This window comes from Cyprinus carpio, chromosome B4, assembly GCF_018340385.1.
Source record: "Cyprinus carpio isolate SPL01 chromosome B4, ASM1834038v1, whole genome shotgun sequence".
Classification (NCBI taxonomy): domain Eukaryota; kingdom Metazoa; phylum Chordata; class Actinopteri; order Cypriniformes; family Cyprinidae; genus Cyprinus; species Cyprinus carpio.
In genome coordinates, this window is record NC_056600.1 from 25,198,536 (window position 1) to 25,270,624 (window position 72,089).

At 38.9% G+C, this 72,089-nt stretch overlaps 4 protein-coding genes across 4 annotated transcripts; 1 reads left to right on the plus strand and 3 right to left on the minus strand.

The window, feature by feature from the left end:
- Positions 1 to 22,860: 22,860 nt before the first annotated feature.
- On the plus strand, positions 22,861 to 33,240 carry LOC109084773 (tripartite motif-containing protein 16-like). The gene is made up of 6 exons (XM_019099436.2): positions 22,861 to 23,501; positions 24,421 to 24,516; positions 24,619 to 24,852; positions 31,534 to 31,693; positions 31,793 to 31,840; positions 32,226 to 33,240. The coding sequence occupies exons 1-6, from the start codon at positions 22,935 to 22,937 to the stop codon at positions 32,747 to 32,749; spliced, it is 1,629 nt and encodes a 542-aa protein (XP_018954981.2). The 5' UTR covers positions 22,861 to 22,934; the 3' UTR covers positions 32,750 to 33,240.
- A 4,891-nt stretch (positions 33,241 to 38,131) lies between these two features.
- Positions 38,132 to 38,877, minus strand: LOC109084772 (beta-2-microglobulin-like). Its single transcript, XM_042722492.1, has 2 exons — positions 38,519 to 38,877; positions 38,132 to 38,385 (listed from the first exon to the last, which is right to left on the minus strand). The coding sequence occupies exons 1-2, from the start codon at positions 38,670 to 38,672 to the stop codon at positions 38,267 to 38,269; spliced, it is 273 nt and encodes a 90-aa protein (XP_042578426.1). The 5' UTR covers positions 38,673 to 38,877; the 3' UTR covers positions 38,132 to 38,266.
- A 16,604-nt stretch (positions 38,878 to 55,481) lies between these two features.
- On the minus strand, positions 55,482 to 57,917 carry LOC122137067. Its single transcript, XM_042722483.1, has 3 exons — positions 57,622 to 57,917; positions 56,090 to 57,336; positions 55,482 to 55,890 (listed from the first exon to the last, which is right to left on the minus strand). Exons 2-3 carry the CDS (start codon positions 56,665 to 56,667, stop codon positions 55,674 to 55,676), a joined length of 795 nt encoding a protein of 264 aa, XP_042578417.1. The 5' UTR covers positions 56,668 to 57,336; positions 57,622 to 57,917; the 3' UTR covers positions 55,482 to 55,673.
- Positions 57,918 to 57,965: 48 nt separating this feature from the next.
- Positions 57,966 to 60,588, minus strand: LOC122137064. Its single transcript, XM_042722462.1, has 4 exons — positions 60,500 to 60,588; positions 59,528 to 59,578; positions 59,254 to 59,307; positions 57,966 to 59,067 (listed from the first exon to the last, which is right to left on the minus strand). The coding sequence occupies exons 1-4, from the start codon at positions 60,570 to 60,572 to the stop codon at positions 58,151 to 58,153; spliced, it is 1,095 nt and encodes a 364-aa protein (XP_042578396.1). The 5' UTR covers positions 60,573 to 60,588; the 3' UTR covers positions 57,966 to 58,150.
- Between the last annotated feature and the right edge of the window lie 11,501 nt (positions 60,589 to 72,089).

Consider the following 72,089-nt stretch of genomic DNA (forward strand, 5'->3'; position numbering starts at 1 on the left):
TCATTTTGGTGCATATATGCATCGGAAGGCATTCTCTGTGCCATTCTGGGGAGTAAGGATATGTCCTGTGAAGACCAGAGGGGTTAACAGGTCTCCTTAGGAATTTCAGTCTGGTTTTGCTAGGTGGGGGGAAGTCAATCCAACGATCTTGTTTACTCTCATGGCTTTACATGTGAGGGTCAGACTGTCCATCTCTTCGATTACTTGCCCCAAATTAGACAATCTCTTCTTCGAATTGAAATTGTCAATAATTGTTCTAATGGTGTTGATGTTGAAAGCTGTTCTGTGAAAGAGTTGGTTGGTTATCAGACTGTGGTGCTGGGAGTTGATTTACAACATCCTGCCTTTCTGTGGAATTCGGCTCATGTTTCAACCAGGCTCCCAATCGAATCTTTAATTTGTCTGGTTCACGCTACAAGAGCTAGCATTTGATCAGATTCAAGCTCAACATTAACCAGTTTACAATGTAGTAATTCCTACAGCAGACCAGATATTTTAACAGATATGAGAGAAACACTACGCACAATTAAAACAATGGGGCTTAAGGTGTTTTTTTTATTATTTATTCCAGCACACAACAGAGTTAAATTAAATTAAATGGCAGATAAAATAGCAAAGGAAGTTACTAAAAATAATCATATTGATCTTACAATTAGTATCATCAAGGCAGAAATTAAGAGCATCATTAAAAAGAGACTGAAGGAAAGATTGCAAAGTCAATGGGAAGAAACAAGAAAAAGGCAGTGGTTTCGATTCAGGGAAAGTGGGAGAAATGACGTGTACAGGGAGAAATAGGAGGGAAGAAATAATATTGATTAGGTTTGGACACACTGGACTAATGAAACACTATTCAAGATGGGTAAACAAAACGCGTGTTATATATATTATTAATGTGATTTCTGTGGTCAGGTAGAGACAGTAGAATCCGTTATGACATATTGTCAGAAATATGAAACGGAAAGATGACATTTGATCCAAAAAAATAGAAGAGATGAAAATATGATTTGATTTAATAGATATTTTGTGTGAAGAGTCAAATGTTTTATAATTTATTATTTCGATATCTTAGAGCAGCTAATTTAATTGGGAGTATGTATTAAAAAAAAAATGTTTAAACAATGATCCACACTCAGGTGGTGGCGGTAATGCACCAATAAGTTGTTTGCCCACCGCCAGTAAACCCTGGAAGAAGAAGAAGACTTTTATTTTGGTCATAGATATATACACTAGATGTCGCCTTGGGGTTCTCAGCATGCGTCAAAACTGCCGCCATCTTGGAACAGGGGTCTTGTCATAGGAAGTAGCTAGATAACGCTGCTATATTTGTGCTGCGTATGGATGTTCAAACGAAAGAAATCTAAAAACCAGACAGCAAGGGATTACATTTCACAAGTGAGAATGTGTTTTATGACATTGAATGTTACGAAATTATATTTCTGGTTGTGTTGGTTTGTTTCAGTCCTTGGTTAACAACCGCAGCTAATCCATGCTAGTTACCCATTAGTTTTTGACAGTTAGGAAAACCAACAATGAACAGAATGTATTTAAATCAATGTAATATGATCGTAAGATGTTGGAAATGTGGACAGATGTTTTGGTCTCTATTCAATAGTTTCTCCGACTGGCGCTGTGTGGCCAAGTTCAATTTCTGTCTATTTCCAGCTAGCATGCTACGCTAACTTCAGTCAGCATTCTTGGCTAACGGAGATGAGTCTTAAGTTAAAACGTCCACCTGAACAAGTTTATCCAAACATACTGGTTCTGGCTGTTTACCCCGATTGTATCTGATGAGCTACTACGTGACGGGAAAAAACAGAAACGGTTTACAACAACAAAAAACCGGGAACAAACCTTTTCAGCCAGGCCCTTTACTCTGCTCTCACTTGGCTATGTCCCTTGAAGTACACTAAATACTGTGGACTTATGGATTTGTTTTGTTTGTAGATTCCGAAGCTTTTAACAAGGAAATTAAAAATTGACCCATGCTTTTTTGCTTAAAGGTGAAGACCCAACTTTATGTATGTTTTGTAAGATTCCCTTAACTGTCAAACATATTTTATTAGATTGTCCTGGACTTAACACAAACAGAATGCTCTTTTATGAAGTTACTTCACTTAAGGACATATTTAATGAGATTATGCCTGGAAAGGTTTTGGATTTTTTTTTATCATATGTTAATTAAAAAAACAAAATGTATAATATGACTTGCTGTTCATATTTGTTTTGTTTTTATTGTATTTATATGATATTTGTGTTTTTGTAATTGAATTTTTGCCATGAAAATAGCTTTCATTGCTGACATGGCATTAAATAAAACAATCTGATACGCATTCATGACGATTTATGGTGATTTTATTTCCGTTAGACCTTTGCCTACATTGACGCTGATGCATTAAAGAGGAGGGGTTCCCCTGTTCCAAGATGGCGGCTCTATTGACGCATTTGTTCCAATGATCTGCCGTAGCCAAGGCGACATCTAGTGTACATATCTATGTATTTTGGTGTGGCGATGTGACCCCATAATGTTTAAATCAACACAACTCGTTTAGGGAATTGTATATTAAACTGTGAAATGAATTTTGTAAGTGATAATTAACGGTTTGCCATGCACTAAAGGATTTTAAATACAGGATGCGGAGGCAAGCCGTTGAATTTCCCGCTTATTCCTGGTCATTTAGACAAGTTATAGACAAGTTAAAACTAGTATTGCTGTTTGCAGCACAATATTTGACCGGAAGAATAAAAATGACATTTATAGCATTTACTTTAATTAATTATCGATCGATCGAGAGAAAGAAAGAAAGAAAGAAAGAAAGAAAGAAAGAAAGAGATGACGGTTTTGTGTGTGTTTGAGAGAGAGTGCAATACTACTAAAATAATATGTAAATAGCAGTAAACGTTTATTACAAGCAATAAATAGTCATGTGTCAGAAACAACAGCCAACTTATAAAGTAAATAATTTCTCCAGCTGACGCAGCTAGTTAGAGTCACTGCATGCTGCTTATCTTTGTTCTTCATTTACAGATCTTTGTTGAACAAATAATACAGTCAGTGGCCAGAGACTTTATGATGAACTGCAGCATAATCAAATCAAATTGTTCATGTTTTGAGCAACACAAACAGTTGATATCAAGTTAAGTAGTGCTCTAAAGAGAACATCAGTTGTGACTTTCATATCTTTTATCAAGCTCAGTAGTAAATGTATCATCAGGATCTAGGATGAGTGTTGATCTTCTCCTGAACTCATATAGCAGTACTGCTGAGGGATCTCCTTCACAATGTTAAAGTGTTTTTTTTTTTAATTTTATATATTTATTTATTTTATCACTCCTGTGTTTGATCATTTAAAGTAATTATGAAATAATCAAGTAATCTTTAACCTTAATACAGTATGCACCTATTGCAATATTTTTATCCCACCGGTCACAATAGTGACCGTAAAAAAAGTTTTCATTGATAAAGCTCTTAAAACTATACTGACTGACATAAGTTTAACTAAAACAAGAAGACACGGTGGGACATATCAAGCAGCCCCGCACCCTTTTTAAGTAGCCAACAGTGTATGTTTATATCTCAGCTTGAGTTAGAGCTGTTGAGCTCCGTAAAGCCACATTTGACAGGGTATGACTGTCACGGCGTGATAAAGGACAGGAGGCAAATGCAAGTAAAAATGAGGTTTATTGCAAGTAGGTGATGGTGAATGGCTTCTGGAGAATGACGCAGGGACTTCGGTGGCAGCACAGACAGGTAAGTAGATCCCCTTTAGTGCGTTGGTGGAAGTGGTGATATCCTTACAATCTCCTTGAGTGCGTTGGTGGTGATGGTGACAGATCCGGGCAATGATGGCAGTAATCCAGAGACGATCGAACAGGAAACAGAGCATGAAACAGGAAACAGAGCATGAAACAGGAAACAGAGCATGAAACAGGAACGCTGAATGACGAACAGACACACACCACACAGACCTCACACAACGATCTGACAAACAAGAGACGAAAGACCGGGCATTAAATAGGCTGTTGTAATGAGCTGCAGCTGCCGCTGATCAGATGATCAGCGGTAACACCCACAAGAAACAATTAACATGACGTCACAACAAACCAGCAGGAGACGGTGCATTCATGAACCGTGACAGTGACAGCCAAGATCTCATTTATATTGCTATAAAATATTGCATTCTATGTAAATATTCAAATGGGTCCAATATGTTTGGTGGTCTGCACCGATTTGTGCATGACACAGCATGAAACCAGACTCCTTTTGAACCCTATGCGCTGCACCCTGAAGCATAGACAGCCCTGAAGTTAGTAACAGAAGAAGAAGATACAAGAAAGACAGCGGGGAAAACCAGGGAAAACTACCGCGAGAAGAGGACTGGTGATGAAAATCTGAGCTCAGCTGAGACTAGGTATGTTACAATGAAATGTCATCCTTGAGTACTTACGCTCTTAAACTTTACATCTTGAATTAAATAATTTGCTTGTGTGTTCGTTTGTGAACATGAGTGAATCAGCTGTCATAGCAGGAGAGCACCTTGTTAACCTCATAGTATAGGCTGCTGCATGTTCAAAACATCAGTTCCTAGCATTGTTTATTCACATGGCATTTATCTTTTTATTAACAGGCCAAAAGGACTCACTTTGGATGAAGATTATTTTCTGTAGAACTTAACAGCACTTTTTCGAACAGGTAAGAGATGTATTCCAAAGAATTTAACAAATATGGAAAATTTGTGCAACAGAAGTTAGGCAAGGCTCGTTTTTTAACCGAGAGTAAAGTTATTAAACCAACATGACCATGAATTCTTTAAGGTTTCAAAGATGTCCCAAAAGAGACCTCTGCCAGGACAAAAGCGAAACCTTTTATTTTATTTTAAGAATCATCCAAGTGAAAAAAGACAGACAAACACACTGACAGAACAGCTAGAACAACTGATAGAAATGACAGGACAGACAGATGAGCAACGAACAGGACAGAGGGAGCAACAGGCAGAAATGATAGACGAACATGCAGAAGAGCAACATGAAGGACAGATAGAAGCACATGTAGAAGAGCAACAGACAGGACAAATGGAACGAGCAACATGTCAGATGGAAGAAGACACAGAGGGACAGATAGGAGACACAGAGGGACAGATAGAAGAGACCCCCCCAATCCAACAGCAGGGCCAGAAGAGTCGTGCTCTGGCTGGAGCAGCAACATATAGATCCATTTTCAAACAGGAGTGGACCTCTTCATGGCCATTTATTACCAGAGGGAGCCGCAACACGCACTACTGGTGTGCAGTCTGCCGTATTGAAAATTCATGTTGCCACCAGGGTGTTGCAGATGTAGTGCACCACATAAAAACCAAAGGCCACCAAGAAAAGCAAAAATCAAAACATTCCACAGCCAAAATGCAAAACCGAAAAATAAAGGTATTTTTTATTTTTTAATTTTTTGCAAGAGAGGTTTAGGTACAATATGTGCATAAATTTTTGGCAGGTGTGTCTTGGTTACATCTGTTGCTTAAACTTTGTTGCAAGCATATGTGTGTCATGCATGTTGCAAATAATGCATGTTTATATCTTAACTTTGTTAATGGATCAACCTACAGTATACTTAGAGTTTTAATTAATCAAACATCAAGCTATGTTTTTCCATTGTGTTCTTGGTGCATTTTCAATAGGTGACTGGAGCCAAAGAATTTGAGAGGCTTGCTGCCGTTGGCAAGCTGGTCCTGGTGTTGCCCCATGCAAACGCAGACGCTGAGAGGGTGTTTTCAGTTGTGGGACTGAACAAAACCAAAAGAAGAAACAGCCTAGCATTGGATGGCACCTTGTCATCAATAATGACCATAAAGATGGCCAATTTGGAGCCCTGCTTCAAATGGGAGCCCCCTTCAGATATCATCAAGGCCTCCAAGAAGGCCACAGGCCAGTATAACCATGCCCACAGATCATAGACAAGGACTTTACCAGCTTCTGATCTGTATTTGATACTGATTATGCCTCATTTTAAGTTATTTGTGTAATGTATTCATCTCTTTTATTACTTGAAAAAGTTGTACTGTTTAATAACTTTTTTTGTTGTACTTTTTGTTGTGCTGGGAGGATTTGAATGAAGAGTAATGTCCCTCCCTAACTAATCTTGTCATTTTTAGCTGAACATAAATCATTAAGTGCTCTTAAGGATACAATCATTCACAACATAGGCTAGGTTTCAGTTATACCATTCATTCAAAATATCAATCAACCTACCTAGGTTAAATCTTAAACACTGGTCTATGTATGAGGCTTTATTGTGGTCCATAGGCAGTCATTTAGGCACAACAATAGTTTTCTGGTTGAATGTTCAGCTCAAGTCTAGAAGGCCCTACAAGTCTTGATGCCAAACATGAACCAGAATAAGTTCAAGTATTGCACATGGGTGCAAGTGGTCTTTAGCAGACCACCCAAAAATCCACTAGAATGCAGGAAATCACAGCTACTTAATCCAAAATGTCCTGGGGTTGGACCTTCAGCTATGTTTGCTTCACAGAATTTAACCAATATTATCTCTAATAAGCTGCCCCTAGCTTTGGACCCCCCCCACAAACCACCAGAATGCAGGGTACAACATGGGTGAACGTCAATTTCAGTACTCTGATATCTGAGCCACCAACTTGTGTGGTTGTGTGCATGCTGCGCGGCACTATTTTGACCACCCCTGACAAAATCTCACTCCAAGGTTTTTTGAAAAGTTGGCAGGTATGCAGAACACACATTTAATATTGACTTTAAATAAATGATTCAAAGACAAATACATTTTAACAACCCCTTTTCACCATCTACTGGCATAACAATGTAATCAAAAAATCTTTATTTGAAGTGTCAAATTACTTCCAAAAAGTGATTTACTCTATTTTGAGCGCTACTGTACACATTGTTTATATCCGAACTATACTTTCATCCCAGAATTATATGTTCAAAATCATATGCTGCAGGGACAGACAGAGTGATCAGTGATCACACAGTTGTGATCGCACACATGAATGTTTGAGGAATGAAATAGATTAATCATTGTCATTTACAATGGGGCTTAAGTCCTGACTGAAATTGTTCACAAATGTGGTTTCTCCATATTTGTCCAATCATAGCTGTGAGGACGTAATATTTTAGACGTAAATTATATTATTTTATTATTAATTATTAATTAAACAATAATTTTCCTAATATTTTAGACGTAAATGCCAAATTTGAGATGTGTTTAATTAACCAGCTATCCTGAGTCAAGCATTTATATAAGGGGTTTGATAACTGCCAGCTTGAGAAGTATTTGAGCCATTTCCTAAAGAAAGCAGAGTTAACACTATAAAGGATTACAAGAAACACCTTTTTCAGTAACTTAGTTGGTAGTATACAGCACACATGTTGGTTTTTATTCTTTACATGTCTGAATGTGATGTCTTGCTTTGTCATTAAAAAACATGCATTGGTCTCTTTTTGCTTTAGACCTGATGCTGATGAAAAAGGAGAGTCAAGAACTGAATGAAACAAAAGACAAAGTTCAGTATGAGAAACATCATGATTTCATAACTTTCATAAGTTCCTCACAAACTAAAAACACTACACACAACAGAGCTCAAAAGAAAGGAGTTAGAAGTCATTTCCCCTGCCAACATTGTGGAAAGAGTTTGAGGAAAAAAAAGGAAACTTTCAAGTCCATATGAGGATTCACACTGGAGAAAAGCCTTTCACCTGCCAACAATGTGAAAAAAAGTTTTGTTAAAAAAACAGTCTTTCAATGGCACATGATAATTAATACTGTAGACAAGCCTTACACCAGCAAACTATGTGGACATAGTTTCATTAAAAAAAGAGACCTTGAAACCCACATGAGAATTCACACTGGAGAGAAGCCTTTCACATGCACTCACTGTGGAAGGAGTTTTACAGGTAAACAAACTCTTAATGGCCACATAAGAACTCAAACAGGAGAGAAGCCTTACACCTGCCAACAGTGTGGAAAAAGTTTCTCTTTAAAAGGAAACCTTGAAAACCACAAGATAATTCACACTGGAGAGAAGCCTTATATTTGCCCACAATGTGGAAAAAGTTTCAGTAAAAAAACAGCTTTTCGAATGCACATAAGATTTCACACTGGAGAGAAGCCTTATATTTGCCAACAGTGTGGAAAGAGTTTCTCTCAATGCAGAACCCTCAAAGGTCACATGAGAATTCACACTTGAGAGAAACCTTAGATCACTCGATAGAAGGATTTTACCAGTGCGGAAGGAGTTTCATAGACAGGAAACACCTTGAGCATAATGTAATAACTCATATAGGGGTTGCATGTACTAACAGTGTACTTACCTAAGAAAGTTCTGGTAATACCTGGTAACTACATGGGTTTGAAAACTAGTTATTACCCAGTTATTGTAATTGCTGAGTACATAGTATGTATGTTAGAAAAAGGACTTTAAAATAAAGTGCTACCCATATTGGAGTAAAGACACAAAATTTATGAACAATGTTTTTTCAAAATAAAAATCTTTTCTAACAATGTAAGTCTTTTTATTAATTTAACACTTTAACAATTATTAATTTCTTTCAAAAAAAAAAAAAAAAACTGACCCCAAACTTTTGAATGGTGGTGTATTTTTAATAAAGGGTTTCTATTTTAAATAAATGCGCTTATTTTTTTACTCTTTATTCAAAGACCCTGAAAAAAAGAATCACAGGTAATAGTAAAAATATATATAATAAAAATTAAGCAGTGCAACTGTTTCCAAAATTGATAATAAATTTGCATATTGGAATGATTTCTGAAGAATCATTTGACACTGAAGACTTGAGAAATGATGTTCAAAATTCAAGATTTGCATCTGTCACACGTGTCAGGGTACAGAAAACAGAAAGCAATAATGCAAGTAACTGTATTAATTAGGTCACAAATGAGGAAGGCTTTAAGAGAGGTGGGTGGCGCAGGGACCTCGATGGCAGCACAAGACGGGTGAGGTGGTGAGTTGAGTGCGTTGGTGAGGAAAGATGAAAGGTTCCAGAGATGACGACGACATCCAACAAACACAAACTGGAACAGGACCACGAGAATGAATGCCGAGCAGGAAGAATCAGACATGAAACACTACGAACCTCAAACAACAATCTGACAAACAAGAGACGAAAGACAGGGCATTAAATAGCCAGTTGTTTATAGGGTACAGCTGCCGCTGATCACTGATGATCAGCGGTAACGCCCACATTAAACAATCAGTGATGTAACATGAGACGAGCAGGAAACAATGCATTCATGAACCGTGACAGTACCCCTCCTCCTAGAGACGCCTCCTGGTGTCCCCAGACTCCCTTACCTGTCGATTGTAATCATCGATAAGGGAGTGATCCAGGATGTCTCTAGCAGGCACCCAACCTCTCTCCTCCGGACCGTAACCTTCCCAGTCCACCAAGTACTGAAATCCGTGTCCCCTCCGTCTTGAGTCCAGAATATGATTAATCGAATAAGTGGGTTCCCCATCTACGAGTCGCGACGGGGGGTGGGGGGGTGATGTGGGGGGTATGGGTGGCTTGGGGGGGGAACCGGGGCAGGCGGATTAATCAGGGAATGAAACACAGGCTTTATCTTTGATACATGAAAGGCGGGATGAATTCTCCTGTACGCTGGAGGGAGTTTAAGGCGGACTGACACCGAACTAATGATCTTGGTGACAGTAAACGGCCCAATGAATTTGGGAGCAAGCTTATTGGAAACGGAACGGAGAGGGATGTTCTTGGTAGAAAGCCACACTTTTTGACCCACGACGTATACGGGAGGCTTAGACCGGTGGTGGTCGGCTTTAGCCTTGGTGCACGGCCCCACTTGGAGTAGAGTCTCGCGAGCTCTAGTCCAAGTGCGGTGACACCTCTGGACAAAAGCGTGAATGGAGGGGACTGCGACTTCGGATTCCAGACTGGGAAAAATTGGTGGCTGGTATCCTAAACTACACTCGAACTGAGATAGGCCTGTCGCTGCTAGTGGTAACTTATTGTGGGCGTACTCCACCATTAACAGTTGTTGGCTCCATGAGGAAGGATTCTTGGAGACCACCTTCGGTAATAAAATCTAGCGCAATATGGGACCAGGGTCTCAAAGGGACCGGCAGCGGTTGAAGTAACCCATCTGGGGGTCGATTGGAAGTCTTACCAGTGGCACAAACCGAGCAAGCCAAAACAAACTGTGAACATCGCGAGGCATAAGTGGCCACCAGAATCATTGCTTGACCAAAAACTTAGTACGATTAACTCCTGGATGACAAGCCACATTGGAACAATGCCCCCACTGAATAACGTCGGACTGTAATCCCTCCGGCACAAATAACCAATTCGGTGGGCACCCGGGCGGAAGCGTTACCCCTTCTAAGGCCGTCTTGACCTTCGATTCAACCGCCCATATGAGTGTGGAGACCACTAATGTCTCGGGTAAAATACACTCGGGAGTAGACGGTCAAAAATACACGACAAAGAATCGGGTTTGATGTTCTTGGAACCCGGGCGGTACAAGAGAGTAAAATCAAAACGACCAAAAAAAAAAAGTGCCCACCGAGCCTGCCTGGAGTTAAACCTTTTGGCAGTTCTAATTTATTCTAAATTCTTATGGTCGGTCCACACTATAAAAGGTACCCCCGAGCCTTCTAACCAGTGGCGCCATTCCTCCAATGCCATCTTGACTGCCAACAACTCTCGGTTACCAATATCATAATTACGTTCGGCAGGGAATAACTGGTGGGAAAAAAACGTGCATGGGTGCATCTTGTTGTCTGTGGGAGAACGTTGGGATAGCACTGCACCTACCCCCACCTCGGACGCGTCGACCTCCACCACAAACTGACGTGATGGATCAGGGGTAATTAAGATGGAGGCTGAAACAAAGCAACCCTTCAGTTTGGCAAACACAGCCTCTGCTGTGTCTGACCCCCTGAACGTGATTCTGGGGGAGGTCAAGGCGGTCAGAGGTGCGGCTAGTTGGCTGAAGTTGCGAATAAAACGCTGGTAGAAGTTGGCGAACCCCTGAAACCTCTGTAGGGCCTTACGGGAATCTGGACTTGGCCAATCTACCACAGCCTTAACCTTCTCAGGATCCAAATGCATTTCCTCAGTCGACATGATGTACCCCAGAAAAGGAACAGACTGTGCATGAAAAGCGCATTTCTCCGCCTTGACAAAAAGCCCATTCTCTAGCAACCTCTGAAGCACTCGTTGAACGTGCTGCACGTGTTCCTGGAGAGAAGAGGAAAAAATCAATGTCATCCAGGTAGACATATGAATTGATCGACCATATCTCGCAGCACGTCATTGACGAGTGCCTGGAAGACTGCTGGGGAGTTGGACAAGCCAAAAGGCATGACCAAATATTCAAAGTGCCCCCTGGGGGTGTTAAAAGCGGTCTTCCATTCATCCCCCTCCCTAATACGGACCAAATGATAATCATTACGTAAGTCCAATTTCGTGAAGATCAACGCAACCTCTCAAAGGCTAAAGACATCAACGGCAATGGATAAGTATTCTTTACCGTGATGTTGTTCAGTCCCCGGTAATCGATACAAGGTCGCAGAGACCCGTCCTTCTTCCCCACAAAAAAGAACCCCGCCCCCGCTGGAGAAGAGGAAGGGCGGATGAACCCCAAAGCTAGAGAATCAGAAATATATTTCTCCATAGCCTCCCTTTCCGGAACAGAAAGCGAATATAATTTGCCTTTAGGCGTAGACTTACCTGACAGTAAATCTATGGCACAGTCATAGGGACGATGCGGAGGAAGAGAAGCAGCACGAGACTTACTGAACACTTCCTTCAGGTCAAGGTACTCCACGGGCACGTTAGACAAATCCACTGCTTCCTCCTGAAACACAGACATAGAAACAGACGGACAGGCAGACACAAGACAAGACTCATGACACTTATTGCTCCAGGCCAAGACAGATCGCAGTTGCCAGTCCACTTTAGGGTTGTGACGAATGAGCCAGGGGTGTCCAAGGACTATGGGTGCAAGAGGAAAGTCTAATATATAAAAGGAGATGATCTCAGAGTGGTTGCCTGACGTGATGAGGTTAATGTCTCCAGTGGTGAGTGAAATGATAGGAAGTCTTTGGCCACTGAGGGCGTGAACAGCGATCCTGTGAGTGAGTGGTTTGAGGGAAATCTGAAGTTTCTGTGCAAGTGCATGGTCCATGAAATTACCCTCAGCCCCGGAGTCCAGAAGTGCCTGACAGTCGTGGGTGTGTGCTGACCATCTCAGTCTTACCAGGAGGAGCGTAGATGATGATGAGGTCTTCTCGGTGGAGATCCCACCCGATAGTAGCCTCATACTTACTATCGGGCTTGGCCTTTTTTACCGGACAGATGTAGGGGTGATGACCGGCTCCCCCACAGTAAAGGCAAAGGCCCTAGGATCTCCGTCTCTCCTTTTCCCCCCGGAAAGCCGAGCTCGCCCTACCTGCATGGGCTCGTGATCGTAGACAGGGCTGACCGCGTCCCCACCGCTGACTCGCGTACCAACAGGATCTCTTAGAGCATGACTGGGTAGGGTCAGTCGCTCTACTCTGGACAGTCATGCATCAACTCTTAGCGCCAGCTCAATAAGTCAATTGAGAGAATTTGGAAGATCCAGGGCGTAGATCTCTCTCTGGATGCGGTCAGCCAACCCATTCAGGAACATGTCCCACTGTGCCTCCTTGTTCCATTTACACTCCGCCGCTAGAGTACGGAACTCGATTGAGAAGTCTGATACTGATCTCTCTCCTTGTCGCACGTCTGCAAGCCTTCTGGCCGCCTCCCTCCCGGCGACGGCCCGATCAAATACTTGTCTCATCTCAGCAGCGAGCGTCTGGAACGAGGCGCAGCATGGGTCCTGGTTCTCCCACACCGCCGTCCCCCATAATGCCGCTCTCCCAGTCAGCAACGTCAATACAAATGCGACCTTGGCTTGCTCATTATTAAATGTCCTGGGTTGAAGAGAAAAGTGCATCGAGCATCGTGCATCGAGCAGGAAACAATGCATTCATGAACCGTGACAACATGTACACGGGGAAGGAAGGAGTGGGGAAATGAGGGAGATGCAATGCATAGGTTTTATTCTTCCAACGAAGATCAAAACGTGGAACAACATAGACATGGAAAGGGGGACCATAGACAGGGAAACACAGGGCTTAAGTACACATCTAGTTTAGTCCCCGTTGAGGAACTCCAAATATGGGCACAAGAGGGCAGGGAACACAGGAGACAGGACAACACTCTGACAGCGTCAAAGAAATACATAATATTTTAAAGTATATTAAAACAGAAAACCATTATTTTAAATTGTAATACTGTAACAGCTGTGGTAATTTACCTCCCCCCTGGGCAAATTCTAGGCACCTTCCTAGAGGAGCTGGATGGGCTGCTGTTCTCTTTTGCAGAGGAAAGCACTCCATTCCTAGTCATTGGTGACTTTAAAGGAACACTCCACTTTTTTTGGAAATAGGCTCATTCTCCAACCCCCCAAGTTAGATATTGAGTTTTACCATTTTTGAATCCATTCAGCCGATCTCCGGGTCTGGTGATAGTCAAGTCAAGTCAAGTCAACCTTTATTTATATAGCACATTTAAAAACAACAGAGGTTGAGCCAAAGTGCTTTACAAATGAATAAAAATTTTAAAAACAGTTAAAAAAAAACAAAAAAAACAACAACACATAATTCTATCAACATCAACACATAATTTATAATCTATTCAAAGGCTACAGAGAACAGATATGTCTTCAAGGATGACTTAAAAATGGCTAAAGATGAAGATGACCTCACATAGAGAGGAAGACTATTCCACAATTTCGGACCCCTCACCGAAAAAGCGTGATCACCCTTAGATTTATAAGGGCACTTTTAGCATAGCTTAGCATAGATCATTGAATCCAATTAGACCAGTAGCATCGTGTTCAAAAATGACCAAAGAGTTTTGATATTTTTCCTATTTAAAACTTGACTCTTCTGTAGTTAAATCGTGTACTAAGACCGGCGGAAAATGAAAAGTTACGATTTTCTAGGCCAAAATGGCTAGGAACTATATTCTCAAACCGGCGTAATAATCCAGGAAGTTTGCTGCTGTAACATGGCCGCAGCAGGCGCATTGATATCACGCAGCACCTGTGGAAATATTATTACGCCGGAATGAGAGTATAGTTCCTAATCATACCGACCTAGAAAATCACAACTTTTAATTTTTTGCTGGTCTTAGTACACAATATAACTACAGAAGAGTCAAGTTTTAAATAGGAAAAATATCAAAACTCTTTGGTCATTTTTGAACGCGATGCTACTGGTCTAATCGGATTCAATGATCTATGCTAAGCTATGCTAAAAGGGCTATCACCAGACCCGGAGATCAGCTGAATGGATTCAAAAACAGTAAAAGCCAACTTATTCTAATCAGGCAACCAGCTTGATTTAATTTACACACACAATTGTACTGCAGACAACATTTTGGTAAAACCACTACATATCTCTGACCATTTCTTCATTACATTTAAACTACATTTTGCTACCTGTGTGCCACCAACCCCTATACCGGTTACTTTTAGACAAAACCCACGCTCCCTTTCTCCCTCCTGTTTTATACCTCTGTAGTATCTTCCTCTCTTCCCTCACCTACTCACTTTCATTTTATGCTCTACTTTAACCTCTTGATGACATTTGCCTTCTCTCCTCCAGGCCAACACAGCCTGACTCCTCTAACCCCTGATTATCTGATGTTCTTTGTGAGCATCGGGCCAAACTCAATGGCAAAATCAAAAGATCCCTTATACCTGAGTAGGTATCAGGCTTTGCTTTCTTCTTTTCTAGTAAAGTCCACACTGCCTAATCCTCATACTTCCACAACAAGATTAACAGTGCTCCAAACGTACACGTAATCTCTTCAAAACATTCAATTCTCTTCTCTGTACCCCTCCACCACCTCCTACCACTTCTGTAACTGCTGATGATTTCTCCATAATCTTCACAGACAAAACAAGAACTATCAGTAGCCAGTTCTCAGCTCCACACACACAGGACCTCCAACCAACCTCATCCACTGCTTATTACTCCCATCTTCTCCTTCTGTTCCCTCACTGAGGCAGAAGTATCTAAACTCCTCCTCTCCAGCCATCCTACAACATGTCTGCTAGACCCAATCCCCTAACATCTTCTCCAAGCAATCTCTCCCACACTCTTACCAGCACTCACACACATCATCAACACATCTCTCCTCACAGGCACCTTCCCCACTGCATTTAAGCAGGCTCGGGTAACCCCACTGCTCAAAAAACCTACATTAAACACTTCTCTTATAGAAAACTACAGACCTGTCTCTCTCCTTCCATTCATAGCGAAAACACTCAAACGAGTTGTTTTCAACCAGGTATTACTGTTTCTTTCACAGAACAACAAACTGGATGGATAGACTTTATTATCATAGACAATAAGGCAGAGAGACTCTGCAGAGAATCTCCTGAGTCTGTCTCCACTCTCTTTTATACGTTTTTTTCTGCATAATGCGTGTTCTATACATTTTCTACATCATTGTCCTTGTTTATTTTCTTTTGGCTGTGTCTCCATCTGTTTCCTGTAGCAGATAATAGGCTTCAATTTCTGTTACGTTTAAAGGAAGAGCCCTATCATGTCAAAACAGGACGTGCAGCTTTACCTTTAAACCATAAGTCTGCACATTCCATTCTTCTGCAGGCCTTTACTTACAGACAGACACATGATTATAATAGTAGAATAACTTGATACATAAATGGCTATATTACCCTTGATTAATTCTTATTTTGATTTAAAAAACTCTTCTACACTCAGGGACCAGTTCTTGGACCCCTCCTCTTCTCCACATACACTATATCACTGGGTCCCTTCACACAGGCACATGGCTGACGACACACAGCTCTATCTCTCTTTTCAACCAGTTGATCCAACGGTAGCTGCACAGATCTCAGGCTGCCAGGCACACATTTGGGCATAGATAAAAGATCATCACCTACAGCTCAACCTGGCAAAGACTAGCTTCTTGTCCATCTTTTTTGATTAGTTTCCGGGTTTGATGAAGGCCTGCCTTATTAAAAACTAAATGTGTTGTGATTGGTTAGCTGTCCCAGTGCGTTGTGATTGGCGAACAGCTTAAGGCTGTTCCACACTGAGCGCAAAGCGAAAACACGAGGTGAATCGCAGACCAACGTTGCTTCCACACTGAGCACGAAACGAATGTTCGCCTTCTGCTAATTCACGCCTGCACGCTAGGTGGTGCTGACCAACAATGCATTTTTCCTCAGATATATCTCATGAATAGATGTAACATTGTCAACTGCTCAATATACAGCATTATACTATGGGGCCGTTGAATGCTTGAATCTGATTGGCTGACGAACATTATAAGGTGTGCAATTATTTTCAGGGAAAATAAGTAGCTCTTGACTGCATTACATGACCATATCACTTCGCCAAATGATTTTAGTTATTTCAAAAGTCTTACAACAGCAAAATAACCAAAACCCACAAAGACTCTGGCCAAACAAATATAGTGATCATTATGATAAAAATGACAGATAATTTCCATGTTTTTGCCACAAAATTACGTTTTATTAAGTACAAAAAGCACATACTCTATCTCCCCTGCTCTCCCTCCCTGACACACGCAGACACAGACACAGTTTCAAACACATTAACATACGCGCTAATGCTGTTAGCTCTACTCTTATGATTTTATCCATACCATCAACTTAAAAACAACTTGACTTCTCACAAGCAAGGCAACAACGGCACTGTTTGTGAAGAAAAGTAACTTAAAGTTTCACTGCTAGTAACGTTAGAGATTTTAGCTGAACACTTTTGAGAGACGCACTTCACAGAGATAATTCACGTGCACTCTCTCTCTCTCTCATAATGTAGTTATTAACTGCATTATAGTCTGCTATCAACGGCTCAAGCCTCGTTACTAGGTCTAAATGACGTTTTGGAATTAACGAAGGCGTTGGATGAGATGTGGAAGAAATAATCCTACTCACAATAGCATTTTAAGAATAAAAACTGGACAAATACCTTGAAATATATAATCAATGTCTTGAGGCGTGGCAACTGTAGTATAAGCAGAATAATTGACTTCGGACCGTTGTCAATTCTTGACTTCGGACCGTTGTCAATTCTTGACTTCGGACCGTTGAATTATTAGAAAAATAATGCTCACCACCTCGGGTGTGCATTATTTTTCTAATAATCCAACGGCCCGTCGTCAATTATTCCTTACTTTAATATTGCTAAATACAGTTTGGTTCTATGCCAGAAACAAACTATCTATAATGATAACAAAAAAGGTCTCTATAGAAATGCATTTATTTAGATGCGGAAAAGCTACAGCAGCCAAATGAGCTTCAGTAGAACAACTGTGAACTGCGGTCTGATGAGATATTGTTAGACTATTTGTCAGTAAAACACAGTTCCATATCCCATCAGCCGTTTTACTATGCTCAGTGCACACTCAACAGTACGCAGATATGTGGCGCACGCTCTATATCACTTCATCATAAATAACCCGCACAAGAAACTTTGAGCATAGGCTACATACCTCGTTCTGTCGTCAGATAAGTCATGAAATCACCAAAAAAGCGATTAAAACTGCATGTACGCAGCACACAAGAAAGTCTCTAAAATGCATGTATTAAAATATATTCTGCAATTCGAGATTACCATATAAGGCACAATATGATATGTATTTTTTATATTTTTAATTTAATGCACAAATAAATGTGAGCACAGTGCCCTTATACTAGAAAATATGCGAAAATGAAAACATTTAAATGCATAAAATAACTCATTTTATATTCTGGCATTTATGACTGTTGACTTCGGCCTTTTTGAAATCTTTATACGCATGCCTCATCCAGGAGTATGCAATGTTGGAGAGCAAGCATTTGGGAGTTTCTAGAAGCTGAATAAACAATAAAGCTATAGTGAGCCCCTTTATTAAAATACCTGGAGTTGAGGAATAATAGAAAAATTGTCATATTCACCCAGTATTACTTGATCTAATTTACAAATATCTCAATTACAGTTTAGAAATGAATTGTACTCAGTTGTGTTTTAGGCACTAAAACAGTCCAGTACATTATAATCAAACATATTTTTATATTAATAATGAAGATTTGCCACCCCAGACTGGTTGCTGGCCCCACCCTGGCCACCCCTATGAAAAACATCCTGTCTCCGGCACTGTGTATTAAACATCATAAACATGTCTTTTTTGGCAAGAACCAGACATGGGTGTCATGTAGTGTAAATACATTTTTTTTAATGGGACATAATTTGTATTTAACGAGAGTACAATTTAATAATAACATCAGAAATGTATAATTATATAATGTTTCCTTTCCACGATTATTCAAACAGCGAATATATTATATATAGAGAGTGACATTATCACTAACATTGATCTATCGCGAGTTTAAGCACTCTCAAGATTCAAGTTATTCTTATAGTTTTTGTTTCAGCTGATTTTCTCAAAAAACAAAACAAAACTATCGTTATAATCACTAAAGCTGTATAAACTGTGAAATGAATCTCTTACTTTGTACATACATCTGCGCTTTGTTGTTTATGATGAGGGAATTCGCAAGAGTCCGGAATTAAGTGAGCGAACACGCACGCGCTCAACAAGACTGATGAGTTTCAACGAGTACTCATCTGAACGCTTCTGTTTTATGGCATTGCATTCCTAAACTCAACAGAATTGTGTGTGATTGGTTAAAATGTGCGACACTGTAAAAACGCCTAAAATAAAATATGGCGCAACATGATAAGATCTTAATTTAATGCCGCATTCGACACTGTCTATTCATATTCACTTTGTTAGCAACAGACGTAATAGATTATATTTGTTTGTGCAGGGGCATTATTTTGTCCAATTAAGTGGCATTTTTGCCCCAAGTCCCCATACGTGGCCAGCCTTACACATGCTCCGCCTATGACTGAGATGTCTTTGAGAGATTATAAATGCAGCGCTATTTGCTTGCATTCTGCCAAACCATGCACGCAGCAGCCGCTTGCTTTAGTTAAAAATAACAGTGTTCTGTGAATGTTGATGCTTTAATAACAAATTTTTATCCGGAGCGTGTATTCTGGGATTTCATAAATTTCATAGAGAAAAAGTAATGTAACTAGTAATGTAACTAATTACTTTTGAAATAAAGTAATCAGAACAGTAACGTGATTACTTTTAAAAAGAGTAATCAGTAATCAGTAATTTGATTACATTTTCAGAGTAACTTGCCCAAAACTGTTTATAATAATATAAATACCATGAGCTGTACACAAAGCACATAAAGAAAATACATCGTCATAATCATGTCTATTTGGTTTCAAATTTCATGTGTAGAAAAATGTTTTACTCAATTTTTTTTTGAATACGAAAGAGAGCTCTGAATCATATAACATACGCGCACATGGAAGAAAAAGGACAGTGCTCTCCAGATCACATAATTCAGTGGAGAATTAATATAAATTATATTAAGAACGTGTGAGAATAAATCTGTTCTCAGATACCAAAGATAACAAGAGCTTTGCATCCACTATCTTCTCTCTCTGGATACTCTTCTTCTGTGTTTGTTTACACTGGTTTTTAGAACAGCGCCACCACTCTTGCATTTTTGTACAACAGCAGCTGTCATGCTCAAATCTTATTGGACGGCCTGTATTTTCGCTTTGCGAAACTAAAAGATTCGTCGGGCTGAACGAAAAAAAAAACTTTTGCATTTTCGGTACGCGAATGTTTGCATCAGTGTGGAAGCATCCATAGGAATCCATTGTTTTATTCCAACGCGAAATCTGTTAAAAATCTATTAAAAAACAACTTTGTAGTCCAAATGAGCTGTTTAAATTTTTTTTAAATGAAATATCTCCCTTTGGAGTGGACTTTAAGATTTTGTAACTTTGTAGATATTTTTTATGCCGAAAATACACACTGACTAAAATTCAAAAGTGAAAAAGCATAATAGGATCCCTTTAAGGACTCAGCAGCTCGGACTGAAATGGGTAACTCATCACCATAATGAAATATCTTTATTGTGTATGTTTTTCATTGTAAAAGTTTAAGCAAGCAATGTTAATTCATTTTGGACAGAAGGGCTTTCCACACATTTATATACACTGTGGCTACAAATGGGTTATATATTAACATTATGGATTGGTCCAATTGATTTCCTTTGTAAGTGCCTTACTGTAGCCCAAATTTTATTTACTTTATTATTATTATTTTTAATTTTAGGCAGGATGATTGGCCACTCCATCCAACATGGTGGACCCTGTGTTACTAGAATACATCCTGCCATTTTGTATAGTTTTGGGGGTATCCCCAGAGGCCATGATGATTCAGACTGAAAACTTCTGTGACATTGATATTAACAACACCATCAGTTTAGTATGAACCAGAGGCCTCATTTATAAAACATGCGTATGCACAGATTTGATTGTAAAGTGTGCATATGCAAAAATCCATGGCAATGTTCATATTTATAAAAACGGTCTTTGATGTGAAAAAGAGCTTAGTGCCACGTCAGGGTCTGAGCAGACGTACGCACTTTTGTTTGCCCGAGTGCTGCAGGTTTTTGGAAATATAAGCCATTCGTGCCACTTGTAAAAGGTTTGGACATTATCAGGGGTTCTTGTATAAGTCAAAGACATTATTAGACATTGTTTACAAGGTGGAGATCTGAAACTGTTCATCTGCGCATTAATTCAAGATCATTTGCGATTCATAGATTTCACATCTGAAAGAGAGGCGTATGAGTGTTTTCTGTGCGTATGATCATTCTATGAATCACTTATACGCATATCTGAGAGATGATCGTAAGATCAATTTTAGGATGGTTTTTGCGCAAGATTATATAAAGGAATGAGGCCCTAGAATTACAAAGCACTTTTTAATGCAGATTCTATTTTCATACCTGAAGATTTCAATGTAAATTCACAGTACTTAAAGTAACAATGCTACCACAAAAATAATAAATTATGCATTACTATTTTCTCCCGGCTTGATGGAGACTCTAAACTGTCTGCAGAGGAGAAAGAGGCATTGGATTTAGCATAGTCACAGAAAGTAATTGCAGATATCAGCGGCTTCTCCCTCATGCTGTAAGCACTAATTAAATGCACTGATTTTTGACAATCCACTGTAAACATATGTTAATAGTACTTAAAACACCTGTTAAATTAATACATTCTTAACATTTCTAGAATTCAAGTACTAATGTTAATTATAGTATATTGCTGTGTTATAGATTAAAGTATTAAGGTCTCAATCTAAATCAAAGCAGTTTTTAAACTCAGAACTACAAAAACAAATTGAAATATTTACTTGTTCACTACTTCCCTCAGTTAGGAAAGAGGTTAGTTCATAGATATTTCTCACCAGTTCTGAACATGTGGAGATGCTCAAATTTCCCTGCTGCGTGTATTGATGTTTGCTTATAGGATTGGAGGGAGTTCCAGCAACAGGAGTTCCATCACAGTCAGAACTGAGTCCTTCCTTCATGAAGATGAGGATCTAGCAATGTTCTCAACAATCAACACCCAGCAAATCAATAATTATCAGTATTCTTGTGAAAAAAAAAAAAACTATGATGCATTTAAAAGCACCATTGAAATAGAAATGGGCAGTTCACACCAGGTTGGTTTGTAATAAATGTTATAGTTTTGTAGACATAAAATGTTTTGTTATATTTTCTGACAGAAAAATGCATTAGAAAAATAAAATAAAAAATCTGTGGAGTTTGGTGGCTGTTTTTGGTATAAATAAATAAATAAATAAAATCTCACAGGAACTTCAATTGTGTTCTATCAACTTCAAATTTGGAACATAACTTATTTATTTTAGTTTTAGCAATTTTGGTTTAAAAAGTATGTTAAAAAAATAGTACATTGCATATGTTTGAAAATGTGGTAGTGCTAAAAAGCTTTTACAGTGCGTTATTTATGGTGTCAATTCAGCTGTTTACTGATAGTGTCTGACTACTGGCCTTTTACATGTGATTGCAGATCCACAGATTTGTCTTTCTCATGCTAGGGAACAGGACTCTCTGGCCTCCAGACAGTTTTATGAAAAATACATTTTTATAATATAAATATCATACATTTCTTAATCAAATCAAAATTCTTAACCAAACCTAAAAGGGCAGATCCTTTGAGTGCAACTGATAATGCTTTAAAAGGGCCAGAAATTAAATACAAGTACCATGATGAAATAAGAGGGAACGAATATAAACATAAATATATATGTGTGTGTGTGTATCTGAATCTGATCAAACTTCCCTAGAAGACGATTTGGCAACCTGGGCTAGTATAATCTACTGATGAGAGTAAGTAGATATGTACTTGCAATGTAACTAATAGTCTATAGAGGGACCATCAAAATAAAGTGTTACCAACATTCTAATCTGAAGTATAAGAGGTTTTTAATTTTACATACCTTTATAGCAATGCACTAGGAAATTGAGAAACATTTGCTTAAGGGTGGACACAAGAATATGGAGGGATAATCAGAGACTCCGAACTTTTATGTATATAGAAAATACATGCAGCAATAGTCATCAGTGTATCATTGAAATTACTAAATATTTCATGATACACTAGAGTTTATGCAAACATTAACGAAGGAACTGTAAATCTGGACAGTTTTCAGTCTTGCAGTACAAGTGTAGTTATTAGAATGCAATATTACTGCAGTTTTTAAGACTGTCCACTTACTTCTCTGAAACTTGTATTCTCAGAGTGTCTGTCTAAACCTGACATCTAGTGGACATTTTGTTATCTGTGACTTTACAGACACACCCATGTTGTACACGGAAGCAGGAAATTCCTAAGTTCAGGGAAACCCTAACTCAAGTATAATTGAGCTGTTGTGTGTCTGTGCAGTACTCATGCAGTAAGATGGCAGAAGCCAGATTTTCTCAAGATGATTTCATGTGTCCAGTGTGTCTGGATCTCCTGAAGGATCCAGTGACCATTCCCTGTGGACACAGTTTCTGTATGGGATGTATAACAGACTGCTGGGATCAGCAGGATCAGATGAGAGTCTACAGCTGCCCTCAGTGCAGACAGATCTTCAATCCAACACCTGATTTAGCTAAAAATACCATGCTGGCTAAAGTGGTGGAGAAACTGAAGAAACCTCCTGGTCACTCTTATGCTGGACCTGGAGAAGTGCAGTGTGACGTTTGTGCTGGAAGAAAATACAAAGCCGTCAAGTCCTGTCTGGTGTGTCTGGAATCATACTGTCAAACTCATTTTGACCATCATGAGGAATTTCACTCATGTAAGCGCCACAAAGTGACCGATACCACTGGACAACTGCATGAGAAGATCTGCTGTCAACATGACAAGCTTCTGGAGTTGTTTTGTAAAACTGATCAACAGTTTATATGTGTGCTTTGTTTGAAGTATGAACATAAAAACCATGACACTACATCAGCTGCTGCGCAGAGGACAGAGAAACAGGTGAAAACATAAAACTGCACTACAGATCTTTTTAAAAGCTTTTGGATTGGATTTGATGAGAAATTTCAGGATTGCATCATTCATTCATGTTTACATCATGTGTATTCTGTTAATGATCACTAGATGGCAGTCTAAGGCCAATAAGCAGACACATTTCCAGTTTCACTGAACAAAGCATAACAAAACAAAAGACAATCAGATGAAATCAGCTTCGAATAAAAGATCTCATAATCCTCTGCTAAACAACTCCACAAACATCATTCCCATCTTCATATTTTACAAAGCAAGTTTGCTTTTATTTTTTCATACAAAAGTTCTGAATGAAAATTAACAGAAGTTTATCAGTGGGCAGTCTGCATGTGAGTATTGCATGTGTATTACATGTCTTACCCAAAGGGTTTATTTAATAAAAAGGATTTTGCTGTTTAACCACGTGAGCCCTAGATAAGATGCCCAACTTCTGAACTGTTTGACAGAATTAGATTTAAACAGGCCTAACCAGTGGTGATCTGACACAGGTGATCCAGTATTCTTTCCTGCACACAGTCTTCAAATGAACACTTATATCTCATCAGTTCATATAAATACAATTAAATTATTCCAGTGGCAGTGACTCAGTTTATTGAGAAGTGAGGTGGAATCATCTGGGATATAAACAAGAGCAGTAGACTTTTTCTTCAACTACCAATAAAAAAGAAAATCTTTATGTCAAAATAATATGAACATTATTATATATTGATGCAGCAGGCAATAGTTTGTTTTATATACATAAGTGACACTTGTATTATACACTGATGGGCCAACAGACGTCCAAATCCAAACCACTACAGCTCAATTTTGGATTCATATCAACTGTTTACATGATGATTTTGTGACGCTATTTTTATATGGAATTCATTGTTATTTATTTGTCCTCCAGAATCAGCTGAAGGAGACACAGAGAAGGTTCCAGCAGAGAATCCAACAGAGAGAGAATGATCTTCAGCAGCTGAGAGAGGCTGTGAAGTCTCATAAGGTGAGTCTAGAGAAGAAGAGAAGTTTGTCTCAGTCTCAGTTCAGACTCTCGTCTTTCAGTCCCATTGAAGCTCACTGTGTTATTGTGATGTGTGTTTAACAGCGCTCTGCACAGACAGCAGTGGAGGAGAGTGAGAGGATCTTTACTGAGCTCATTCGCTCCATTGAGAAAAGACGCTCTGAGGTGACACAGCGGATCAGAGATCAGGAAAAGGATGCAGAGAGTCGAGCTGAAGAACAACTGGAGCGACTGGAGCAGGAGATCAATGATCTGAGGAGGAGAGACGCTGAGCTGGAGCGGCTTTCCCAAACGCAGGATCACATTCATTTGCTTCAGGTAACAAATCTAGAAGAACAGGATCATAGTGGACTTGGGTAAGATCCTGCTGTCACAGGAGACTCACAGAGCAACATTCCATGAAAGTAGAACGAGTAGTTGACTGAAATGTTATTAGGAATGCAGCCAGTCAGCTGATGTCAGCTGTTATGTTAGACTCTCATATGATCATCAACTTTTTAAGAAGAAATGGCATTTACAAATGGATTTCAGCCCTGGTCAAAGAGAGGACTGATTATCAAATCAGTCAAGTTTTCTGAAAAAATATCAACTCTAGCTTAATTTACCTATTAATAGCAGACACATATTATCTATTAATATACTACAACTATAACTGCAGGAGCGGTCGTGGTTAGAGAGTCAGATTTAAACTAACAATAGAATGACATGTCTATACTAAGTGAAAATTCATTCTAAATGTAGTTATTTCATGCTTTCATATAGCACAAACTTAGTATACTACAAATTAAATTGTAAAATACTATACTTATAACAAATGCATTTGGGGAAAGATGAAATATACTTTACATATTCATCTTTAAGAAAGTACACTGGTTAGGTTCTTAATTCCATCTTCAACATTTGAACATTTTAAAGTGATTTTCACACATACATACCCATATAAACTACCAGGATGAAACATTTGAAAGAGGACGCCACTTCATAACCCCAATGACATGTCCAAGCTCAATCAGCCCAACAACTAGTGTTGATAAGGGATGAATGAAGCAACTCATCTTATGATCCTGTAGCTGTTTGAAGGCCATATAATGTATGTCAGTGGGGATTGTTTGTATTGTGTTGTCATGTCATTTAAGGAAACATGCCGCTGTATGAGTTCTCACCTAAGACTATGGCACAAGAGACAATATCACACTCTGTGTATTTTTATTTGTTTGTTCCATCACCCCTTAAAGGGATACTCCACCCCAAAATGAATATTTTGTCATTAATCACTTTACCCCCATGTCGTTGCAAACCCATAAAAGCTTTGTTCGTCCTCGGAACACAATTTCAAATATTTTAAATGAAAACCGAGAGGCTTGTGACTGTCCCATTGACTGCCAAGTAAATTACACTGTCAAAGTCCAGAAAAGTATGAAAGACATCGTCAGAATAGTCTGTCTGCCATCAGTAGTTCAGTATGAATGCTATGAAGCGACAAGAATATTTTTGTACACAAAGAAAATAAAAATATCAACTTTATTTAATAATTAGTCTCCTCTGTTTCTCTCTGCATCACTGTAGTGCTATTTTGGAGAATATGCACAGGGCGCAAACTACACTTACTATTCTGTTTCAGCCGCACCACAAGGATGCGCTGTTTTTGTTCAAATCCAAGTGTAAATACATGTAGAAAACGTATCGCGGCTGACAGAATAGTCTGTGTCTAGGGGATATTCTACAAAATGGTGCTACAGTGATAATATAAATATGCTAACTGTCCGGTGCGTGATGTCTGTACATGCTCTTGCGTCGTTTACGCAAGTACCGGAAGTGATCTGTCGATATGCGCGATAGATCGCTTGCGTAAGCTATGCCAGAGCACGTACAGATGTCAAGCACCGGATGCTGTGCATGCGTTGGACATAGTGGTGTATTAGAGGTAAAAAATGATATAAATACTTTGTTTCTCACACAAACTGATTGTTTCCTGTCTTAGAATATCAATGTATTGTCATGAGCAGCAGGGTTTCATTTGGATTTGTCTGTGCATGTTTTTTTAATTCTCAAAAGTTGTGTGCCCATTGACTTGCATTATATGACTGCTACAAAAAAATCTTCGTTTGTGTTCTAATGTAGAAACAACGTCACGTACATCTTGTATGCCCTGAGGATAAGCAGATAAACATCAAAATTTCATTTTTGGGTGAACTATCCCTTTAAAGCCTACCCTTGAATACCCGTATATTTCTGTAATCTATCTATGAGTATATCATGATCTATTGTGTCGAACGCAGCACTAAGATCAAGTAAAACTAGCAATGAAATGCAGCCTTGGTCTGAAGCAATTCATTTGCCATTTTAACAAGTGCAGTTTCTGTGCTATGATGGGGCCTGAAGCCTGACTGAAATTCTTCATAGAGATAATTATTTTGCAAGAAGAAGCACAACTGAGCAGACAAATTTTTTTCTAAAATTTTAGACATAAACGGAAGATTTAAAATGGGTCTGTAATTTGCCAGTTCAGTATGATCTAGTTGTGGTTTCTTAATAAGCAACTCAATAACCAACATATTGAATACATTATCTAAAAAACTGAAGATAATGATGAGTTAATAATATTGAGAAGCGGTTTTTCTGCTACAGGTAACAACTCTTTCAGTAATTTAGTGGGTACAGTATCTAATAGGCATGATGTTGATTTAGATGCAATGATAGGTTTATTTAGCTCTTCCTGTCTTATAGTTGTAAAGCACAGCAGTTATTCTTTAGTTGTGATAATGAAGCTACATTACAAGACGCAGTAGAATCTACATTTGTTTTTGTATTTGTGATGCTATCTGTTTTATCAGTGAAGAAATTCATAAAGTCAGTACTATTAACATGTGAGGGAATATTTAGTTCAGCTGACATCTGTTTCTTTGTTGATCTAGCCACTGTGCTAAATAAAAACTTTGGATTGTATTGGTTATTTTCTATGAGTTTGCAGATATGTTCGGTCGTGGCAGCTTTTAAAGCCTGTCTATAATTGGACCTACTGTTTTTCCATTCAATTCTAAAAACTTCCAAGTTAGTTTTTCTGAGAGAATGGGCATTACTGTTGTACCATGGTGCAGTACGTTTTTCTCTAACCTTTTTTTTTATTTGAGGGGGCCAACCGTTTCTAATGTATTAGAGAAGATAGTGCCCATATTGCTAGTCACTTCATCTAGTTCATGTTCATTCACCAGCAAGACCGCGGTTTCTGCACTCAAGATAGGAGCATCTTTCTACAGAGGTGAACTGAATGCCGCTGAACTTGGGAGGGCACAGGGTGAATTGAATCGTGTAGCCGAGTCTGATGGTTCTCATGAGCCAGTGAGATGGTCTGGGGAGCGCTAACCAGGCCCCTAGAAACCTGCAGTGGGGCAGTAAAGTGGAGCACAGAAACCCTACCCGGAAGGCCGCCTCGTCCACCACCATCCTCGCCCTCTTGAGACCCGGAGAAAAAGGAAAGTGCTCTTTTTTGAGGTTTTTGGTTTCTGGTGAATGAACATGAACATGAACTAGATGAAGAACAGAACAAGACGAAAACAAAAGATTCTCTACCCGGCCCTCCTCCAGGGGAAGGAGTGGTGCGATCACCATCTCCTGAAGAGCCGTTTGCTCGGGCGCTTTACTGGCCTGGCTGGGGCAGAGGATGGCTGCTCTGCCTTTCTGCCGCCAGCTCCATGCTGTGGCCGGTGCGAAGGCTGCTGTTGTGAAGGCGGAAGAACTGCGGCCGGCAGAAGCAGCCTGTCTAGCAGCTCTGTAAGCCTTGAGATCCCAATTGCATCAGTCACAGCTGACGTAACGTTGAACATGACTGACTGATAGGGAACATCATCACTTTGAGGTACAACACCTATGTCAGTAAAATCAATTCCATGTGATATAATAAAATCGAATGTATTATTAAAACGATGAGTGGGCTTGGTGACATTTTGCTTAACTCCAAAGGAGATTATTAAGTCTGAAACTTAAGTCCTAACGCATCATTTGTATTATCAACGTGAATGTTGAAGTCTCCAACAATTAGCACTTTATTAGAATTCACCAATAGGTCTGAGAGGAAATCTGCAAATTCTTTAAGGAAATCTGTACATGGCCCTAGCGGTCTATACACAGCAGCCAGAGTAAGAGAAAAGAGAGACTTGTAAGAGGGGGCTGTATCCTGTTTTACATTTTACACTGAGTAACATTGAGGATATTACTGTGTATTGCTGCAATGCAGCTCGAACGTGTCCTCACCTGCACTCAAAGGTAGACACAAATCTGCCATTAAAACAAGTAACAGAAAGTAATACAATGGTAATGTGTTTGAATATATGTAAACAGTGTAAGCAAGATTAGCGGTAACCACGCCAGCGATGCTAATGGGCTATAAGCTAGTAGCAGACTCAGGAAATCAAAATAAAACTATTGAAAACGAGGTGCTCTGATTGTTTTTGTTGTAGAATACGATAGGGGATATATTCACACATTATAGAAACAAAAATGTTGGTGTATTAATTGATTTTAATATTAAAAAATTGACAATTTAGGATTAACTTGACAGTGTTCCAACTCAAAACATGCGGCAGCAACAAACAGGATGTCACCTGGTTCTGTAAATTTCAGATGATTGCTACAGTTATTTGTAACTCAAAATATGCAAGAAAGACATACTATCCCTGAATGCTGAACTGCGTAGCTTATTATCCTCAGAGCTCATTCTACATCACTGTATGATTTTGTTTGTATATTCTGTCACACTATCTACCTCAGTGTTTCTCAACCCTGGTCCTGGGTGCTCCCCAACACTGCACATTTTGAATGTCTCCCTTATCTGGCACACCCATTTCAGGTCCTGGAGTTTCTTCTAACTATCTCATGAGTTGAGTCAGTTGTGTTTGATTAGGGAGACACACAAAATGTGCAGTGATGGGGGACACCCAGGACCAGGGTTAAGAAACACTGATCTACCTGATGCTGCTATAATCCACTGTCGCTTCAAGGATTAATTCACCGCCCCCAAAAAAAGAAAAATTATCATAATTTACTTACTTATGTAATGTATCAATTAGCTCAAAAGGGAATTGTATATAAATAATTACAATTAATTATATCATTATCATCATTATTATTTATATCAGCTGCCAATAGTAACTGAAGCAGAGTTAAATTGCCATTAACTAATCTGTTCGTCCAGTGAACACTCAGTGTAAGTTCATATCAACTCTAAGAAAGGATATTTTTGTGGTGACAGAAAATACTTTCCTATAGTATTAATGCATTAGAGCATGTAGCAAGGGTCAAAAGGGACATTAATTTGCAAGGCAGAATCAGAAACTTTTGCAAGAGAGTTTTATTAACTAAACACTAACACAAACTAGTCTAACAAACAAACAAACATACAATCACTCATGGGAAAGGGCAAATGAGACTTGATGGATGAAACCATCAGGAAAACCAGAGAGTTCAAGAGTCATTCCATCAGCAGAAAAACGTAATCAGCGTAAAACCATCAGCACCATTTATAATGGGGTCTATGAGCTTATACTAAACCTCTGTTTTGTTTAGTTAAGTGAACGAAACTTGCATTGCCTTGGTCATTGACAAGTGTCCGGATGTAGTCTCTGATGAAAATCTTAATGGTTTTAAGGTTTTGGACTTGCGATCACGTTCTTCCGGGTTGAAGAGTGATAATTTCCAAAGATGTCCTGAAAACAAAAGCCCAAAAAAACAAGGCAGGTAGGTCACTGAAGTGTGATCTTTTGAATCCTGTGATGATCACACCCCTCGGGGGTCAAAGAGCCAATGGTTACTTGCTCTTCTGGAGGGAAAGTTTATGACTCTTTAGCCCCTTTCACACTGCGATTCCGGAAAATACACGGGTAATGTGTCCCAGAAATTGTTCCCGGGTCACTAGATTTTGCCCCTTTCACACTGCCAGTGATTTCCCGGCAATGTGCGTGCGTTCACACACAACCCATAAAGGTCCCGAAAAGACACGTGACATCAGGATGTGACGTCTAATGCACGAGTCGAAAACGCTAGGCACGTTAACTTTCCCTTAAACTGGTGAACGATCTCAGCTTCAGCACGGATAGTACTTGATCTCTGCTTCATTATAATTTGCACCTATTTTTTCGTCGCGAATGTTGATCTGACACACCAGGTAAAAGAGTCGCACGATAATGTGTGTCATCACTACGACACGGCATTGGTTCTGGCTTTTGTTCACACAGAGCTCATTCCGGGACTGAACCCGGCAATGTTACTAGGTCCCCAACCCAGAATCGATCACGGAATCAATTCCGGGATTTGTTTGCGTTCACACAGAAGGTGATCCAGCAATGTTTTGGCAATTTTCCGGGTCGAACGTGCAGTGTGAAAGGGGCTTTTGTCTCCAAGCATGACAATTTGCATATGTAACTGGATCTGATGTTAATATTCAAACTAGTAAAGATTCTTAGAACACTAATATGTTGCATAGGCATCAACATATAATATGCACTCTCAATTAAAATAGCTGAAGATGAATTGCTAGAGACTAAACATGGTATAAATGAGGTGATATTAACTAGTGATCTATCATAAGCATGCATAAAACAGTATACAATACACAAGACAATATACAAGAATAGTAACAATATACACAATTACCTGAGGATATGTGATAGTAAGGTCAAAGAAAAAAAAAAGAATTATTGCAAGAAGTCATTTCCTATAGCAGTATATGTCTGTTTTAGAGAGAATTGAGTGGGGAGGAAGATTCTCTATACATACTATTAGGTCATAAAGTTTATCTGATTTGGCTGAGGGTTCTGGTTGCCATGGTACCCAGGGGCCTGGAGTCAATCGTAGACATCTTGGCACCAAGTATGTTTATTGGGTGAGGGGTCTGTGATTATTTGTTAATCTAATGAATAATTGATTTGTTAAATCTAGTGAACAATTGTGTCTGATTGGTCCAAATGCTACAGTAATTACCATTTTTATTTCTGTTTCCTGTAGAGCTTTCAGTGTCTCTCAACACCTCCTGAATCTACAGAAGTACCCAACAATATCTTCAGTTCTCTCTTCTCTTTTGATAGCATGAGAGAATCTGTCCGTGAGCTGAGAGACAAACTGGGGGATTTCTGGAAAAAAGAGCTCAGTAACATCTCTGACAGAGGTAAAGCCCTGAAGATTATTAAGATCTGCTCCTCAAAAATGAGTTCTCCCCTTGGGACATGATGATAATAATACTGTTAATATCTTTTGATTTCCACAGTTACATTCACCAACATGGTTCCCAGGACCAGCAACGACTTCCTACAATGTAAGTCACTAAGAAAAAAGCTGAAAGCTTTTAAATACACTAGCCTATAAATACACTACATTAGTGATGAGACCAAAGGATGTAGTTGTTGTGAGAACAGCATTGACAGCAGCAATGGTTGTCCCCTCCACCATGTGTTTAAAGTTTATGACCCACCCAACTCGGATACTCTGGTATCAAAATTATTTCCAAGTAGTAAATACGACTTGAGACGCCGTTCACGTACAATTTTCTGATTAGAAAACTCATATTTACGATAATTTCGTGAAGGCAGCATGAGACATTACTGATACATTGAACAGAAACCATGAAGAGTGCAAATACATTATAAAACAGATCAAACAGATTCATAATTTGTGATTTTGATGCATTTTATCTCCAACAGATTCCCATCAGCTCACTCTGGATCCAAATACAGCACATAAACGGCTTTATCTGTCTAACAGGAACAGAGTGATTACTAATACTTTCACAGAGCAGCTGTATCCTGATCATCCAGAAAGATTTGATTATTGGCTTCAAGTGTTGTGTAGAGAGAGTGTGTGTGGACGCAGTTACTGGGAGATTGAGTGGAGTGGGTTGTATGGTGTGTATATATCAGTGTCATATAAGAGCATCAGCAGAAAGGGAGGGGATTATAACAGTTGGTTTGGACATAATGATCAGTCCTGGAGTCTATTCTGCTGTCCATTCAGATTTTCATTCATCCACAATAAGATAGAGACTGACCTCCCTGTAGTGTCCAGTCGTAGAATAGGAGTGTATGTGGATCACGGCGCAGGAACTCTGTCCTTCTACAGCGTCTCTGACACAATGAGACTCATCCACACCGTCCAGACCACATTTACTCAGCCGCTCTATCCTGGGTTTTGGGTTTATTATGACTCAACATCAGTGAAACTGTGTTGATGAATCAGAATAGATTCATAAGAAATTCTACCCATAATGCTTTGAGCTGCATGATAAATCAGTGACAGTGAGATGATGATATCAAGTCAATACAAATATGTATTTGTATGCTCCATAAAGTTTCAAAGCAGGTTTACATAAAATAATGATGGTTATGTATACAATATCTTGTACTTTTTAACCTTTTTAACGCATAACTGCCAAATTCAAATTTACATCCTGGAATATGTAGATTGAAACGTCTTCCAATTGTTGTTTAATAAATGAAACGCTACTCACTGCATTAAGGTTAAAAAATGTTTCCAAATATATGCCAGAAACATATTAACCACTGCAATAATGCGAAGCTGTCCTACCTCTTACCATTGTTATTATTAATTTAAATGCATTCATGCCACCTCTGAGCCTCATTAAACAGTCTGTAAATAATGCCACTTTTGTGTTCTTCTGTACCACCTCTGGTGTGCAATGATAAATTTTGTTGATACTGATTTCCTGATTGTATTCATTATTTTAAATGGATGTATTATTGTTATATTTTACATTTTGAAAAATTAAAATATAAGTTTATGAACTTGGCATAAAAGATGCCTTTTAATAAAGTTTTAATGAAGGAAAAAAATGCCTTTACCAAGAAAAAAATAAATCTCCTGCAATCACAAAGTCAAACATTGCCTTGTATTGGTAAGGTTAATTTCTGTCATTTGGATTATTAATCGCAAGATGCTCCTAAACTAGCACTACACTAAGTAAAGAAGAAGAAGAAGAACATACAGACATTTCATATTTAGTTATGATTCATATATTAGGATATACACTCACCTAAAGGATTATTAGGAACACCTGTTCAATTTCTCATTAATGCAATTATCTAATCAACCAATCACATGGCAGTTGCTTCAATGCATTTAGGGGTGTGGTCCTGGTCAAGACAATCTCCTGAACTCCAAACTGAATGTCAGAATGGGAAAGAAAGGTGATTTAAGCAATTTTGAGTGTGGCATGGTTGTTGGTGCCAGACGGGCCGGTCTGAGTATTTCATTCTCGTTACAACCGAGGTATGCAGCAAAGCATTTGTGAAGCCACAACACGCACAACCTTGAGGCGGATGGGCTACAACAGCAGAAGACCCCACCGGGTACAACTCATCTCCACTACAAATAGGAAAAAGAGGCTACAATTTGCACAAGCTCACCAAAATTAGACAGTTGAAGACTGGAAAAATGTTGCCTGGTCCGATGAGTCTCGATTTCTGTTGAGACATTCAGATGGTAGAGTCAGAATTTGGCGTAAACAGAATGAGAACATGGATCCATCATGCCTTGTTACCACTGTGCAGGCTGGTGGTGGTGGTGTAATGGTGTGGGGGGATGTTTTCTTGGCATACTTTAGGCCCCTAAGTGCCAATTGGGCATTGTTTAAATGCCACGGCCTACCTTAGCATTGTTTCTGACCATGTCCATCCCTTTACGACCACCATGTACCCATCCTCTGATGGCTACTTCCAGCAGGATAATGCACCATATCACAAAACTCAAATCATTTCAAATTGGTTTCTTGAACATGACAATGAGTTCACTGTACTAAAATGGCCCCCACAGTCACCAGATCTCAACCCAATAGAGCATCTTTTGGGATGTGGTGGAACCAGATCTTAATGCCCTGGATGTGCATCCCACAAATCTCCATCAACTGCAAGATGCTATCCTATCAATATGGGCCAACATTTCTAAAGAATGCTTTCACCACCTTGTTGAATCAATGCCACGTAGAATTAAGGCAGTTCTGAAGGCGAAAGGGGGTCAAACACAGTATTAGTATGGTGTTCCTAATAATCCTTTAGGTGAGTGTACATTTTTCACTGTGCTCCTAAATTTCCTAAAAACAAATGCAAGCGTAGAGCCCTGTATATTTAATAGATCAGTGGTAGGCAGTGTCGGTCCTGGAGTGCCGCTGTCCTGTAGAGTTTAGTTCCAACTCTAATCAAACACCTGAGCAAGCTAATTAAGGCCTTCAGGATTACTAAGGCTACAGGCAGGTGAGGTTTTTTTCAGGGTTGGAGCTAAACATCGACTCTCCTCTAATATATATATATACACTCACCAAAAGGATTATTAGGAACACCATACTAATACTGTGTTTGACCCCCTTTCGCCTTCAGAACTGCCTTAATTCTACATGGCATTGATTCAACAAGGTGCTGAACTGGACAATGAAACGGTTTGCGCCTTTCTAAATTTTAAAATATGACCATTAGTATCATCTCTCTGTGAGTGAGGCAGCTGACTGAGCTGCTGCTCGGTCAGTCCTGAATTATTTAATATTTGCCTGTTGATTTTTTTTTTTTTTTTAATTTGAGCGAATTTGAGTCGTGACATGTCAATGGAGAACAAAAACTGTAATGTGAACACAAGAAGGGTGAGACGTGTTCCAGCAAACATACTGGCAAAATGAGGTAAGAAAATCGCTGTCTTTATTATCTTTAATAGTAAAGTATAACATTACCAGAGTCTCAAAGATAACATACTCTGCTCTGTCCTGCTCAAATACAACAGATAAGAGATATTATTATTCTCCAAAAACAAAAACTTTATTCATACAAACTTATTTCAGTCAACACACTCTATTACTACAAAGTAAGTGCAAAATACTGCATCCCAGCACACATGACACGATGATGCACTGTGTCTCTCAGTATCTGGTTGACATGAATGTACATTGAATTGTGGTATAACTTTTGTGTCCGTGTTTAAAACAAGATGTTCATGCATTGAGTAGTTGGTGCCCAGATGTAATCAATGGCAGGCATGGCGTAGGCTACTGGTGTGTTCACTGCGCAGACACATTGGGATGACTGAGAGCAAACGTGAGAGGTCAAGCACCTACAGCAGAGTGTGGCCAAGCAAAAAATAAAAAAATCTCCAAAAAATCGCTAGTTTTATTTAAATATAGCTAAAATAGCTCCTTCTTGCAAAAATAAAAAAAAATAGTCGCAGCTACAATGAGAAAGCAGCTAAATTTGGTGACAAAATCCCCAAATTGGCAACACTGTTCTCAAAGTGTCAGGCTCCCTCTAGTGTTACGCAGAGGAATCATTAAATTAAATATAAATTAATGTTAATACATTTTAATTTAATCTTTGAGCAAAGGTTTTTTTTTTTTAAGTACAGTTATGTAACTTTTGTTATAACACATTTTAATTTCAACTTAATTTAAGTTTTTCATTTACCTGTATGTAAGCACAGTGCAGTGTTAATGTTCAGACTGTTTATTTACAGTGTTAAAGTGGCTGACAACAATAAATATTCTTATTAGGAATAAAACTGCCTCATTTCTGAACTGTAGCTGAATAGCTAGGCCTACTACGCTGCTGAAATTTAATGTTGGTCATTATGGTGGTACTTAGAAAGCCACATATTTTCTGAAGTGGTACTTGGTATAAAAAGTTTGAGAACCACTGGTTTAAAGAAATAGTATAAAATGAAATCCTGCTTTTTAAGAACTTTTCAGTAAACCATTTCTTCTTTCCCCTTGAAGAGTCATCAAGGATCCAGCGTATTATTGGCACATTGGTAAGAAATTGTTCATCTGCTACATTGCACTGTCACTTCTGGTAGAGATTCACTGACCTTTTGTGATAGGTTGTGATTTTACTTAGTTTAATAAAAATGTACTTAATTAGATTTTACTTGTTTTACTAAATACTCTGTATAGCTAGGGTTCTGATTAAAACAGTGTAACTGGGGGCTCTGAAAACACTGCTTGTGAATAATTTGTTAATAATGTAAACTTTCATCTGAATACATGAAATAAGTGTTTAATGAAAAGTGTTGTGCACTTTGTTTCTAACCCCACTGTTATTGAACTGTAAAGTGAAAATATTGTGTGATTTGTTTTGCATTCAGTTTTCAGTTAAAATATTTCACAATATAAAAGTTGATACTTTATGAGGATTTATTTTTGGTGTTTTTTGTTTTTTGTTTTTGTTTATACAGGACAGTACAGAAAGCGCACAAGTAGGAGAAACTGGAGGGGACAGCGTCAGAAAGGACCTAGAGCTGGGACACTTTCAAGGATCACCTGAAGCACAACCACACTATATGCACAAGGCTGTTGGTTCTAACATTTTAGGGTCCCCTTCAGTAGAAATCACATTCTGCGTTTCCCACGGTAAAAAAAAATCCGCTGGGCCCTTGGAATCGTCCTAACCTTCCCTACCCTTACGGCGCCCCTGGTTGCAGGTTCCATTCTCTAAATGTTCAAGACATTTCAACGTTGAAATGCCGACTGGGTATGTACATTTCTGTGTAAGATTGAAAATAATTGACAGAGATATTTAGAAAAATTCATGGTAAACATGAAAGCAAGATTGAAACCAAGCTGTTTTACTGTAAACATTTGTGGTTGTAAATACAGTATTTCCACACAGAGCACAATGCAAAAGCAAATTGACTTGCAGACAAACAGTGCTTTCACACTGAGAGCAAAACAATTGCTTGCCTTCTGCTAATTCACGTGCCTGCACGCTATGGCGCTGACCAGCAGTGTAAATTAAGATAAACAAAGTTTGGCTCTACACCAGAAACAGAAACTATCTACAATGCTTACAAGAACAGGCTACCTCCTAAAATATAATTAGAAGTACAATTAGCATCAAGCTACACTTGAAAGCTACACTTGAAAATGTATTTGCTTACCCACTTTAAACCACACTGTAAAAAATGAATCATGGACCTTTTCATTATTTTTTATATATACTTTTATATAATTTTCATAAAAAAATTTAATGTGATAAAAATAGTGAGTATATTTCATTAAAGAAATTGTGATTCAGTATTGTATAGAAAATATTGAGAACTGTTTTACTAATAAAACCAGGAGATGTGTTTTCCTCATTTTCTTTTTAAAAAGGAAACTTAAGTAGATTTGAGGCTTGAATTGAGGAACTGATTAAAAAAAAAAAAAAAAAAGGAAATGTGGCTACCTATTTATTTTAAGAGAATTAGCTAAGCTAAATTTTGCGGTTTTATTTTAGAGGTGATTGTTAGTTCCCAGCATGCTTTACATATGGCTGGATATAGAGAGTAAAATTTGAAATTAAATGCTATTTTAAGTTTTTGAGTGAAGGGAAACATCTATTAATGTTTAATGTTCAGTTATGTTTGACATTTGAAAGCGTTTCTGTTACATTGAAGTTTCCATTGTGCAGTGCAATCATTACCACTGTGCAGAAGAGTTGCGCTTATGGTTTTGGATACTACTCCTATAAGGCATTAAACCTTATTCAATAAGCAGTAGCTTTGCTAGTGCAGTACGTACTTTGTATTTCTCAAGTATTTCCCAACTTGAGCTGTTTGGTTGCATTCAGTCTTTCAAATTAGAAGGTGATATAGAAAATAAAGTGTGGAAAAAGAGCTCGTCGGTATTCGAGGGTTTTATTTCTCTAAACCTTCAGATTAAGCCCTGAAAACACCCAATAGGTAGGCATGGAAGCGTTACACTCATTTAACAGAAAGTTCAGTCTGCAGATTTTTTCTTGTAGTACATGAGTCCAGCAGCTGCTGTGATGATTCCCAGCACCAGACCAGATGCTTCAATAGAGATTTTATCCCAGTCAGACTCAGAGATGGAGGGATCTGTTTAGTGCACACAATTTTATTACCGTCCATAACATTTAAAAGTGTGTAATGTCAGTTCAGTTTTCTTGCATATCTTATTGAATTTAACTTAAGACTGGCAGAAATTATTAATAAAATTAGACACTTTTACCCCAGTCAATAATCATTGGTTTATTGAAGCTACCATGCTCCACCATACAGGAGATCTTCTCTCCAGATTTGGGTGTATATTCAAGGTGGGAGTGGATCTGGTAGTACCAGTCCCCATTAGCCAACTCCTCGATGGACACCGCATCAGTGGTCATCACTTTACCGTCTCTCAGCCAGGAAACTTTGATCTGTTTAGGGTAGAAGTCGTATGCACTGCACACCAATGAGCTGCTGCCAACCTGTTTCACTGGCCTAAGCTTGATCTTGGGTTGCACTGAACAAATAAGAGTAGATTATTATGTAGGTTAATTCATCTCAGTACTACTCATACTACTGTACATGACAATCTTATAACATCCATAACATACATTTTAGAAATAAGTTAGAAAGAAAACGAAGAATTAAGGTAATACAGGTCCTTCTCAAAAAATTAGCATATTGTGAAAAAGTTCATTATTTTCCATAATGTAATGATAAAAATTAAACTTTCATATATTTTAGATTCATTGCACACCAACTGAAATATTTCAGGTCTTTTATTGTTTTAATACTGATGATTTTGGCATACAGCTCATGAAAACCCAAAATTCCTATCTCAAAAAATTAGCATATCATGAAAAGGTTCTCTAAACGAGAGTTTTACATCATCAATGTTACACGCGGGGCTAAAATGTTGGAAAAGTATAGTGCCGTATTTAAGAATTGTGTAAGCAGCACTACACAGCCACGTGAAAACAGCACTGCAACCGGTGTTTATCATAGCAAACGCAACATATCAGATGAATTACGAGAGCGCTGGAGATTATGCAGATAGAAGAAATCTCTAGCATTAATTCTGATCTTTAACTTTTGTCACAGGACAGTGCGCCAAATCTTCTGACACTGCTAGAATTTTTTTGGAGGTAAAACTTGATCAGTCATTAATCAGCTGTTGGTGAACATGTCAAACCGGCGATCAGAGATTACAGATTTTAGCCTAGAATTATAGGAATTGGGGAAGTTGTGGCCTAATGGTTAGAGAGTCGGACTCGTAATCCAAAGGTTGTGAGTTCGAGTCTTAGGTCCGGCAGGAATTGTAGGTGGGGGGAGTGAATGTACAGCGCTCTCTCTCCACCCTCAATACCACGACTGAGGTGTCCTTGAGCAAGGCACTGAACCCCCAACTGCTCCCCGGGTGCCGTAGCATAAATGGCTGCCCCCTTCTCCATGATCATTTATTTTCACTGCTGTGTGTGTGCACTTTGGATGGGTTAAATGCAGAGCACGAATTCTGAGTATGGGTCACCACACTTGGCTGTCTGACATGTCACTTTTGAATTTTCAATGATTTTCTAAATTGGTCTCAGACGACGAGATCGTGGCCAAAATCGCACCGTGTGAGCCTGGCTTAAATGTATGTTTAATGGTTTTAATGACTAGAACTTTTTCTTGATCTCCAGTGTTGCAAAATATTATATAATTAGTTACTTTACTTAAAGGAATAGTTCACCTCAAAATAAAAATTTGATGTTTATCTGCTTGCCCCAAGGGCATCCAAGATGTAGGTGATTTTGTTTCTTCATTAGAACCCATTTGGAGATTTTTAAGTCAAACTGTTATAGTCTGTCAGTCATATAATGCATGGCATAGGGAACTTGATCTATAAGAAAAAAAAAACATGCACAGAGAAATCCAAATTAAACCATGCTGCTTGTAACGACACATTGATGTCCTAAGACATGAAACGAACCGTTTGTGTGAGAAAACGAACAGTATTTATATTGTTTTAACCTCTAGTACACCACCATGTCCAACTGCTCTGAAGGCGCACATGCATCCGGTGCGTGACGTCTGTCAAACTCTCAGCGATCTCTAAAACAGTGAGTGATGTATACGCACGACAGATAGTGAGAGGTATAAGAGTATCAACCTTTACTCATTACTCAAGTATATGTACTCTTCACTAAAACACATTCATAGTAAGTAATGCAATAACTTTTTTTTGCAATAAAACTCTGCATGGCACCTTACTTTTTCTGCAGCATTTTATTTCTGCTACAAAAGAAGCAATATTTTGTGTATTTTCTCCTTACCCAAACTTGTCAACAAGGCTACTTTATGTGAATGTGTATCAGGCTTTAACTATTTAATTTGACTTTGCATCATTTTATTTATTTGTTTGTTAGTGACATTTTTTGAAAGGTATTGCTTTACTTATGCCCTTTTAAAGGCTTACTCTGTCTCTCTGCGTCCGTATAGTGCTATTTTGGAGAATATCCACTGGACGCACACTACGTACACTATTCTGTGTCAGCCATGCCACAAGGAAGCGCTGTTTTATTCAAATCTAGGCATAATTAAACGTAGAAAACTTATTGCGGCTGACATAATAGTGTGCGTAGTGTGCGCGTTATTAACACTGTGGGCGTTATTAATATTTGGAAGTTCACATTTGTGCCTGATTGTGCCAAAAGAAAATTAATTCAACTTTTTAAAGTTATTTATGCAGTTCAACATTTTCACCTTCTGTCCATAAAGATAATTTAAACAAAGCTCATAATTAACTTATTTAGTAAAAACATAAGTCAGTCAGTATAAAGGCTGATTTATTGTGTTATTTACAAAAAAGATACTGTATAATAAACATGGCAAAAAACATAAAATATCTGGAATTTGTACTTTATTAATAATGCATTACCTTGCATTTGGGAGGGAAAAAGTCAGAACTGTGAGATACCTTCCTTTTTATTCCATGGCAGGAACACATAACAGATGCAGTACTAGCCATTCTTTCTATTGAGAATATACAAAGCTGTAAACGAAACACGATGGACATTGTGTGAATTAGCAACTAAAACAAGTGAGTAGTGTAAAAATGTCTTATGTGAATATTTAATTGGGCTGTCATGCCAAGATTGTTTGTGTTTGCATGCAGTAGTTGATATTGTAAAGTGTGGCTAAGCCTTAAATATTTTAATTTAAGCTAGTTCAGTTCTGGTTAAAAAAAAAAAAAAGGTATGTGCACCTAGGGTTGACTTGCTACTCCACTGTGCTCCAGGTATTTAAGTCTGTGCTACTTCCTCATACAAAAGCCCATAGGGTGAAATTAAGGTCCTTTAGTCATGTGTTACTGTAATGCATTCAAACTATTCATCACAGGCAGCATTTTAACGTTTAACATTAATAATTAACAAATGTATTAAACAGCTCCATTTTGCAATGTTTGGTGGTCCTCATACATTTTAATTAAAAAATCTAATATAATAATATGTAATATCTGTAGAAATGTTTTAAAGTTTGAAAATGTTTTGATTGTTATTTCACTTTTTAATTGTTAGTTAGTGTGTAATGTTGCTGTTTGAGCATAAATAATATCTGAAAGTTACAAGGCTGAAAGTTCAGTGCAAACTGAAATATTGTCTTTGAAATTTATTGCGGTTTAATGGCTACAAAAACGGTGACATCACAAACCCCGACATTTACATAAACCCCACCCCTGGGAACATGCAACAACCAAGCAAACATACCCCTTTGGCCCCCACACTATGGGGCCAGGGTGGGGCCTGAGTAGAACAACCCAAAATGTGGGCTGAGTGTGGGCCCATAACATGCCCAAAGGTATGTCCACACTTTGGAGGGAAATGTGGGCATAAAGCTGTGTAGGGCCATTGTGGCCTCAACAAATAACAAGACTTTGTACCTGCAGAATGCAGCAATTATTACTATTAATGCACATGCAGAATAACTACACATGTTGAAAGCAGAAGTAATAAGAGTCATAAATTTTGATTACTTTAATTTATTCATGGCCATGTAAAAAATGCAGAAAATACACTGTTCAAAAGTTTAGGATCGGTAAGATTTGTAAATGTTTTTGAGAGAAGTCTCTTATGCTCACCAAAACTACATTTATTTTATCAGAAATACTGCAATTTGACTAAACTGTAAAAACTAAATAGATTAAACATTTTAATATATTTAAAAAAATTGTTTTCCTATTATGTTTAATTTGAATTTTCAGCAGCCATTACTCCAGTCCTCTGTGTCATACAATCCAACAGAACTTATTAAAATATGCTGTTTTGGTGCTCAAGAAATATTTCTTATCTTGAAAACAGTTGTGCTGCGAAACGTGATTGAAATATATATATATATATATATATATATATCTATATATATATATATATATATATTGTGCAACAATGTTAAAGTTTTTACTGCCACTTTTTATCAATTTCACGAGTTCACGCTTAACATATGATTAGCTGAGGTATGGAATGCGTATTTGGCGTGCTGTGCTGTTCCCCGTCTAGTTGTAAAATGAACTCAAAGTGAGGAGATGGGGTGGAGGAGGGATGCTGATTAACCGTCAATGGATAGAGGTAAGTCAGTGGTATTGATACTGTGGTATTGATTACTTGATTGTGGTCCACCGGTGTTGATTAGGCTAAGTATCTGACGCGCTCCTCCCGAACCTTGTTAATAAAACATCATCTCACAAGTTCACGCTTACATATGATTAGCTGAGGTATGGAATGCATATTTGGTGTGCTGTCCGGGGAAGGGCTCAGAGCTCGGGAATGACCCGAACCTAGAGTACCCCCAAAAAGCGATTGAACAAAGGACAGCCGCCAGATTAAGAACACCCCCCAAAAATAGCATTGAGTACTGGCAGGGGCTAAGTTTTATTTTTCCTGAGAAGTCAGCTGGTTGGCAGGCCGGAAGAGCCTACTTACTCCGGTGGGAGCGACTTAATCATTGGAAGGGTAAGCCCTATCGGCTGCTGGTACTGGACTACATGGTTTGGGGCGCCCGTATTAGTAGGGCTCGAGCTGATGCTCAATGGGAGCTCACAGCGTTGGAACAGGAGAACCCTACCGGCCGATGAGGAGGAGCAGCGTGATTGTATAGCCCGACCGGGAGGGCTCGAGTTGCCTCGACTGGAATAGGTCACGGTGTCTGCGTACGGGCCCTACAGGCTGATAATCCCCTGCTATTCAGTGGGCGGAGGGCAAAGGCTTTGATAAAAGATAAAAAGGCTTTGGGCTGACCGACAAGGAGGACTCTTGCGACATCCGACGGGAGATCACTACTCATGGCATCGGCTGGATGAGACTCGCTTGCGGGCGGCAAGTATAGAAACCCGACCGGGAGAACTCTCGCCAATGTCTGAAGGGAGCACACACATCAGACGGGTAAGCCACGCCGGATGGGGAGAGAGAAAAGGAAAACCCGACTGGGAGGGCTCTTGCGGCATCCGATGGGGTATCATACTCAGAACATCGAACGGGTAAGCCAGAAATGTAAGACAGAAAGGTAAAGTTGTGTGGCCAGGAGGCTCTCGCCAGCATCCAACAGGGACTTCCTGCTCACTGTATCAGCTGGGTAAGCTTCGCAGGCCGTAGAATGGAAAAGGTAAATTTGTGTGGCCATGAGGCTCTCGCCGACATCTGATGGGGGCTCGCTACTCATGGCATAAGACGGGTAAGCCTAGATGACCGTAGGATGGAAAAGGTGAGTTTGTGTGGCCGTGAGGCTCCCGCCAATGTCCGATGGGGGCTTAATACTTACGGCATCGGACGGGTGAGCCTCGATGACCATAGACTGGGAAAGGAGGCTCTCGCCGACCTCCCTTGGGAGCTTGATACTTGCATATTGTGTAGATCAGTTTTGCGACCAAAAATGGAAAGGTAAATGTTGTCTGGCCAGGAGGCTCTCGCCGGCGTCCGATGGGAGCACACGCATCGAACGGGTAAGCCTCGCTAGCCGAAGGATGGAAAAGGTAAGGTTGTCTAGACAGGAGGCTCTCACCGATGTCCAATGGGAGCTCAAACTCCTGGCATCAAACAGGTAAGCCTCTCTGGCTGAAGGACGGAAAAGGTTGTCTAACCGGGAGGCTCTCACCGACATCTGATGGGAGCTCGAACTCCTGGCATCGAATGGGTAAACCTCTCCGGGCGTAAGAAGGAAAAGGTAATGTTGAGTAGCCAGGCAGCTCTCACTGACATCCGAAGGGAGCTCAAGCTCCTGCCAACGAATGGGTAAGCCTTGCTGGCCGCAGGATAGAAAAGGTAAGGTTGTCTAGCCGGGAGGCTCTCATTGGCATCCGATGGGAGCTCCAGCTCCTGGCATCGAATGGGTAAGCCTCGCTGGCCATAGAATAGAAAAGGTAAGGTTGTTTAGCCGGGAGGCTCTCGCCGGCATCTGGTGGGAGCTCAATACTCGCAGCACCAGATGGGTAAGTCTCTTCAGCCATAAGAGGGGAAAGTTAAGGTTGTTTAGCTGGGAAGCTCTCGCCGTTGTTCGGTGGGAGTTCAATGCTTGCGGCATCAGATGGGTACATCTCGCCGATCAAAAGAAAAATATATTATTATTTTTTTTTATATAGTTTCGTGGCCAGTGAGGTGGATAGAGGTAAGTCAGCGGTATTTATACTGTGGTATTGATTACTTGATTGTGGTCCAGCGGTGTTGATTAGGCTAAGTATCTGACAATCTCCTCCCGAACCTTGTTAATAAAACATCATTTAATGGGTCCTTGCTGAATACAAATAATTTCTTAAACTATTGAACAGTAGAATATATTGAAAAGTTTCAACAGAACAATGACCAATTATAAAAACATCAGAACATTAAGTAGATATCCTAGATAATTATAGACAAAATCAATCCCCTAAGGGGCACCAGTAGAGCTCTGCCTGATCTCTGATCTTCTGCTCCTACCACCATCCAAGTCTGGCTGCTTTTTGTTCCAGCATCTACGTGAGAAAGAAAACAACAATTAACAAGCAACCCCCCCCCAACAGTAGGCATTACCGAGTATATAATTAAAGATGGTGTTATATATATTTTAAGCTTTTTGTAATGACATACAGAACAAAATATTTGTTCCCACTTTATATTGTGTCCCTAATACCTGTGTACTTGCATAGTAACTAGCTGTGTACATAGTATGTAACTACAGTGTAAGTACACATTGGTACATAGTATTTACAGCTCTAATGTTTGTGTAACTACACACATGTAACAACCCACTGAATGGTATGTGTAAGTACAAATGTGTAACAGGACAAAAAAATACTTTTTCGGAAATTTTAGTAAAGAAAGTGTCACACCTTATATTAAGTAGACAATTCCTATTGGTTTATCACGTAATTACTCTGATGTTACACAGCAGTGGCCAGTAAGTTAGGCTTTACATATAAATCGTGGTTGGTGTCTAGACTTTATATTACTTGGGCAGTTCCTGAGGAGCTACCATGTAAGTACACTGGTATTACAGTGGTACACGAACTCCAACAACTCGAGATCCAACTCCTCCTACTTTACACATCCCTAAACCTACCCATCTCCACCCTTGGACCAAATTATTCCAATTACTCTCATACATATTGTTGTTACAAAATGTGGTTATATAATTTCTGTTTCATCAGTACTTAGTGAAGTGAAAAAGTGTTGTTGTTACCAATGACCTGTTAGACATTTGTACCTACACATACCATTCTGAGGGTTGTTACATGTGTGTAGTTACAGAAATATTACAGTTGTAGATACTATGTACCAATGTGCACTTACATTGTGGTTAAATACTACGTACATACTGTATCTAGTTACTATGCAAGTAGACAGGTATTAGGGACACAATATAAAGTGGGACCAAATATTAAAACACTATAATACAATGGAAAACAATGCAAAAATAAATAAGTAAATAAAATAAATAAATAAAAACAAGGGGTGGAATGGGCTAGCATGAATGGTTAGAATATAACAGGAAGAGTTTTATATAAAAGTAGATTAGATAGGCTTGAGGAAATCAAGGAAGGGCTGCCATAGAGTTTGGAATCGAGAATGTAGTTTGGGCTCCAGTAAACGTATACCTTCCAATCTTATAACATGGAGCAACTCAGACATCCAAGTTTTGAAAAAAGGGGCATCTGAAGATTTACAGTTTAAAAGTATTATCTTATTGTCAAGTACCATACCCAGCAACAGTGATTGTTGTTGAGAGCTTGAAAAAGTGTTTAGGACCTCAGAAGTCCCCAAAATTGTTAGAATGGGATCAGGCTTCACAACCTTTTGGAAAACCTTTGAAAAAAAGTCAAAGATGCTACTCCAAAAATCAAACAGGTTAGAGCAAAACCACAACAGATGCGATAGGGACCCCTCTGTCACTTTACATATATCACATAATGGAGAAATAGTGTTATATATTTTATTTAGTCTAACTTTTGAATAGTACAATCTATGCACTACATTAAATTGGATTAGCCTATGTCTGGCGGGGAGAGGTGGAAATTGTAAGCAGTAGGTGGATGGCTGGAGAAAATTATTGCTATTGGCCTCCATATAAATTTCCCAGTTTTATAAAAAAAGAGCACAGCTGCAACATGAGAAACCAGGAGCTGACTGGGAAACATACAAAGTCTGCTCACTCTATAAAACAAGTGAGCAATTTAGAAATTGTTGATTTATATTTGAGATGGATTCAACACAGCATTACATTTTTGAAGTAGCGCCAGTGCAAGTGCAACTTCTAACCCCCAAGTTAGATATGTTCAATCTGATTGGGCGATAGTTGTATGATATTGTGCCATGCCCACAATATGAACATGGAGCCATATGGAAAGGGGTCATAGTATGTCTAAGTAAACAACTTTTGTTTGGAAAAAATATATTGTTACTACAACAATAACTAAACATATTTATTATGTTTTCAACTAGTTTTACACTGAAGAAAAAAAAATACCATTAAATAAAACTACTAAATCCACCTGTCTTAACGTGAATTTATTATTGCAATTAATTTTGCCCTGGTATAATTTAATAGCATCACAGCATAAGTGACATGCAGTGAAGATAGTAAACAAGGCTATTAGTTAGTCTATAGGCCTTTAATAAAAATGATTGACAGTCTCTATAACATTTCCAAAACACTGGACATCAATGAGTTATAGCAACTTATTCAAGGCACTCATCTAGTAATTATACTAAGTTAAAATATTAGTCCACTCATCAGTAGATGTTGCTGTAAAGTTACAAACCTTATTACAAAACGTAATGTTAAACTAAAACTGTCAAAAATAACAAGAAAGTTTTTGATTTTGCATGAGGTACACTAAATCATTGAAAATCAAAACGAAACTGACACTATTGCTTACCATTTTAAATTCATGTGTTTATTATAGCTACATTTAAATAAAATAATTTAGTTCAATAACTTTCAACATTATTTTATTTAAATCTATTATGAAATATTATCACAAACACATCTATTAGCAGGCACTGAAAATGTGTATGACACCTAACTGATACAGGTACTGTAACATTTTTCAAGCTTAAAAATAGATTGGTAATCATTTATAGTAACTTTGATTAGTTTTGACTAGCAATTCTCAAATATTATTCAATTTAAATGTGAATATATAGGAAAATAATATTCAAAGGATCATTATCACTGTTTAAATGTAATTGAACTACAAACCCGATTCCAAAAAAGTTGGTTCTGAATTTTTCTCTGATAAACTAATTTCTGATATTGCTCCATATTTTTCACCGCAGCATTGGGAGAATTGTTTATCCACTTCACATAATAACTTCCAAAATAATCCCACACCTATACCCTATATTTACACCCAGTCATGTTGCCATTTGACCTAATAAGTTGCAAATTGGTCCTCCAGCTGTTCCTTATATGTACATTTTAATTTTCCGGCCTCTTATTGCTACCTGTCCAACTTTTTTGGAATGTGTAGCTCTCATGAAATCCAAATTGAGCCAATATTTGGCATGACATTTCAAAATGTTTCACTTTCAACATTTGATATGTTATCTATATTCTATTGTGAATAAAATATAAGCTTATGAGATTTGTAAATTATTCCATTCCTTTTTTTGCTCACAGTTCGTACAGTGTCCCAACTTTTTCGGAATCGGGTTTGTAATTTATTAAGCATCATACAATGTAATAATCCTTTTCAACCCTAGTTCAGATTTTACAAGAGAATTTTGTATGCTGTGATTAACAAGTCATCTACTAACTTCTTATTTTTGATAGTCCCCATGAAGACTAACACCCAGCATAACTGAATTATAATGGGTTCAATTGGCTTTTGATACAGCACACTGCTCTTATGCATTAAAAAATGGTGCTTTGTGAGTAGAGCCCTGCACAGGCCTCAAATCTAGGCCCGAGCCCGGCCCTGGCCCGAGACGCTCAGGCCCTAGCCCGACCCGTGTCCGACAGCTCATCAGAATTATCAGCCCGAGTTCGACACGACCCCGTGTTTTTATTTATTTATTTATTTATTTTATTACACAGCGGAAGCCTGCCCGATTTGCAACAATAAAAAAATGGGTCAGTTTTGTGTTATGTTTCTTTTCATTTCTTTATCAAGTTGATTTAGAAAAATGTTTGGAGCATTTTTTTTAAAATGACGATTAACGTTAAACAGCTGAGCCGACAGCGAGTAGCCTAAAACATAATTTAAATTAAATTAATAAATTAACGCTAATACTTTACTTGGCTACAATAAAATCCATATATAAAACACTTCAAGCATATCACACAGACAGTTTAATAAATGTTTATTTATTAGACCACAGTGAGTAAAATAAAATAAAAAAATTTAAATACTGAGGCAGGCTCGCAACAGCGCTCGCAAACGAAATGAGAAAAAAGTCTACAATCTAAACAAATTAAATTAATTAAAAACAAACTTGCAGGTTATCTTACCTCAAAAATGCACCACAGAATATGTCCATTCTTGTTTCCATTAGTTTCCAACAGTTAAACGAAAATAAAGTGAAAAGTTAGAACAGTCACAGAGCATCTCTTACAAAAAAAATAGCATAAAAAGAATAACCTCCAAACCCAAACCTCCTAACCCAACAAAACTCTCTTCTATCACTCTTCCCGCTGCGCTGAAGACACGTTCGCTGCTGCTGCTGACGGGACACTAAACACAGAGCGAGCCAGTCTTGACAGTTGCGGTAGCAGGGTCTCGTGCTGTTTACATTTACATTACTTTAGAGGCCTCTAATAGCTACTACTACAATAAGTGGATATAAGTGAAGTATAATCGTGGGTCGCGCTGACGGAAAAGTGTGCGTGCGCACGTGCGTGTGTGAGACTGTCATGTCAGTATGTCAGTTTAATTATAACGGGTTGAATTATCAGATTATGAATGCTATGAGGTTATGAAATGTCTTTCTATGTTTGTTTTTCTATCGTCGACGTCAACTTCTCATTTTTTTTATTTAATGTCTAAAAATATAAATAGAAGGATAACCCAAAAAAGGCCCGAGGCCCGGCCCACATGTGAGCTATAGCGTGAAAATTGGCCCGAAGTCCGGCCCTAGGGGCATAAATAAGTCGGGGCCCATCGGGCTCGGGCTGAAATGCAGGGCTTTATTTGTGAGTGATGTTCTGTTTGGGAGTAAGCTGTATTAAATTATGGAAAATGCACATGTAAATCTGCTGACATGGAATAATATATAGCTTTAACTGTAATTGGCCATTTCAGGTGATGTGTACATTTCATGTGTGCATTATTTCTAATCTGATTGTGTTGAAAATTTGCATTGTAATTGGAAAGATCCTGCACCTTTATGATACTGAACTTGTTTTGTCAATATTCTTGTTTATTTCCTAGATGGAGATTGGTGGTTCATGGAGGTATCAATGGTTTCAGCTGACTAATTGTTTATCTTTCTGCATCTTCAAATAACTGAGCATCAACTGTGCTCAGCAACTTCATTGCTGCTGTCAATCAATACGGTACACCATCTAGAGTCCGATCTGATAAAGGTGGGGAGAATATTGCAGTTGTAGGATACATGGTGGCACACAGAGGAGAAAACAGAAATTCTCACATTACAGGAAGAAGCATACACAATCACAATTCAATCTGCCCTAATGACATTTTTTATCAAATGACACTGCTGATTGGTTCTCTCCTGTATCGGTAGTCAATAAGATCGCTGCTCAACATTCAAATATATGACTAGTGCTTGCAGTAGTAGTTGCAGCTTGCTTCAGAACCCTTCCAACTTACCCAGCTCCACCTGTATAGATATGCTACAAGGTGATTCATATATGCTATATGGGAGTTTTTTTTTTTTATGTATGTTATATTTGAAGCAGCAATAATTTCTTACAAGCTCACAGCAGCATGTTGTGGATGTATTGGCAGTAACAAGTCTAGGTACTTGCTCTGCAGCAGCGTAACAGATCTATTCCACCAAGACCGAACACATTAACATGGTCATGTACATTACGATCCCAGTCCCTCTGAGAGTTGTCATGACAGAACTGTGTTTTGTTCTTAACAAGGGGAAACATGTACCAATATTGTGAATGAGGCATTGTTACAGTACAAAATGAGCAAACTTGCTATTTTAACTTTTTTTTTTAAGCTGAATGTTTAGTGCACAGAACAGTAAATACACCAATCCAAACCCATTCTCCATGGATGACACAGCTGCTTTCAGGTCATTGTGAAAACTTTTGTAAGGGCTGTTTAATCGCTGGGAGCTTGATTGGTTCCCTACAAGCGGATGTAGTTGTCATTGCAATATCAGTGGACACCTCTACATACAGATCCCAATGAAGCCCCCGACCCAACCAGAACTGAATGAGTTGTTTCAGCTTTTCTGATATGCCTACATAAAAATAGACATTTTCTATTACTGTAACACATAGTCTAAAGCAGATGGTAAGTATGAACAGAAGCGTTTTTTTTCACAGGTGAGCAATAGAGAGGTTTGGAGAGGAGAACAGGTGAGCTAATCCAGCAATAGAGGAATACTTGGAGTAGATGAGATGGGTAATGATTTTTGTCTTACGGGAGTCGGAGGAGAGATCGGAGGAAGCACACACCTCAGTGTTGCCGTTGGAGCTAGACTGGAGAAGACAATGGAGGATTTCCACACTGGAGGAGAGGACAGAAGGTAAGTAGGAATAACCAGGTAAGTACATAAACTGAATACTAGTAACAATACCAGGGGTTGAGTCCACGTTGTAGTCACAAGACCGGACCAAGACTGAGGCTGCGGTGTGTGCTTTTGTAGTGTGGCTTCATGAGCATGCTGATGAGGTGCAGGTGTGACTGATTAGTACTTGGGTGAGGGAGACAGGCCGATCTGTGACAATTATATTATTATATTTGATTTCAAAGTTGCTTGAATGATTCAAGATTGAATAATAACCAAGTCTGTTCACACAAATACAACTTATATGGTTATATACACAACTAAATATGGTGTACAAATCATAAGGAGTACTTCCATGGTCCACATAAAAATCACTATAATCTTTAAAATAAATAAATAACTTCATGGAGAATGCAAAAAAACAACATAGGTTAAGTACTTAATTTCAAAAGTTGGTTTATATATGTTAAGCAGTGGTGAACAAAGTACACAAATCCAGTACAGATCCTCTAATAATATATTAATACTGTAATAAAAACAATTAAGTACTCCAAGTAGGGAAGTGATTATTGTGGAAATGTGATTATTCTTTCAGTTTCTTCTTCAGTACTTTCAGTTTCGCCTTGTTTTGGTTTCTCTAGTTTTAGTTTATAATAAGAGTTTATAATGTTTATATATTATAATATTTCACTTTATTTGGTATTATTTCTGGTATTATTACTCTTTCTCCGAACGTTCCGCTGCGGTACTATTGGAGAGAGTGGCAGTAGCACGAATAAATGAGGGCGATTTTGAACTTAAATCTGATTGGTCAATAATAATACATAATCTACAAATCATGCTTTCATAATGGCTATTATTGTTCTGTTACTTTCCGGCATACACCATACCTACCAAGAAAGGGTTCTTTCGGCAATGGAAACGCAAACCTGATCTGGGTTACACATACCGAATTATACTGTAGTGAACTGTACTGTACCATACCGCTCAGTGGAAATGAGCCATTCGTTTATTATGAAATTATATAAATATATACATTTTCTGATTCATAGACTGATTCATGCAGTGAAAGAAGGCACTCTAAATGCATATACGCACTAGTTTAACCTATGTTAAAGGGTTACTCCAGCCCAAAATGAAAATTTTGGCATTAATCACTTACCCCCATGTTGTTCCAGACCCATAAAAGCTCATTCATCTTCGGAACCCAATTTAAGATATTTTAGATGAAATCCAGGAGTCTTGTGACTGTCCCATTGACTACCTGATAAATTACACTGTCAAGGTCCAGAAAAATATGAAAGACATTGTCAGAGTACTCCATCTGGCATCAGTGGTTCAATCTGAATGTTATGAAGCGACAAGAACACTTTATGTATGCAAAGAAAATAAAAATAATGATTTTATTCAAGAATTTGCCTCCTCTCTGTCTCTCCGCGTCAGCAGTGGAGAATAACGCTGGATGAAAACTACGTACACTTTTCTGTCAACCGCGATACATTTTCTACGTGCATTTACACTTCGATTAGAAAAAAAACATCGCTTCCTTGTGGTGCGGCAGACACAGAATATTGTATGTAGTTTGTGTCCACTGCGCTGATGCAGAGAGAGAGAGACGAGGCAAATTCTTGAATAAAAAGTAAGCTTTTTCCGGTGTGGAGTGACATGGGGTTAAGTGATTAATGACAAAATTTTTCATTTTGGGGTGGAGTATCCCTTTAACTTACTATGCTATGTATACGTGCACTAGGTGTGTTTTGTTTGCTTTTCACATAATCCTCAATAATGTCAAATCGCACATTGTTTAAACAACAATTACAATATTGTTATAGACCATATATATCGCACACCCAACTGTTTAGATTTTTATAATCCATTGTCTTCTTACCAATACATTAGTTCACATTTAAAGCTCTGCATGTTTGCAGTGTAAAAAATATGGGTAGATTTTCACATTGGTCTGAACTCTGAACAAAACAACAGTCTTATTAAAAATGCTCACTCATTCTCTGCCAGCAGGTGGCACTTTTGGCAGACTTATAACTGTTTCCCTGGTATGGGCAGTACACAAAGCAGCACAGCAACAGACTTTGAACGTGTAGCACTGTTTATTTAATGAAATCATAGCCTTTTGAAGTGTAATCATCATATTCAGCCATATTGCAATTCTGGTCTTCCCATAGCAAAATAGAAAAATCATAATTAAGACTTTTTTTGTACAATATAAGACTTTTTAAGGCCTTATATGAACACATGCATGCACACAATTTGCAGAAAGAGAGAGAAAGTGAGGAAAGAACGAGTGAAATCTCAAGTTTACAGCAATATGTGCAATTGCATAGACCTGAACAACCATCAATCACTTAACCCTCGCATTGAGTTTCTCAGTGAGGTTAAAATTTATATTTAATGCACCAGTTCAGCTAGAATCTGGAGGTTGTACTTGCTTTGCCTTTGTGTCAAGGGATTCGTTGCAGAAAGGGGTGTCCAGAGGTTGCTGATTAGCTGGAGGCTCAGTAGTCATTTGTAGTGAAGTCTTAAGCATTGGCTGAAGCTGCAGAGTTGTGGGCTGGTTGAAGTTTTGATGCGAGTGCAATCTCAGAGAACAACATGGCTTTGTGGCAAAAACTTAACTCAGAACACGAAACTCAGAATGGAAAGAAAATAAACTAAAGTAATAGAAGTAATGAGACTAGATGGTCTTTCTTCTCATCATGGCTAAGTAACAGTGGACGTGCAGGCCGAAGCACACTGGAACAGTGCTCAAAGAACGCAATAAGTGATGGCAAAAAGCATGGCTAAAAGGCATGACTAAGAGCCAAAGCTAAAAGCATGATTTGATGGTGTACTGAGTATTTAAACTCTGCTTTTGGACACAACCCACATGGTCACATGGACCGAATTTTCCCGCTCTTGCAGAGTATAATTTTGCACATGATTTCTATAACAAGAATGATTTGTTTGACAAAGAATTGATTGGAAGAAATGTTTCAAGCAAGAATCTTCAAACTTATACATCGTCGCTGCCCGATGAAACTCACGTATGTCCAAAACGGTTACTTTTCAGGAAGTGAAAAAACACGGTATTTCAAAAGCAGTTGAATGTAGCGTTGTCATACTTGGTACGGTATCTTTACATGTAACCATATTCTTGCCAGTGTAATGATATAATCCACATTTGACCAAAATTGAGTTTAAATGGACATACGTGCATATTTTACAGTAACGGTGGTCGATACGCGTTCTTCCGATCATTAATTAGAATGGCCAAGTCGCGTTTCATATTGACAAATGAATACGCTCAGTTTATTAAATAGCCTACGTCTTAGTTTATTAGTTGATTAGTTTATGAAATACGCTTAGTTTATTTAATATTAATTATAAATTTATTAAATGTCTCTTGCAAACTATGAAGGGACAATGAATCAATACACTGACATGGTAATGCTAGACAGATACTTTGTTTGCACGGTCCTACCGTAATTTTGTCACTCCTAGACGTACGTCTGGCGTCAGGGGGGAAACGTTTACCTCGATGAATGAAAATCATTGTCTCACCAGGCTATGTTTATTTGGCAATGTATTGCAGAAAAGAAAAGTGAAAATGAAGATGCAGTTCCAGTAAACAGTTCATGTTTATTCTTCAGGTGATTCAAGCAATACCAACTAATCAGACTCAATACTGACATTACAGGTGGAATTATAAAATAGCAACAGGCCTTAAAGGGATAGTTCACCCAAAAATGAAAATTCTGTCATAATTTACTCACCCTCAAGTTGTTTCAAACCTGTATGAATTTCTTTTTTCTGCTGAACACAAAATAAGATATTTTGAAAAATGTCTGTAACCAAACAGTTGATGGACCCCACTAACTTCCATAGCAGGAAAAAAAATTACTATGGAAGTCAATGGGGTCCGTCAACTGTTTGGTTACAGACATTTTTCAAAATTTCTTTTCAGAAAAAAAGAAATTCATACAGGTTTGAAACAACTTGAGGGTGAGTAAATGATGACATAATTTTCATTTTTGTGTGAACTATCCCTTTAATGCAAGATTTTAATCATGTCTTTCCGGTCAGAATTGGCTGATAGGAATTCCAAAAATTTCAACAGATAAGACCAAGTCATTTTAAAACATGCACATAAAAAAAAAATTACATGACAATACACAATAAATCGAACATTTAATTAATAAATTAATCAGTAAGTCAGGACAGCCCATTCATCCAGGTAGTGAAATTGCATCACTCATGGTGAAGTGCATTGTAAAATGGATGAAAGTCCTTGTGTAAAACATGTTTCAGTTCTTGAAGGTGCTTGAACATCAGGGCTTTAATTTTTGGGACGGATGTATAGAGTGGGGCCACGATGACACACGTCTTCATCAGGGATGGGGATGTGAAGGGTTGCCAGTTGTCAGAGTGTAGTAATTTAAACTCCATACTGCCATCCACATTGTATCTAATAGATAGATTAAAGAAAAGGGGGAGGGGTGTCGGGGGACATAGGTCACAGAGATAAGAGGGAAGCAAAAGCATGTTTAGATTTATGAAACCAAATATTTTAATATATGGCTAATGTTTCATGTATTTGTGAAAAAGTGTGTTTAAAAAAAAAAAAAAAAAAAAAAAAAAAAACACACCCCACACACAACCCACACCTGACTGCTCGAAGGTCATGCACCATAGGATCTCCAACTTTGCTACCAGGTCGGACTGACTTACAGATGTTGACTTTGCTGAAGTCTTGGAAAAAGCTGTAACCAACATACTTCACCTCGTATGGTTTTGGACTGGAACGAGCTCCTCGAATAACTGCAGCATACTCAGCTGGAACATGTATGTCACGGTTTCTCAACTTCCTCTCAATCACACTGTGCACAGAGTCACATTCCATTTGTGTGTGACCTCTTTCAAGGTACTTCTGTGTCACACGTTTCTTTTTCTCAGTAGCAAACTTTAAGAGGGCATTGCTCAGGACCAGATTTCTGTTTTGATAGCCACACCCATCACTCCAAAGGATGAATTCATTGTAAGTGGGGTGTGCTTCAAGGTAATCCACAATGCAGGAGGTGAACTCGTTGGCAGAGACCCCAGCTTCACCCTCATGCCAAAGGTAATTTTTTGCGTCATGTGATGCCATATTGTAGATGGTAAAATTATGGACACCAAGCTTCATTTTGTAGTACAGGGCAGACGCTTGAAGCTTTGGGCACAGGAGAAGGCCCTGCAGATCCATGCATGTGTCACCGGGGTGGACTTGGATGACCAGCCACCCCTAACTTAGACCCCACCGTGAGGAGCCGACACCACAGGTCCGCAACAGATGGACAACGCAGACAAGAGGTAACTTCAAAAGGAATAACAATCTTTGAGCACAATATATCAGTGAGCACAAGCGTGATAGACTTCAGTGTCCTCTAGGTTTTCTTCAGCTACGGATAGGTACTGATCGTACGTCGCAGTTTTGCCCAGATAGCGACTTCACCAATAGGGCAGCTCTCTTCAAGACTCAGGCAGTGAGTCTACAGATAAGGATACTTCTCAGTCAAGGATACTTGCGTCAATACACAGTAGGGAGACAGTGGTTTTAAAGCTTACTTCACCAGCAATGCTGCATTCTTCAGGACTCCGTGAGTAGACAGGTAAGCATCCCTCGCAGTACAGAATACTTTCGTCAGGGCACATTAGAGAAAGAGTAATTTAAAAGCTTGCTTCCTCAGCAATGCTGCATACTTCCAGACGGTACGTAGGGAGGTAAGAAGTCTTCTCAGTACAGGATACTGCCGTCGGTGCACGTGAGTGAGACAGTGGCTTAAAAGCTTACTTCAGCAGTGATGCTGCATACTTCCAGCACTCAGGCAGTAAATAGACAGGTAAGGGCATTCCCACAGCAATATGTTCCTTCCTAGGGCTCGCAAACAGAGAGAGTGGTTTAAAGAGGAAATCTCAGCGCGGCAATATAGTACTCAGAGCTCAGACAACCCAAGAGAGGATAGCGCAAGATACCTCACCCGCTCAGCTGTATCACTCTGGGATTCTAATGGAGAGCAGGTATCATAACTTTTCACAAACGTGTAAGCAGGGGTTGGGACTACTTCTCAGCAAAAGCACACCACACTCGTGTTCACCACAAATCCACAGCAATGAATCAATGTGTAACAATAGGGCAAAAGCACTGCAATTCACTCACATGGTAAGGCTGATCAGAGGTCTCAATCCATTCGTTACACTCCCGTGGGGGATATTCAATCCTCAATTTCTCTTCAGCACATTCTGAAACACATAGCTTCCCCAACAGTCAGATTTACATTCACTGTATCCTCTTCAAGCTTTTCAAATGTTTGTAAGATGAAATCAATTCACTTATCTTTCTCTCTCCCTTCACAGTGCAAATCCAATCGATAAATCAGCCCAGCAGATTCCTACAGATGAACTCTGTTCCAGCAGACTTCAATAGAAAAACCTTTACACCCAAATAACTTCTCTGAGCAACCCAAAGCCCAAACACAATACAAAAAAACCCACTGCGCCAAAACTTCTCTGAATAGCCCTTTTATCCTTTGCTTGTAAAGCAGGAAGCCTATGTGCACGCCGCTCCTCTCTCTCTCGCACCTGCAGTGCATTAGCGCTAATCAGGCCGGACAATGTTTCTGCCGGCACCCGGAACCGGAGTGGGATGTGTCGCACACAAATCGTTCCCTCGGGAAACTCGTGACTCGTCAAGAGGGTTCCGCTCGCTGAGTGTTCTTGTCACCCGTGACACATGCAACCAAGGTGGTGTTGTTTGCAAGTTGTTTGTCCTTTACCTTTTCTGCTTGTGCATCGTCCTTTTTAACACAGTGTTCCTCCCACACGGCAGCCTCGATGTTCCCAGCTTTGAAGGCACAGCAAGTGTCACACTGATCTTTCTTCGGATGGAACAGAGAAAGATTTAAATCGTTGAAGGTGTTAGTGAATACTTGCCGTGACAGAGGCTGGATGCTGTGGTCTGCACATGATTGCTTAAACTGTGTGTGGAGATGACTGATGGACTTGAAGAAAGGCTCCAGGTACATCTTTGATGAGGAGGACCTGCAGTAGCGAACTTTTGGCAGATCCAGAAGGAAGGTCTTTAGGAAGTCCTGCTCCTCTGTCCTTACACTCACTCTCACCATCTTCTCAGGACTTTCCCCTCTTCTCCCAACCCACTTTAAAAAAGTCCACTGCTTGATGCCAAGTGTAGACAGGAACATCCTTTGACAAACTCTGAGCCTTTTATCATCTACACATAAACAACAAAAGAGAGATGCTGACCTCCGAGATTGAACCGCTTTTGTCCGGCGCCGCTTGACATCACTCACCTCCACCGATGTTTTCACATACATTCTCCTCTCTTTCCATTCCAATTTCCCCCAAAAATACTTGAAAATTTCCTCCCTCTTCCCTTCATCAATTTCGGAGCAGTGTAGTTTGCTTGATTTCTTGCAGGACACAGATTGGCACCGGCCGCCCATTTTTCTTTCTTCTTTGATGACAAATTCATTTTTTTTCTGTCCAAGATAAGATTGGCCCCTCATTCTTTTCCTTTTCTGGATGTTACCCTTCCAAGTGTCTGGGTTGGCCCTCTTCCTTGACCTTCCCCGATTACCAATGGCACCTCATATGATTAAAATAAAAATAAAATAAAAATGATGTTCTACAAATGCACATTTCTCTTACATGGTTTCTCATCATCATGATAAAATATTTGTGTGTGTGTGTGTGTGTGTGTGCGCATGCGCATGAGCCCAAGCCCAATAATATCACACAAAAATAAAAAAAATAACAACAATAAGTTACTCACCTTCATTGACAGGTGTGTAATCCGGCTCATTTTCTGGATCGTGTTCAAGTGAGTCTTAAAATAATAAAAAGGAACACATTTAGTACAACGAATGCACTGTTCACATCATTCAGATATAAGATTGCATTCATTTTGACTGTTAATCGATTAAATATGCTAGATTTGTAATTAGTAATGGGCTTTAGTCTTTAAGTCCTACTCAAAACTAATGTGAGGTGGAGGCTTTATTATAGTCTAATCTGAGAAGAATAAAAAAGAAAAGAATAATACTTACCCTCACTGGCAGCTATTTCGGAATGATTTTCTTTATCACTTTCCAGAGAATCTAACAACAATAAAGATAAAATGCATTTAGCACACTGAATAGCCTACAATGTTTGAATAATTCAGAACTGAGCTTGCATCAGTAGCTTTGACCAGCACAGTAACTATACATTTTGAATTCTCTGTGATTAAAGGGATAGTACGCCCAAAAATGATATTTAAGCCATGATTTACTCACCCTCAAGCCGTTCGAGATGCATCTTTTTTCAGACGAACACATTTTCAGTTATTTTAGAAAATGTCTTAGATCTTTCAGTGGTTATAATGTGAAGCAATGGGTTCCGGCTGCTTCAAGTCCGAAAATGTGCCTGCATCCTTCACAAAAATAATCCATCCGGCTCCAGGGGGATAAACGAAGGCCTTCTGAGGGTAATCCGTGCGGTTTTGTCATAAAAATATACATATTTAAAACTTTATAAACGAAAATAACTGGCTTCCGGTGGCGGTCGGTGCGCAAAACGACAAAACCGCACGGATTACCCTCAGAAGGCCTTTGTTTATCCCCCTGGAGCCAGATGGATTACTTTTGTGAAGGATGCATGCACATTTTGGGACTTCAACGATGTGAACCCCATAACTTGACATTATAACCACTGAAAGATTGAAGACATTTTCTAAAATAACTGAAAGTGTGTTTGTCTGAAAAAAGATTGACATAATGCATCTCGAACGGCTTGAGGGTGAGTAAATCATGGCTTAAATATCATTTTTGGGTGAACTATCCCTTTAAAATGTTTTAAGTTAGCCACATACAATTTGATGGGTTAGTACTTAGAAATGCAACAGCAGTTTCTTGGATCAAGGGAACCAAAATAACATGTGTGACAAGCTTTCATCTTAATGTGCAACACATCAATAGGCTTTAGGTTACTGTATAGGTAGCTGCTACTGGGAGAAAATAATTTAAGCCTAAAGTACCTACCCTCATTGGCAGCTGTCTGAGAACTGTCACTTTCAAGTGAATCTAAATGACAGAGAGGAAAACTAGTTAACATTTCAGTAATGAATACAATGTAGACTTAATTGTTTGCCCTCGCAATCGCCTCAATAACAGCCCTATCATAGCTAACATTAATCAATTCACACAGCTCCTTTACAGAGACAGACATCCTGAAGGAAGGGAGAAAAACAGATCAGAAAAAATATAGCGCTATGCCCAGTCAACATTGTTTCACTTCACTTCGGAAATACATGCGTTAACATCTTCACAATAAAAACGTAGCAAGATAACTCTAGTGCTGGACATTCTCAGCCTCTGGCAAGCGGTGATAGCAGTATGAGTTGGGCATGTTCTAGTGACAATCATGACAGTAGAATACAGGCTATAATTTGATCAGTTTCACTAAGAAAAAAAAAAGTTTGAATCTTATCAATGAGACCGAGTTTATTTAAATACTAGCAAGCAAACTAATCTGTGAAGAACTAGATTAGAACTAAACTGTGGAGAGCTTCAATGTCGTACTTTCGTCTGCCAGGTTCACAAATATAAAAATAAATAAAAATATTCAGTGACAATTACTTCGTCTAGACCATTTACAGATAAATAATAGTTGTGAATATATAATAAACTTGAGAACAGTTGTCAAAAACAAACGTTTGCTGATACTTTACCTCACAGTGTTTGTTAACTATGTGCTCTCAAATTGTAGTTTTGTTTTTGTTTTGTTTATTTGATTGAATGATGGAACAACTGTGATTGATTGTTAATGTGGGTGTGTACCTGTAATGTTTCAATAAAAATCACCTTGAGTGAGCGCAGCTGTTTGCTGTGCGTTCGAAGTCAGTCAAGTCGTTGCGTCGACTCTGTTAACAGGTTATGGGCCCAGAGATACACCGCGTTTGTTTGTTTTATAGCGTGCTGAAGTAGCACCATGAGTAACGCGAGAAGATCGTCAGAACATAGCGGTCGCTGGTCGCGGCTTTTGTTTGACGGGGATGAGAGAAATTATGAACTCTGGGAGATAAAGTTTTTGGGGCCACCTCCGACTGCAAGGGCTGAAATGGATTATCACTATGAAGCCCGAGGGTGTTGAGACACCGGAGGAAGCTGCCGCAAATTCTGATGCATATGCAGAATTGATACAATTCTTGGACGATAAAAGTTTATCGCTGGTGATGCGAGACGCAGCCGATGATGGACGTGCAGCGCTAAAGATTTTGAGAGAGACTATTATGCAGGTAAAGGAAAACCACGAGTAATAAGCCTGTATACTGAACTGACCTCGCTTCAAAAATCAAGCAGCGAAAGTGTGACTGAATACGTTATTCGAGCGGAAAACGCTATCACGGCATTACGAAATGCTGGAGAGACTTTGAGTGACGGGTTGCTGATAGCTATGGTTTTGAAGGGGCTTCCTGAGACTTTTAAAAGACATTGCCATCCATATAACGCAAGCAGATGAGACGATATCATTTGCCGAATTCAAAACGAAGCTTCGAAGCTACGAGGACATCGAAAAGATGCGTGCCCCAGCCGCTGAGGACAATGTAATGTCAGTGCGGGCGCGACAAAGGACAGCGAGACCTTCGCATATCGTCACTGATATTGCAAAGTTCAAAAGTTTTGATGATGAGTTCCAGTCCGGGACACATTGCATGGAGTTGGCTAACGGCACGAGGTGTAAAGGAGTGGCAGAGCGCCGAGGTGATGCAGAAGTCTACATGATGGACAGCCGAGGACGCCACCTCAAAACTACGCTGAGACGGGCGCTGTATATTCCTTCTTACCCGCAGGATATATTCCCCAGCAAACATGCCCACGCGGGCCCACTGCGGGTTTTCTAAGGAACATTGAACCAAGACAAAACACACACCAAAAACAAACATGCAACAAGTGGGTTAGCCCATGTGGGGCCCACAGCAGTTTCGCCCATTGTGGGCCCTATGTGGGTTTCGTGTGGGCAAGCCCACTGTGGGCTTGCCCACACTAAACTCGCTTGGGGCCCCCTGTGGGTTAGCCCATGCGGGCCCACAGCGGTTTTGCCCATTGTGGGCCCTATGTGGGTTTCGTGTGGGCAACGCACTGTGCCCACAAAAAAAAAAAAAAAAAAAAAAACACCCTGGGCCCCATGGATAGATTTCTGTGATGATGACAGTAAAATGAAAGCAATAAATTGTCCACAACAAAAATATAATATATGCGGTGTGTGTGTGTTATGTGTATATCTATTATGTATATATAAATACACACACATCCATTAGTTTGGATGCGATTAATAGCGATTAATTGTTTGACAGCACTAATAGCCATTGATTGCATAATATATGTATGTGTAGTGTGCATTTTAAATATGTATATATAAATGCACACACATACAGTATATATATATATATTTTTACTGTACATATTAAAAATATTTACGTGTATAAACATTTATATATTCATATTCTTATATTTTATATATAAATATATTTAATATATAAACATAACATATTTTTATTAAATATATACATGGATGTGTTTGAATTTATATACATTTACATTTGGTCATTTAGCAGATGCTTTTATTCAAAGTGACTTACAAATGAGGACAATGGAAGCAATCAAAATAAACAAAATAGCAAAAACAAGCAAACGCTATAACAAGTCTCAGTTAGCTTAACGTAGTACACGAAGAAAGTTTTTTTTATAATATAATAAGAAATCAGATAGAATAGAAAAAGAATAGAGCAAACTAGTGTGAGAGGCGTTTTTGCTTTTTGTTAATTGTATAATAAATAAAAAGAAAATAGAATACAAAAAGAAAAGAGCAGTTAGTGTTATTTTATTTATTTATTTTGAGAAAACAAGTTAGTAAATGAATAGAGTGCAAGTCTAAAAGGGACAAGTTTTTTTTAAGAATAGAATTAGAATTAGAATAGAGAGTGCTAGAGTTAGAGGGTCAAATAAATATGGAAGAGATGTGTTTTTAGCCGATTCTTGAAGAGTAAAGATTAGTTGGGCAGCTCATTCCACCAGGAGGGAACATTTAATTTAAAAGTCTGTGAAAGTGATTTTGTGCCTCTTTGAGATGCACAATAAAGTGATGTTCATTTGCAGAACGCAAGCTTCTAGAGGCACATAAGCCTGAAGTAATGAATTTAGGTAAAGGGGTGCAGAGCCAGTGGTGGTTTTGTAGGCAAACATCAATGCCTTGAATTTTATGTGAGCAGATATTTGTAGCCAGTGCAAACTGATAAACATATATACATAATAAATATACACAGAACACACATATATATTATGTAAAAAAAAAAAAAAAAAAAACTTATTTTGGATACGATTAATCGTAATTAATCATTTAAAAACACTAATATAGGCCTATATATATACACACACACACACACACACACACACACACACAATTAATTAATCGGTTATTTGTAACAGTATACATTGTTTTTGTTGTAATACCCTGTAGGCTATTATCAAATAACATTCATTTATTTGACAAAATAAAACCATGTGAATAAACAGATTATTGACTGATTTGTTAATTTATTCATTGTTATTGCTGGTATTGGACAGTGATGTAATAATTTATTAAATATTTCTGAAAGGAAAAAATGAAAAGTAATATTTAATAATATAATACATTAAATGGAGCGTCAGCTCTTCAGCACGTGATTAATTCTAGCCAATGAGAGCTGGGACTGCTGGAACTCTGCATAGTTAATGAGCTGGCTTCAACTGATACCATCCAGCTCCGCTCAACCAGGTAAGCTTTTTAAATTTCTCAGTTAATTTCTGAATTTTCCATTACAATGTGTAAAAATTCGTCAAAATAGTTGTGAATTAATTCATTAATAGGAATTAAATTACACATTTTATTTTGATTATCAGTGTTGCTTGTGGCGTTTTTAAATGACCAACGGTTATAACGGCTGCCTAATTTAGCCCCTTCAGATCATTTTCTGAGGTAACGTAAAATCTCAGGTAATATATCCTTTTAAATTGCACATGAATTCATTAAATTAATTTGTTTTAACGTCCATTTTGGTGTTAATTAGGTTTATTTTCCTTTTCTGTCTTGTTGTTTTAATACTCAACATCGAGCAGTAACGTTAGGCCTACATAGTCTAATGGAGTTAAGTCCGTAATGTCTCTGTTATAAAGTCCTAAATAGCAACATAAACGAGGATTTATATAGCATAATACAATACCTCGGCTACACACGCTTATTAAATCTCGTTATCATTAATGTATGGCTGTTCATAACTGATAGACTTCGGTAAACTCCGCGCTGACAGGGAACATAACGTTACGACCGCTGCGCAAACAATATACATTCGCTTAAAGATTATTACAAAGATACTGTCATTTTACTGTCATGTTAATGTTAACGTTACTTAAAAAGAACTGATTATAAATATATTTGTAGGAAGAGTTTCGCGTCTCACACACGAGCACCGAGAGAGAGAGAGCGAGAGAGAGAGAGAGAGAGTCGTTAGCGTAGCCTACTGTATTATACAGTCTATGGTATGTACACATAAAGATGATCACTGTCAGATGTAATCAGCCATTAATAGTTTAACAATCAGTTATGAAAATATGTAGTGAATGTAAAAATATAGCCCAGAAAATATTAAGGTAACTTATTCATGTAGTTATGATTTCTCTTGACTGTATAGTTAATTTGCATGTTCATTCATACAAACCTATGTAATATTTAAGTGATAATTTTTTTTTCTCCCTTTTCCATTCTCAGATATTAAACCATATACCATATATTAAATTACTTTCAACTTTAGTTTTAAACCATTAACATAATGTTTGTCTTTTCTCTTTTGAGTATTGATGGCCATCTAGTCCTGATTGCAGAGTTAATCTCCAGCCCCAGTCCTGTACTGCTGAAGCAGCTAAACAAGGTCTTCATGATCACTACACACTTCAGACAGGTGTGTGGACAGACTGGAGATAAACTCTGCAGGATGCTGGTCCTCCAGGACACCACTGTTGTAAGTGATAAACCGCTGATCTCTTCTCAAAGGTGTCAAAATAAAATTACATTTTAATTTGTTTTGATATATGCAATATTTCACTGAAATTAATTGATTTTCTCTCTTTTTCTCCATTTAGTTTGTGTCAGATGCAGATAAAGAGTCACCAGTAACAGGTCACTGCATCTTTTGTCATGTAAGTACACTTCAATTTATTTAAAGCTGCATATTCATGCATCAAGTTAAAGTCATTAGTTATTTCTTAAAGGGCTCATTTTTCCAAAAATGAAAAGGTCTATCATCATTTACTTATACCTGTATTACTTACTTACTTTATTACAATAATAAGCTATTTTTATCTGTGACTCAGACATACTCTTGGGACATAGTCTCAAACCCAGCGAACACCTTAACATATGTTTATAAAAGTGGTAATATTTAGGGGTGTCCCCGACTAAGGATTTTCTTAGAATTTTCTAATCTTGCCGATAGTCGACTGATAGTCAAATCATATGTTTGTGGGCGGGGTCAAAATAGACATTCAGACATTCAACAGCCATAATAACTGACGGTAACACACAGGTAAAGTGTGAAACGGACGCCTCGTGGATACAAAAACAATGTTCTGATTAAAAGATAGTTAACATTAAAACATCAGCGAAAAACTAAGAACATATTTTTTTTTTTTTTTTACAACAGTGCTCTCATTATAACGTTATGTATATGACAGTAGTTATTAATGTTCTGCATTTTTGATGACCAGTAAAATGAAAAGTGAAAGAAAGTCGTGACATTTGCCAAGGATGGTAACCCATACTCGAAATTGGTGCTCTGCATTTAACCCATCCAAGTGCACACACACAGCAGTGAGAAGTGAACACACACCCGTGTTGTACCCTACCTGATTGTAAGAAATCCAGTCTTTCACTCTGCCTTTATCAACTTGAGTCTTGTTGAAGTTTTAAATCTCTGCCGCCAAGATGCTTCTCTGTCGGTCTCGGATTATATTAAGAGAAACTGAAATCTATAGGGGTGGTTGGATTTGATCATGCACGTTAAAATATTTATATAAAGCTTCTTTTCAGAATCTTATTTACAGCAATATCTTAATAGGCTGAATATAAACTTATTTGGAGAAAACCGGTAGTTCTATGTGAAATCAGACATTTGAGCATTTATAGCCGAATTGGCATGATCATAACAGCCGCGAATATTCGACTGTGAGATTTTTGGTCGAATCGGGCTCCTCCTATCAAAGCATTGAATTGTCGATAATTCAGGGTCACCCCTAGTAATATTCCAGTGTTTTGCCAGAATATAACTTAACCTTGTGTTAAAACCATTTTTAATTATGTACTCAATAATGCCTTCTGTTGTTGAACTGGGAAAAAATTAACACAACACACACATATTGGATATGGGTATGTTTGTGAGTCAACGTGTTTAGAACTGAAATTTAAAAATGTTGTAAATGAATTATTTTAGACTTTCATTCAGTTTTCCCTTAATCTCACTCTCAATCTCAATCAAGCACTGCTCTCTCATTGTCTCATGTATTCATTCACACTGCCACTCTCTGTGTATCTCTGCCATCAATAAAGAATACATTTATTTTTAACATTAAAAAAACATCCACCAAAAATATAAGTGCCCTGGGAGACTTCCTGAGGTGGAAACTTTGGCTTTGTTTAGGTTTATATATATATATATATATATATATATATATATATATATATATATATATATATATATATATATATATATATATTTTTTTTTTTTTTTTATTATTATATTATTTTTTTTACATTTTAATTGTTGTTTTCTTTCTCAGGTAGATGCTGGAACGAAAAGCAGCCAGGCCATAGCATCTAAAATGGAGACTTCTATTAAAGTGGCTCCGTAATGTAAGAGACTTGGACAGTGGAAGGAGCAGAAGAACCAGAAGATCAGAGATCAGGCAGAGCTCTACTGGTGCCTCTTAGGGGATTGATTTATCGATAATTATCTATAATATCTACTTAATGTTCTGATGTAGTTATAATTGGTCATTGTTCTGTTTTATAAATCTATTCAATACATTCTAGTGTTCAATAGTTTGGGGTCAGAAAGTTTTTTTTTCTTTAAAATATTACTTGTATTCAGCAAGGGTGCATTAAACTGATAAAAAAAATGCTGCTCTTTTAAAAGCTCTATTCAAAATAACCTGAAAAAAATATTACTGTTTCCAAAAATGAAGCAGCACAACTGTTTTTGAGATGATAAAAAAAAATGTTTATTAAACACCAAAACAGAATATTTGAATAATTTTATTTTGGATTGTATGACACAGAAGACTGGAGTAATGGCTGCTGAAAATTAAACATAGTAAAACAGTTTTTTTTTTTTTTTTTTTTGTTAATTACAACAGTTATTTAAAGTTGTAATATTTCATAATGTTACTGCTTTAACTGTATTTCTTATCAAATAAATGTAGTTTTTGGTGAGCATAAGAGACTTGTTTCAAAAACATTTACAAATCTTACCTATCCTAAACTTTTGAACAGTGTTTTTCTGCATTTTTTACATGACCGTGAATAAATCAAAGTATTTGAAATTTATGACTCTTAATTTACTACGTCTACTTTCAACGTATAATTGTTCTGCATGTGATTGAATAGTTATATTGCAGCATTCTCCAGATTAAAGTTTTATTTGTTAAGGCCACAAAGGTCCTACACAGGTTTATGTCCACATTTCCCTCCAAAGTTTGGGCATACTGTAAGGTCTGCTGGCGCCCTAGGTACACATTTTCAGCTGGAATGCTACTTAGGACAAAGAGAGGGCATACTTTTGGCCCACAGTATTCCCACATTCTCCCCACTGTGCCCACACCCAGCCCACAGAGTACCCACAGACTCCCCACTGTGCCCACACCCAGCCCACAGTGTACCCACACTCTCCCCACTGTGCCCACACCCAGCCCACAGAGTACCCCTTGACTCCCCACTGTGCCCACACCCAGCCCACAGAGTACCCACAAACTCCCCACTGTGCCCACACCCAGCCCACAGAGTACCCACAGACTACCCCACTGTGCCCACACCCAGCCCACAGTGTACCCACACTTCCACCATTATGCCCACAGCCAGCCCACAGAGTACCCACAGACTCCCCACTGTGCCCACACCCAGCCCACAGTGTACCCACACTTCCACCATTATGCCCACACCCAGCCCACAGTGTACCCACACTCTCCCCACTGTGCCCACTCCCAGCCCACAGAGTACCCACAGACTCCCCACTGTGCCCCACACCCAGCCCACAGTGTACCCACACTTCCACCATTATGCCCACACCCAGCCCACAGTGTACCCACACTTCCACCATTATGCCCACACCCAGCCCACATTGTACCCACACTCTCCCCACTGTGCCCACATCCAGCCCACAGTGTACCCACACTTCCACCATTATGCCCACTCCCAGCCCACAGTGTACCCACACTCTCCCCCACTGTGCCCACAGCCAGCCCACAGTGTACCCACACTTCCACCATTATGCCCACAGCCAGCCCACAGTGTACCCACACTTCCACCATTATGCCCACAGCCAGCCCACAGTGTACCCACACTTCCACCATTATGCCCACAGCCAGCCCACAGTGTACCCACACTCTCCCCACTGTGCCCACAGCCAGCCCACAGTGTATCCACACTTCCACCATTATGCCCACACCCAGCCCACAGTGTACCCACACTCTCCCCACTGTGCCCACAGCCAGCCCACAGTGTACCCACACTCTCCCTACTGTGCCCACAGCCAGCCCAGAGTGTACCCACACTCTCCCCACTGTGCCCACAGCCAGCCCACAGTGTACCCACACTTCCACCATTATGCCCACAGCCAGCCCAAAGTGTACCCACACTCTCCCCACTGTGCCCACAGCCAGCCCACAGTGTACCCACACTTCCACCATTATGCCCACACCCAGCCCACAGTGTACCCACACTCTCCCCACTGTGCCCACACCCAGCCCACAGTGTACCGACGCTCTCCCTACTGTGCCCACACCCAGCCCACAGTGTACCCACACTCTCCCCACTGTGCCCACACCCAGCCCACCCTGTGTACATACCTGTGGGCATTTTATTGGCACAACTGGCCCCATTGGGGGCCCACTCAGCTTTGTGTGGGCCAACCCACACTCAACCCACACTTTTGGGCTGTCCCACTTGGGCCCCACACGGGCCCCATAGTGTGCACACCACACCTGCCCCGCATTTCACGCCAGTATTGGGGCCCACAGTGGGCTGCCCATGCGGTAAATAAATTAAACCCGCAGTATTACCACAATACACCAAAAAAATCATGTTTGCTGGGTCTCGGTGCAAGCAGCAGCTAACAGCGGAGCGACTGTGACTTTCAAGAAAGGCAAGAACATTCTGATGCACAAAGACGGTACAAAATTTCCTATTCATGTACATGATAGACTATATTATTTGCATACAGTACCAAATGAATGTGATGACCATGTTAAGGGATGCTATGATTTAAAGACATGGCATGAGATATTGGGACACTGTAATTTTGATGTTCAGAGGTTAGAAGGTATTGTTGATGGTATGAAAATTAAGGGTCCAATAAATAAACCCCCATTTTGTGAAGTGTGCACCCAAGGCAAGTTTACGCAAAGTAGAAACAGAAAGCCTGATGTGAGGGCTAAAAGACCTCTAGAGTTAGTGCACACAGATCTGGCAGGTCCAATTCAGCCAGATTCCCAGAGAGGGGTATAAATATGTCCTGTCATTCACTGATGATTTTTTCCAGTGCAGTGTTTATATATGCCCTTAAGAATAAAAGTGACACACTACAAGCCACAGAGAGGTTTCTAGCAGATATGGCCCCATATGGTAAAATTCAACGCCTCAGATCTGATAATGGCACTGAGTTTACTGCAAAGCATTACAAAACACTGTTGATTAAGAATGGTATTAGACATGAGACTTCTGCACCTTATTCTCCCCATCAAAATGGTACAGCAGAGCGAAATTGGCGCACACTTTTTGACATGGCACGATGCATGTTGATAGAGAGTGGATTACCTAAAGGTTTATGGCCTTACACAGTGCAGACAGCAGCCATAACTAGAAACAGATGTTTTAACAAACGCACCAAACAAACACCAGTTCAGATGTTAACAGGGAGAAGGCCCAATTTATCCAGGATGCAAAAGTTTGGTTCTGAGTGTTTTGTTTATAAACAAGATAAAAGAAAGCTAGATCCAAGATGTGAAAAAGGTGTTTTTATTGGTTATGATAAAAGCAGTCCAGCATACATTATCTATTTCCCTGACAGCAGGAAAGTACAAAAGCACAGGCTAGTCAGGTTTATTTCTAAGACCTGTGTTGAACAGCAGACTCAGACCAGCATTGTAGATGATGATGATGGTGATGATGATCTGGAGGAGAGGGCCAATAGGATTAGGCAGAATGTGAATGAAAATGCAGTAAGTGACCAGATTCCAGGCAAAGAGGAGGAACTGAGTAGCAGTCCTCAGACCCAGACAGTTGAAGCTATGCCTGAGCCCACAAGGTATCCTTCTAGAGAGAGGAGGAGGCCAGCCTATCTCCATGACTATGTTTCTCAACAGGCATCTGATGAGGAAACTGATCAGGTACAGATTAACATAGATTACTGTTATAGAGTGACATGTAACATACCTGTAACTTTCACAGAAGCTGTAACCTCAGATAGATCAAAAGAGTGGGTTGCTGCGATGGATGAGGAGATGCAGTCACTTATAGAGAATAACACATTTACCCTGAGTAGCTTGCCAGAGGGTAAGACGGTAATGGGGGGTAGATGGGTTTATGCAATCAAGAACAACATAGATGGATCTGAAAAGTGCAAAGCACGTTATGTGGCAAAAGGATACAGTCAGAAGAGAGGTGTAGATTATGAGGAGACATTTTCCCCTACAGCTAATTTGACGAGTATCAGAGTGATAATGCAAAAAGCAGCACAAAAAACCTAATTTTGCACCAAATGGATGTTAAAACTGCCTATTTGAATGCACCAATAGACCATGAAATTTTACATGGAACAGCCAGAGGGCTATGAGGTGAAATCTGACACAAATGAAAAATTGTTTTGTAAATTGGAAAGATCACTGTATGGTTTAAAACAATCTGGCAGAAATTGGAACAAATTGCTGCATGAGTACCTAACCAAAAACCACTTTGAGCAGAATCAAGCTGATCACTGTGTTTACACATGGGAAACGGAAAATGAAAAGGTGATATTGTAATATGGGTTGATGATTTGTTGATTGCTGCAAGTGATGTAAATGTACTCAGAAATGTGAAGGACATGATTACAGAAAGATTCAAAATGAAGGACTTGGGCAAATTAAGGCATTTTTTGGGTATTGATTTTAATCAAAGTGATAACTGTGTGAGAATGTCACAAACAAATATGTGGGAAAAATATTGAAAAGGTTTTAACATGCAGGATTGCAAACCTAGATCGACACCTTGTGAACAAAAATTAGACTATACTAATGGTGCTCAAAAGATGACTGATGTGAGAAAATATAGAGAGGCAGTTGGAAGTCT

Coding starts and splice junctions, on each gene's coding strand:
- LOC109084773 (XM_019099436.2), top strand. CDS start 22,935: ATGGCAGAAGCCAGATTTTCTCAAGATGATTTCATGTGTCCAGTGTGT. Junction 23,502..24,420: donor CGCAGAGGACAGAGAAACAG/GTGAAAACATAA, acceptor TTTGTCCTCCAG/AATCAGCTGAAGGAGACACA. Junction 31,694..31,792: donor CAGTAACATCTCTGACAGAG/GTAAAGCCCTGA, acceptor TGATTTCCACAG/TTACATTCACCAACATGGTT.
- LOC109084772 (XM_042722492.1), bottom strand. CDS start 38,672: ATGACCACTGATGCGGTGTCCATCGAGGAGTTGGCTAATGGGGACTGG. Junction 38,386..38,518: donor ACCAATGATTATTGACTGGG/GTAAAAGTGTCT, acceptor TGCACTAAACAG/ATCCCTCCATCTCTGAGTCT.
- LOC122137067 (XM_042722483.1), bottom strand. CDS start 56,667: ATGGATCTGCAGGGCCTTCTCCTGTGCCCAAAGCTTCAAGCGTCTGCC. Junction 55,891..56,089: donor CATGACCTTCGAGCAGTCAG/GTGTGGGTTGTG, acceptor TCTATCTATTAG/ATACAATGTGGATGGCAGTA.
- LOC122137064 (XM_042722462.1), bottom strand. CDS start 60,572: ATGTTAACTAGTTTTCCTCTCTGTCATTTAGATTCACTTGAAAGTGAC. Junction 59,579..60,499: donor TCAGACAGCTGCCAATGAGG/GTAGGTACTTTA, acceptor TATTGTTGTTAG/ATTCTCTGGAAAGTGATAAA. Junction 59,068..59,253: donor TTACACACCTGTCAATGAAG/GTGAGTAACTTA, acceptor TAATCATATGAG/GTGCCATTGGTAATCGGGGA.